This window comes from Taudactylus pleione, unplaced genomic scaffold (assembly GCF_031769625.1).
Source record: "Taudactylus pleione unplaced genomic scaffold, aTauple2 ptg001085l, whole genome shotgun sequence".
NCBI lineage: Eukaryota > Metazoa > Chordata > Amphibia > Anura > Myobatrachidae > Taudactylus > Taudactylus pleione.
Genome location: NW_028285486.1, coordinates 288,303 through 348,973, shown reverse-complemented (window position 1 = coordinate 348,973; position 60,671 = coordinate 288,303). Strand labels below are relative to the sequence as shown.

Here is a 60,671-nt window from a genome sequence, read left to right as displayed (position 1 = left end):
TCGTTCTGATTACCCACAGTGGCATCGCTCTGATTACCCACTGCGGCATTGCCCTCATTACCCACAGCGGCGTCGCTCTGATTACCCACAGCAACATCGCCCTGATTACCCACAGCGGCATCGCACTGATTACCCACAGCGGCATCGCCCTGATTACCCACAGCGGCATCGTTCTGATTACCCACAGCGGCATCGCTCTGATTACCCACAGCGGCATCGCCCGGATTACCCACAGCGGCATCGTTGTGATTACCCACAGCGTCATCGTTCTGATTACCCATAGCGGCATCGCCCGGATTTCCCACAGCGGCATCGTTCTGATTACCCACAGCGGCATTGTTCTGATTACCCACAGCGGCATCGCCCAGATTACCCACAGCGGCATCGTTCTGATTACCCACAGCGGCATCGTTCTGATTACCCACAGCGGCATCGTTCTGATTACCCACTGCGGCATTGCCCTGATTACCCTGATTACCCACAGCGGCGTCGCCCTGATTACCCACAGCGACATCGCCCTGATTACCCACAGTGGCATCGCCCTGATTAATGAGAGCGCCGCTCTGATTGTCGCACACAACCCACTTGAGGGGTCTCAAGGCCTGATTCACTACGGAGCGCAATTCTGCTTATATGCAGTTGCTAATATCAGCGGGGATATGTAAATGTTTCCATTCGCAATGTGATCGCAGCTTGACATAAGGATGCTCACTTCCCCATACTCACATCCGTATACATGGGCAACATAGAGTAATAATCACTAACATCAGACCCATACCAGGGGCAATGCAGGATTCTTACATGGTGGTTTCCACACACACACAAATATATACTGTGTATATATATATATATATATATATATATAAAACATACACACACATATATATATATACACACACACACATATATATATATATATATATACACACACACACACACACACACACGTCACACATACCTTACACACACACACACACACACACATATATAAATATATACTGTATAATACATACACATACAAGTCACACATACCTTACACACACACACACACACCTACTGTATGTCACATATACCTTACACACACACACCTACTGTATGTCACACATACATTACACACACACATACATGTCACACATACCTTACACACACACACACCTACTATATGTCACACATACATTACACACACACATACATTACACACACACACCTACTGTATGTCACACACATACATTACACACACACCTACTGTATGTCACACATACATTACACACACTTACCTTGCAGCAGCTGTGGGTTGTAGACCTGATAAGGATGGGACCTAGAAGGCTGGCACATGTCATTAGACCTCTCCCCCTAGCGACAAAATGCTGCGATTCGCGAGTCAATCGGGAGGGTGCGGAGCCAAATGGTGCAATTCTAATGGAATCACGTCATATTGCCTCCGCCTCCTCCCAATTGACTCGCAAATCGCGGCATTTTTCCGCAAGGAGCAGGGCTTAAGAAGATGGTGCCTGCTCTCCAGTCTGTCAGGGAGGGTTTCTGGGTACTCAGAAACCCCCCCTGCGTGCGCTAGAGTATACGCACACTTGCACAAGCCCTGACCTTACTCAAGACTTGCTGACAGCCACGCACGCTATGAAGCCTCGGGCAGTGGAAGGCATCGCAAGTGGATAATTTATGCACGCCCATGCAATGGCATGCGAACACACTGGCATGCCTGCGTTCAGCTGACCACCCGTTACCACCCCCAATCGGCACTTCCTGTCAATCACGTTGCCATGGGTCTGTGTACACACTGCAATCTCATTCCTGATCGCAGTGGCTAGTCCGCGCACTGCGATTGCAAAAATCGTCCGACTGCGTGCGTCTTAGCACTTGCGATCCTAGCTGAATCAGGCCCTCCGTGTATTGCGTCCATGTAGGTAACATTGTTGGTGCCAGGATCGCTGTTCAGTGGGAATGTGTGGATTTGATTTATTTTCCATATTATCTCACTATCTGCAATAATCCCGTCATCATCATCATCACGTTGTTTCTGTGATGCGGCCAAATTGTAATAATCTTAGAGGTCAATCCAATCAGCCGCGAGTTCACTCATGGTGCGAGTGAGGCTGTACACTTGCGGTACCGGTATATTTTTGTCTGACGCCCCACAGGGCTGCGTACAAACTTTTTCGAGTCCGGGCTGAGATCAGGCCGCCAGTTGTGGTGCCGTTGCTGGCGTTACTACGCCATCGCAGTGGCAACTCGTCCCCTTCCCTGCTAATTGGATTGGCCGCAAGGGCATCCCTTGATATGCCTGAAGCGTGTCTTCCTGCAAATGTGCTATAACGTGCGCTGCGTTTACCTTAGGTGCACCTCCAAATAACCACGCAATTGCATCGCTCCAGCGGCAGGTCTCTAGACGGGATCATTTATCTCCTTTGTAAGATGTAGCAGTAATTTAGTTGGATGAAGATCACAGAACTGCTACATTATGCGTAGTCTGTAATAGTGGTGATTTATTGCGCAATTGTGTAAACCACACCCACTGGCACAGCGCACTCACAGAAAGAGGTCGGGGGCTGAGGGACAGGTTTGTGATGCACTGTTCTGCAGTACGGATTAGAAAGGACCCCTCCCTTTCCCCCGCACTGTATTACAGTGCTTCTCAAATACGGTCCTCATGGAACCCTGACAGTGCATGTTTTCAAGGTATCCTCAGTAATATTTAGTACCACCTGTGTAGTCCAATTAATACACCTGTGCTCCTGTTTGATGATCTGGAAAACATGTTAGGGTTCCAATGTGGAGTGGGCTTGAGAAACACTGCTCAGCTCTCAGGGGCTGCGCTGGACCCTGGCTGAGTGAGAGTAGCTCATAGTCACTAATAGGCGGGCTGAGTCACTGAGGCTGGAGGAACAGTAGTGTGCCAGCAGAATAATGGCCTGCACTGAGCTAGAGCCAGGAAGGGCGTCACCAGCAGTCAGTACAATGTCCTGGCACGCTGCCGAAGAGACTCTCACATGTCTGACTTGCCAAGTCCATTACCTACTTGGAACGACAGCAAAGAATGTGTGAGCAATCTGCCCGGCCAAGCTTGTGTGAAAGGTTTCACTTTGCCTCTCTCATGGAAGCTGAACTGTAGGAGCAGGGACAGGCAGCTCCCATCTATACAGTCCCTGTGATCAGACCCGCACATGGGCGCCTGGATCCCTGCAGGGAGTAAGGATAGATGAGGGGCTGCACAGCACCCGCAGGGGGAGAACGGTGCCCCTAGAAACCAATCAGATTATAGCTGTCATTTATCTGGTACATTCTATAATGGGCTCAGGAACCCTTGGTACCACAAGGTGGCGCTCTGGGATGTCTGAGCAGCACTCGTGGGGGCAGTCCCTCTCCTGCCATGTTACCTTAACGTGGTATGCGCCACCCGTGAGGTGTGCTGCTCCCCTTACCGCGTCATGTACTCTGGTGGTAAACTATTGTTTCATAAGTGCTTATGCGTCTACTCTCCCCTAAAGCTGGCTACACACTAGACCACAGGTTCTCAAACTCAGTCCTCAGGACCCCAAACAGTGCATGTTTTCCAGGTCTCCTCACAGAATCTCAAGTGAAATAATTTGCTCCACCTGTGGATCTTTTCAAAACGTGTCAATCAGTAATGAATACACCTGTGCACCTGCCAGGAGACCTGGAAAATGTGACCTGTGTGGGGTCCTGAGGACCGAGTTTGAGAACCACTGCACAAGACGATATATCGTGCTTTATTTCTCTCCCTAGACCGCGTCACACCGCCTTTACCCTATTCAGGATTCTCCAGGGACCAATCCGCCCCTACTACTAGGACTATATCCTAGAGGGGGGGGTATGTACACGGCGTGCACTTTGTTTTTTTATGATTTATGTGTAATTCAAATCTCTTATTATATATCCAATAAAGGTTACATGTTACATAATGTGTCCCATTTATAGAGAGTCCTCTGATTGTGGAACATCTGAAGGCTACCAATGGTCTATACAATAATAGCTAGTCTGATTGGTTGCTATAGGTAACACGTGATAAATCTCCCCGGCTGTGATGTAGGAGGGTCTATAATGCACAGAGTTACACTGCAGTGTATGTAAGGACATCACAACTGCTCATTGTCTGCAATGTTATTTCTGGCCCAGAAGCTATTCTTAGAGCAGGGCTACATCTATCTCCTGTGTGTAATGCTGGAGCCGAGGAACCAGCTGCCGCCACATTACACAGCCGCCTTACCTCCCGCTGATGCCATGAGAAATGCCTTTACAATTAAATCACTGACGATGTTTGTGGAACTAATGGTTGCAAGGGCATTTTCATGGTTGGAGCAACCACATTTTTATATGTTGCCCTTATAGCGTAGCAATTGTATCTGGTCAGTAGCCCCTCCTCCAGCGCTGCTTGTCAGAAAGCAGCAGCTGCTGCACTTCCACCCAGTTCAGGATAAAAGTGATGAATTCCAACCCTACAGCACAGTGAAGCGCAGAGCTCGTCTTCCTGTAACGCGGGATGTCCTGGGGCGGAGGATAGAGCTGTAAGGTAACAAGGTGTTGTAGTGGTGGTAGGTACAACTGGCTACAGATACTGTCATGTATGATTGGCCTAGAGTGGAGGACACTGCTGTAAGGAAACATGGGGGTCCTGGTGGGATGTAGTTGAAATACCAACGGCCGGGAAGCCGTCTATCGAAATCCCAACTTGGGACTAAAGATAGGCGTCGAAATCCCGAGAACTGTCTAGATCCTGATGCCGGAACCTTGACAGCTTCCCGATTGAGGGTTAGGCATCCCCGGGGGTACTTAGGGTTAGGCTGCAAGGAGGGGGGGTTAGGCACCACCGGGGGGAGAGTTAGTGTTAAGCACCCCCCAGGGAGGTTAGGGTTAGGCATCACCAAGGGAGGGTTGGGGGGGAGAGGGGTAGGGTTATTATACTGTTATGCCCCTGTCGAGATCTCTCATGATTGGGCATCCGGCGTCGGTATTTCACCCGACGGCTATTTAGCTGCTGGGATATCATACCCAACCCGTCCTGGCATAGGTGCTTCAGATACTGTAATACGGGATATCCTGAGGTAGAGGCTACTGCCTTCAGGTAACATGGGATATCTTGGGATAAAGGCGCAGATACTGTAATGTGGGATGTCCTGGGGTGGAGGATACTGGCTTCAGTTAATGTGGGATGTCCTGGGGTGGAGGATACTGGCTTCAGTTAATGTGGGATGTCCTGGGGTGGAGGATACTGGCTTCAGTTAATGTGGGATGTCCTGGGGTAGAGGCTACTGGCTTCCGGTAAAAAGGAATATCGTGGGGTAGAGGTTATTCACTTTAGGTAATGTGGCATAGGCTACTGGCTTCAAGTAACATGGGATGTCGTGGGGCAGAGGCTACAGCTTTTAAGTAATGAGCGTTGTTTCGAGGTAGAGTTTCCTGGCTTCAGGTAACATGTACTGTCCTGGGGTGAAGCCTACTGGTTCCAAGTAATATGTAATAGTCAAGGAAAGGAATACTACAATAGCTCTGTTGGATAAATTGTGCACTGGACTTACATTGCTCAAGTTCATGAGATTGCCGTCTCTCTATTGAGCCCTCGGAACTCTGCACCAGCCGTGCACCCACCCAGCACCGAGCCCCCCGGGAACAGGTGGTTGCTATACAGCCGGATTATCACAGACCCTCAGGCAGCCACTGAACCGTGACATTGAGACGGAATTCCTGCTAGCCGCCTTGATTAGGCTGACGTTCCCGCTGACAGGCGGTAGAGCGCCCATCACACACACACACAGAGAGTTTGCACCCTTGTTGCTGGATGGTGAAGTGCTGCACCCCGCCCAGGACCATCTGGGGTGAGTGTGTGTGTATTACAGATATTGTGCCATAACGGGTACGGCTGGTTACATAGTTAATCATTTTTATCTTGGACGAACTGTCTTACCTACACATTCTGGAGGACATACCAGTTCTCAGCTCACTTGAGACGTCCAGTGTTTTTGGACTACATCCATACTACCACGGGTATCAGGACAGTTAGCATTGCTATACCTGTGTATGGTACACATTTACCACTGCTCTAAAATCCCGGCATAAGGATTAAATCATCTCTAATCATCCGTGCACTGTCCCACTTTATAGAGAGCTATATATCCTGCACTGACATTGTGAGTCAATACGTTTTATTCAAGAACACTGCATACCACGTTTGTGTTATTAATTGTATTATGTCTATTGTTTTTATTAAATTGTTTTCATAGTATCTATTGTTCTTTTTCAAACAAGCGCTTCAACATTATTTGTATTTATATGTAATTCCCTGGGATAGAGGCTACTGGCTCCAGGTAATGGGTGGGGGGTTATTTGGTACATGGTAGGACACAGAGACAACCCCTTGTACAGTTAGGTCAGAACTTGTGTCCATTGCTGGGAAGTGAGTGGCAGAGTACATCGCTATATTACTATATAATTACTAGGGGTGAGCGGGTTCGGATTTCTGAAATCCGAACCCCCCCGAGCCCCCCCGATCCGAGTCCGATCCGAGTCAGGCTCGACTTTTCCCGCCTGACTCGGATCTGAAATCGAGGCAAAACGTCATCATCCCGCCTTCCGAGTCTCGCGGGTTTTGGATCCTATATAAGGTACCCGCGTCGGCGCCATTTTCTCACTCGGCTGTGGACAGTGAAGAGGGAGGGTGGGAGTTAGGGCTGTGTAGTGTAGTGTAGTGTAGTGCTGCTGTTGTCCACTACTTCAAAGTCCATAGGGGCTGGCTGTGTTGTGCTGCTGTTGTTAATAGGGGCTGTGTCCACTACTTCAAAGTCCATAGGGGCTGGCTGGACTGTGTTGTGCAGTCAGTTCTCCATAGGGGCTGTGTCCACTCCAAAGTCCTGTGCAGTGTCCCAGTCCTAAAGGAGAGCTGTAGTGTTGTCCAGGGGGTGCTCTGTCCATCAGGGGCGCTCCCCCCAAGTGCTAAAAAAATAATATATTTTCTGTGTTTGTGAATTGTGTGCGCAGTAGCCGCACGTGCATCAACAAAGTAGTGCCAAGCGTGCGCCTGTGTCATAAGTAAAGGGCCGGCTGGCTTGACCGTTAAGGGTGCTGTAACCCCCGAAAGTACACTCCAGTCCAAACCAAAAAAAAAATTATTTTCTGTGTTTGTGAATTGTGTGCGCAGTAGCCGCACGTGCATCAACAAAGTAGTGCCAAGCGTGCGCCTGTGTCATAAGTAAAGGGCCGGCTGGCTTGACCGTTAAGGGTGCTGTAACCCCCGAAAGTACACTCCAGTCCAAACCAAAAAAAAAATTATTTTCTGTGTTTGTGAATTGTGTGCGCAGTAGCCGCACGTGCATCAACAAAGTAGTGCCAAGCGTGCGCCTGTGTCATAAGTAAAGGGCCGGCTGGCTTGACCGTTAAGGGTGCTGTAACCCCCGAAAGTACACTCCAGTCCAAACCAAAAAAAAAATTATTTTCTGTGTTTGTGAATTGTGTGCGCAGTAGCCGCACGTGCATCAACAAAGTAGTGCCAAGCGTGCACCTGTGTCATAAGTAAAGGGCCGGCTGGCTTGACCGTTAAGGGTGCTGTAACCCCCGAAAGTACACTCCAGTCCAAACCAAAAAAAAAATTATTTTCTGTGTTTGTGAATTGTGTGCGCAGTAGCCGCACGTGCATCAGCAAAGTAGAGCCAAGCGTGCGCCTGTGTCATAAGTAAAGGGCCGGATGGCTTGACCGTTAAAGGGTGCTGTAACCCCCGAAAGTACACTCCAGTCCAAACCAAAAAAAAATTATTTTCTGTGTTTGTGAATTGTGTGCGCAGTAGCCGCACGTGCATCAACAAAGTAGTGCCAAGCGTGCGCCTGTGTCATAAGTAAAGGGCCGGCTGGCTTGACCGTTAAGGGTGCTGTAACCCCCGAAAGTACACTCCAGTCCAAACCAAAAAAAAATTATTTTCTGTGTTTGTGAATTGTGTGCGCAGTAGCCGCACGTGCATCAACAAAGTAGTGCCAAGAGTGCGCCTGTGTCATAAGTAAAGGGCCGGCTGGCTTGACCGTTAAAGGGTGCTGTAACCCACAAAGTACACTCCAGTCCAAACCAAAAAAAAAATTATTTTCTGTGTTTGTGAATTGTGTGCGCAGTAGCCGCACGTGCATCAACAAAGTAGTGCCAAGCGTGTGCCTGTGTCATAAGTAAAGGGCCGGCTGGCTTGACCGTTAAAGGGTGCTGTAACCCCCAAAGTACACTCCAGTCCAAACCAAAAAAAATATTATTTTCTGTGTTTGTGAATTGTGTGCGCAGTAGCCGCACGTGCATCAACAAAGTAGTGCCAAGCGTGCGCCTGTGTCATAAGTAAAGGGCCGGCTGGCTTGACCGTTAAAGGGTGCTGTAACCCCCAAAGTACACTCCAGTCCAAACCAAAAAAAATATTATTTTCTGTGTTTGTGAATTGTGTGCGCAGTAGCCGCACGTGCATCAACAAAGTAGTGCCAAGCGTGCGCCTGTGTCATAAGTAAAGGGCCGGCTGGCTTGACCGTTAAAGGGTGCTGTAACCCCCAAAGTACACTCCAGTCCAAACCAAAAAAAAAATTATTTTCTGTGTTTGTGAATTGTGTGCGCAGTAGCCGCACGTGCATCAACAAAGTAGTGCCAAGCGTGCGCCTGTGTCATAAGTAAAGGGCCGGCTGGCTTGACCGTTAAAGGGTGCTGTAACCCCCAAAGTACACTCCAGTCCAAACCAAAAAAAAATTATTTTCTGTGTTTGTGAATTGTGTGCGCAGTAGCCGCACGTGCATCAACAAAGTAGTGCCAAGCGTGCGCCTGTGTCATAAGTAAAGGGCCGGCTGGCTTGACCGTTAAAGGGTGCTGTAACCCCCGAAAGTACACTCCAGTCCAAACCAAAAAAAAATTATTTTCTGTGTTTGTTGATTGTGTGCGCAGTAGCCGCACGTGCATCAACAAAGTAGTGCCAAGCGTGCGCCTGTGTCATAAGTAAAGGGCCGGCTGGCTTGACCGTTAAAGGGTGCTGTAACCCCCAAAGTACACTCCAGTCCAAACCAAAAAAAATATTATTTTCTGTGTTTGTGAATTGTGTGCGCAGTAGCCGCACGTGCATCAACAAAGTAGTGCCAAGCGTGCGCCTGTGTCATAAGTAAAGGGCCGGCTGGCTTGACCGTTAAAGGGTGCTGTAACCCCCGAAAGTACACTCCAGTCCAAACCAAAAAAAAATTATTTTCTGTGTTTGTGAATTGTGTGCGCAGTAGCCGCACGTGCATCAACAAAGTAGTGCCAAGCGTGCGCCTGTGTCATAAGTAAAGGGCCGGATGGCTTGACCGTTAAAGGGTGCTGTAACCCCCGAAAGTACACTCCAGTCCAAACCAAAAAAAAATTATTTTCTGTGTTTGTGAATTGTGTGCGCAGTAGCCGCACGTGCATCAACAAAGTAGTGCCAAGCGTGCGCCTGTGTCATAAGTAAAGGGCCGGCTGGCTTGACCGTTAAAGGGTGCTGTAACCCCCGAAAGTACACTCCAGTCCAAACCAAAAAAAAATTATTTTCTGTGTTTGTGAATTGTGTGCGCAGTAGCCGCACGTGCATCAACAAAGTAGTGCCAAGCGTGCGCCTGTGTCATAAGTAAAGGGCCGGATGGCTTGACCGTTAAAGGGTGCTGTAACCCCCGAAAGTACACTCCAGTCCAAACCAAAAAAAAATTATTTTCTGTGTTTGTGAATTGTGTGCGCAGTAGCCGCACGTGCATCAACAAAGTAGTGCCAAGCGTGCGCCTGTGTCATAAGTAAAGGGCCGGCTGGCTTGACCGTTAAGGGTGCTGTAACCCCCGAAAGTACACTCCAGTCCAAACCAAAAAAAAATTATTTTCTGTGTTTGTGAATTGTGTGCGCAGTAGCCGCACGTGCATCAACAAAGTAGTGCCAAGAGTGCGCCTGTGTCATAAGTAAAGGGCCGGCTGGCTTGACCGTTAAAGGGTGCTGTAACCCACAAAGTACACTCCAGTCCAAACCAAAAAAAAAATTATTTTCTGTGTTTAGCCGCACGTATATATCAAATCGATATAACATAAATGGAGGACCAAACTTTCTCCGATAAAAATAAAATAGAGAAAGATCAAGAACCACTTCCTCCTAGTGCTGAAGCTGCTGCCACTAGTCATGACATAGACGATAACATGCCATCAACGTCGTCTGCCAAGGCCGATGCCCAATGTCATAGTAGAGGGCACATACAATCCCAAATGGCAAAGTTCAGGAAAATGACCTTGAAAAAGACATTTAAATCAGCTGAAGAGAAACGTAAACTTGCCAATATGCCATTTACGACACGGAGTGGCAAGGAACGGCTAAGGTCGATCCCTAGTATGTTCATGACTAGTGGTTCAGCTTCACATGACGATGGAAGCCCTCCTCCCACTAAAAAAATCAAAAGAGTTAAGCTGGCAAAAGCACAGCGAAGAACTGTGCTTTCTAAGAAGATATCACAAATCCCCAAGGAGAGTCCAAGTGTGGTGGTGGTTGCGATGCCTGACCTTCCCAGCACTGGACGTGAAGAGGTGGCTCTTTCCACCATTTGCACGCCCCCTGCAAGTGCTGAAAGGAGCACCCACAGTCCACTTGCTGATATGCAAATTGAAGATGTCACTGTTGAAGTACAACAGGATGAGGATACTGGTGTAGCTGGCGCTGAGGAGGAAGTTGGCGAGGAGGATTCTGATGGTGATGTGGTTTGTTTAAATCAGGCTCCGGGGGAGACAGTTGTTGTCCGTGGGATGAAAAAGCCCATCACGGTCATGCCTGGGCAGAAGACCAAACATTCCACCTCTTTGGTCTGGCAATATTTCTATCCAAATCCGGACAACAACTGTCTTGCCATATGTACCATATGTAAAGGTGAAATAAGTAGGGGTAGGGACGTCAACCACCTAGGAACATCCTCCCTTATACGGCACCTGCAGCGCGTTCATAAAAAGTTACTGTCAAGTTCAGAAACTTTGGCTAAGACCGTAAGCAGTCCAGGGACACCTAAATCCCGTTGTCCTGTTGTATCCAAGCGCCTGCAAACCACACCGTCAACTCCCTCCTCGTCAATTTCCTCCTTAGTCAGGATCGGAAGTAGTCCTGCAGGCCATGTCACTGGCATGACTGACTCTCCTATCCGGGATTCCTCTGGAGGATCCTGCATTGCTACGCCTACTGCTGCCGCTGCTGCTGGGAGTCGTTCATCATCCCAGAGAGGAAGTAGGAACACCACTACTTTTACTAAACAATTGACCCTCCAACAGTCCTTAGCGAGGAGGATGAAGTACGACAGCAGTCATCCTGAAGCAAAACGTATAACTGAGGCCTTGACTGCTATGTTGGTGTTAGACGTGCGTCCGGTATCCGCCATTAGTGCAGTGGGATTTAGACAATTGATGGAGGTAGTGTGTCCCAGGTTCCAAATCCCGTCTAGATTCCACTTCACTAGGCAGGCGATACCGAGACTGTACAGAAACGTCAGAAAAAGTGTCCTCAGTGTCCTGAAAAATGCCGTTGTACACAATGTCCACTTAACCACGGACATGTGGACAAGTGGAACAGGGCAGACTAAGGACTATATGACTGTGACAGCCCACTGGGTAGATGTATCACCTTACGCAGCAACAGCAGCAGCGTCACCAGTAGCAGCATCTCAGAAACGCCAGCTCGTTACAAGGCAGGCTACGCTGTGTATCACCGGTTTCAGTAAGAGGCACACCGCCGACAACCTCTTAGAGAAACTGAGGGAAATCATCGCCCAGTGGCTTACCCCACTTAGACTCTCCTGGGGATTTGTGATATCTGACAACGCCACCAATATTGTGCGGGCATTACATCTGGGCAAATTCCAGCACGTCCCATGTTTTGCTCACACAATAAACTTGGTGGTGCAGAATTTTCTGAAAAGCGACAGGGGCGTGCAGGAGACGCTTAGGGTGGCCCGAAAAATTTCTGGCCACTTTCGCCATTCAGCGACTGCGTGCCGAAGACTGGAGCGCCAGCAAACACTCTTGAACCTGCCCCGCCATCACCTGAAGCAAGAGGTTGTGACGCGGTGGAACTCAACCCTCTATATGCTTCAGAGGATGGAGGAGCAGCAAAAGGCCATACAAGCCTATACATCCACCTATGACATAGGCAAAGGAGGGGGTATGCACCTGACTCAAGCGCAGTGGAGAATGATTTCCGTGTTGTGCAAGGTTCTCCAGCCCTTCGAACTTGCCACACGTGAAGTCAGTTCAGACACAGCCAGCTTGAGTCAGGTCATTCCCCTCATCAGGCTTTTGCAGAAGCAGCTGGAGAAAGTGAAGGAGGAGCTAAGACGGAGCGATTCCGCTCGGCATGTGGGACTTGTGGATGAAGCCCTTCATTCGCTTTGCCAGGATTCCAGGGTGGTCAATCTGTTGAAATCAGACCACTACATTTTGGCCACCGTGCTTGATCCTAGGTTTAAAGCCTATGTGGTGTCTCTCTTTCCGGCCGACACAAGCCTGCAGAGGTGCAAAGACCTGCTGGTGAACACACTGTCAGCTGAAGCGGAACGTGACACGTCAACGGCTCCTTCTTCATTTTCTCCCGCAACTGGGGCTGCCAGGAAAAAACTTAGGTATCCTAAGCAACCCGCTGGCGGTGATGCAGGGCAGGCAGGACCAAGTTTGGACATCTGGTCCGGACTGAAGGACCTGGCAACAATTTCTGACATGTCTACTGTCACTGCATATGATACTGTCACCATTGACAGAATGGTGGAGGATTACATCGGTGACAGCATCCAAGTAGGCATGTCAGACAGTCCATACCTGTACTGGCAGGAAAAAGAGGCAATTTGGAGGCCCCTGTACAAGCTGGCTCTATTTTACCTGAGTTGCCCCCCCTCCAGTGTGTACTCCGAAAGAGTGTTTAGTGCAGCCGGGAACCTTGTCAGCGAAAGGCGTAGGAGGTTGCTTCCACAGAATGTGGAGATGATGTTCATCAAAATGAATTATCAGCTCTTCCAGGCAGACCAGCCTCCAGAAGGTACAGAGGGACCTGTGGTGGTGGATTCAAGTGGGGACGAGTTAATACTTTGTGAGGATGAGGATGTACACACTGAAGAGGGTGAGGAATCGGTGGATGAGGAGGATGAGATCTTGCCTCCGTAGAGCCAGTTTGTGCAGGGACACATTAATTGCCAGCTTGTTTTGTGGGGGCCCAAACGAACCAATCATTTCAGCCACAGTTGTGTGGCAGACCCTGGCGCTGAAATGATTGATTTGTTAAAGTGTGCATGTCCTGTTTATACAACATAAGGGTGGGTGGGAGGGCCCAAGGACAATTCCATCTTGCACTTCTTTTTTTTCTTTGCATTATGTACAGTTTGGGGCCTAGTTTTTCTAACTGCCATCCTGTCTGCCACTGCAGTGTCACTCCTAGATGGGTCACGTGTTTGTGCCGCCCACTCGTGTCGCTTAGCATAGTCATCCAGCTACCTCGGTGCAACCTTTTGGACATGAAAACACTATTGTGAGGTGTGAGGTGTTCAGAATAGACTGGAAATGAGTGGAAATTAAGGTTATTGAGGTTAATAATAGCATAGGAGCAGAGAAACCAACAAATTCTGTGATTTTAGCTGTTTTTATGCTTTTTAAAAAAAAAATACAGATCCAAAACACAAAACCCAGAACCCAAAACACGGAAGGGTGGTTTTGGCAAAACCAATCCAGATCCAAAACACGAAGAAAGATCCAGATCCAAAACCAAAACACGAAAAGTGGCCGGTGCACACCCCTAATAATTACAGTGTTTTTCTCCCACAATGTAAGATGCAGCAAAAGACCTCTGGTGTCCCCGAGTGGCAATGTCCTAAAGATGATAAATGGCTCATGGTCATCTCCACCTCTCCCACAGCTGGGATTTTCCCATTCTATATCACGTAGATACGTCTATTGCATCATCATGCCTTAGTAATCTAATAATTGTGATTAATTGCTGTATTTGTATTCTTCACCTGGATTGGGACATTGGTCAGGACTCCTGAGATACGTGGAAGACATATGGACACAGATACATATTCTGGACGTGGATCGTTGTGGTATTCCTGCATGAGCTTGGAGGACACACGCATGTTATGTTCCTGGTCTCTTAGTAGTGAGATGAAGCTTACCTGGCTGGGAATGATCTTCTGAGGGCCTGGACACAAAGCTGTGACTACAGAGCAGATGACAGGTTTACCTGTTAGCCATGGTAGAGTGGACCCCGGTCTACCAGCAATTCTGCTAGATACCATTCATACCTGCTCATTATTTGATGAAACCTCTACAATGTACGTACAGTATGTACTATAGCCAACCCTTCCAGACCCTATGGTTGAATATGTTTCCATTATTACAACACAGAATATATATTCTCTAGAAGATACCTTGTCCTGGCAGGGCAATAGATACCTTATCCTCGGGCTCTGTATACAGTATATTTACTCTCAGGGAGATTGTACTACAGCTCACCTGGCAAATGTTCTTTTCTGACCTCAAGGAGATGTCCCAGTGACTAACACATGCCACCAAGACCACTCGTCACCCCCAGGGAACCTGAAGAATGATGACAAATCTACAGGTGGCAAAGAAAGAAGAAGGAAAGCAGAGTGGCTTTGTCACAATGAAAGTCATTTATTCAGTTATGTGGCAGATGACATGGCTTAAAAGGTTCAAGGTTTGCTTCCAAGTTCCAACATATGAAGGACTTTTAGTTTACAAGAGATGAACAAATGAACTGCGCAGTGTCTCACACATCCCCCATCTACAATATTACTCACAGAGAGGCTGGCCCGGGCTGCAGGCGCACCTTCTGTATGTGCACCAGGATTATTTCACGCAATATGACCGAAATCTCTGAAATGCACACCTTACATGTCACTATCACAAGCTGCCAGATAACTGAGGGGTGGAAGATCACCCCCAGTGTAATAATAATTATATATGTCTGGCTTTGCTGGAAGGGATAATAATATAATTCCTTTTATTTATTTACAAGCATTCCTGCTTGGGTAGGGGCGAATAGAAGTGCCTGATAGCTGCGGGCATGTCTGGCCACAGTCCCCTCCCCTGCTGCCCTGAGCAGCTCCATGCCACAGTCCCCTCCCCTGCTGCCCTGAGCAGCTCCATGCCACAGACCCTTCCCCTGCTGCTCTCAGCAGCTCCATGCCACAGTCCCCTCCCCTGCTGCCCTGAGCAGCTCCATGCCACAGACCCTTCCCCTGCTGCTCTCACAGGCTCCATGCCACAGTCCCCTCCCCTGCTGCCCTGAGCAGCTCCATGCCACAGTACCCTTCTCTGCTGCCCTGAGCAGCTCCATGCCACAGTCCCCTCCCCTGCTGCCCTGAGCAGCTCCATGCCACAATCCCCTCCCCTGCTGCCCTGAGCAGCTCCATGCCACAGTCCCCTCCCCTGCTGCCCATAGCAGCTCCATGCCACAATCCCCTCCACTGCTGCCCTGAGCAGCTCCATGCCACAATCCCCTCCCCTGCTGCCCTGAGCAGCTCCATGCCACAGTCTCCTCCCCTGCTGCCCTGAGCAGCTCCATGCCCCTCCACTGTGGATCACAGGTGACATTTCATTCATACTAGTAACCACTTAGTAAATGCAATCCCATTATCATCCCATACAAACCAATGACCAGCACCCATATCACCAGCTAGTTCTCCCAACCCCACCACAGGCCCATACACGTCAGTATCCAGTATACCATATCAAAAGCCAGTTCTCCCAATCTCAACCTCATCCCATACAAGTCAGTGACCAGCATACCATATCACCAGCTAGTTTTCCCAATGCCATTATCATCCCATACAAGTCAGAGTCCAGCATACCATGTCACCAGCTAGTTTTCCCAATGCCATTACCATCCCATACAGGAAAGTGACCAGCATACCATATCACCGGTTAGTTCTCCCAATGCCATTATCATCCCATACAAGCCAGTGACCAGCATACCATATCACCAGCTAGTTTTCCCAATGCCATTATCATCCCATACAGGAAAGTGACCAGCATACCATATCACTGGTTAGTTCTTCCAATGCCATTATCATCCCATACAAGTCAGTGACCAGCATACCATATCACCAGCTAGTTTTCCCAATGCCATTATCATCCCATACAAGTCAGTGACCAGCATACCAAATCACCAGCTAGTTTTCCCAATGCCATTATCATCCCATACAAGTCTGTGACCAGCATACCATATCACCAGCTAGTTTTTTCCCAATGCCATTATCCCATACAGGAAAGTGACCAGCATACCATATCACCGGTTAGTTCTCCCAATGCCATTATCATCCCATACAAGACAGTGACGAGCTTGCCATACCACCAGCTAGTTTTCCTAATGTCACTATCAACCCATACAGGAAAGTGACCAGCATACCATATCACCGGTTAGCTCTTCTAATGCCATTATCACCCCATACAAGTCAGTGACCAGCATACCATACCACCAGCTAGTTTTCACAATCTCAACCTCATCCCATACAAGCCAATCACCAGCTAGTTTTCCCATTGCCATTATCATCCCATACAAGTCTGTGACCAACACACCATATCACTGGCTAGTTCTGCCAATCCCACCATACACATCAATGACCAGCACACCAGGTAGATCTCTCAATCAAAGTATCCCATACATGACAGTGACCAGCACACCATATCACTGGCTAGTTCTCCCATTCACATTATCATTCCATACCAACCAGTCACCAGCATACCATATCACCGGTTACTTCTCCCAATGCCATTATCACCCCATACAAGACAGTAACCAGCATACCATATCACCGGTTAGTTCTCCCAATGCCATTATCCCCCCATACAGGAAAAAGACCAGCATACCATATCACCAGCTAGTTTTCCCAATGCCATTATCATCCCATACAAGTCAGTGACCAGCATACCATATCACCAGCTAGTGTTCCCAATGCTATTATCATCCCATACAAGTCTGTGACCAGCATACCATATCACCGGCTAGTTTTCCCAATGCCATTACCATCCCATACAAGTCTGTGACCAGCATACAATATCACCAGCTAGTTTTCCCAATGCCATTATCATCCCATACAAGTCTGACCAGCATACCATATCACTGGTTAGTTTTCCCAAAGCCATTATTCCCCCATACAAGCCAGTGACCAGCATACCATATCACCAGCTAGTTCTCCCATTCCCACCATAAGAGCCAGTGACCAGCACACCATAACACCAGCTAGTTCTGCCAATCGCACCATCAAGCCAGTGACCTGCACACCATATCAATGCTAGTTCTCACAATCCCATTATCATCCCATACAAACCAGTTACCACCACACCGACTTGTTTTCCCAATCCATTGGCAGTAAAAATGGAGCATATGACAATCAAAGTGCAGGACATCCATTGATTTTTAGTATTGGTGGCACTGCCTGATGGTTTGATGCAGATAGAACTGAAGTAACTGACAATAGGGTGTATGTTTCTTTTATGTAATAAAGTTTCCATTGCAGGTCTTAAGTGGATGCGTCATGATATGTGGAAAACCAGTGCTGTTTGCATACTAAGATATCGGCAATGTGTGCCGCCTCATAGATACATTTCAGCTGCCTCTTTCACGTTGGATGAATCGGCCGGATTTTTTTTTTCCCGGAGATCTCTGTATTCCCAAACCAACGCGTTTCGCAATCAGAAATGGCTTCATGATTAAGTCATTGCCGAGAACGAAAGGTGTTGCATGTGATGGAGTTATTGAAGACGGTAGAATCTTTCTGAATGAAATCCGATCTTGGATTGGAACTACCTAGTGAAACGCCATCAGGAGGCAGGAGCCGCAGACCACTTGTTAAAGGCTTGTCATATGTGTATTATACTTTAAATATATTTACACATTTTTAAACTTTCAGTATAGAGAATTTCTTTCCAAACATGCTTCATCATTTGTTCCCCCTTGTTTTCTTCTTTACAGATATAGCATTGAGGAAAGGTCCTAAATGGGAGTTACAATTACAGTGTGAATAGAACACTATGATATGGACCTACTGCTGCAAATACTACAGGTGATCACCTTGTGCAATTAGCTATATTATATGAATATATATGGTATATTATTGCATATGTTTGCCCATAACCTAAGATATCCTATGGGTAGTATACGAAATGCGTCACAGTGTCTTTAGGTAACGCTTTAGTTACATAGCCTGTTGGGAGGAGGTCAGATATTTTGGCATGGGCACTGCAGGCAGGGGCGTAACTCCCATATGCACAGATAGAGCCTGGCCCTATGTGTGTATGGGAATTTCTGGCCAGTAATTTAGTACATTGGGCTGTGGGGCCCACAAATGTAAACCTCTGTCCCTGCCCCCGGGGAACCTGTAAGCCTCACAAGTGCTCTATAAAGCAGGGTAAAGGTCATTATATGGTGAGTGCTGGGCATCGGTCTTATCATGACAGCCAGACTATATCATTACTATACACATCACACAGTCACTTGGGACCATGTCAGATTCCTGGACTGTAACTCTGATGGGATGTAGACTCTTGTCTCAAACACTTCTGTTGTTTGTGATTTGTACAACTCATTATTCCAAGGGGGAATCCAATTAATTGCAGGGTTTACCCTGTGGCTAATTAGCCGCACCTTGCAGGGAAATGCTATTCAATTTTGCACACATCGAACCTGAGGATCGGAGAGGGGGAACTGTGTAGGAAGGGGGCGTTCTCCCGTAGCAAACGTTCAGTAAAAGCGCGCCGCCAAAATGCACCCATGCAAACCACAATGTAGGAGCCTGTACGCCATTAAAAGGCGTATCTACCGCACCTGCCGGGACACAAGGAGAGCAGGAGCATAAGCCGCTCTGCATGTGGGTGGTATACGCTGGTGTTTCCGGGCAGGAGCATAAGCCGCTCTGCATGTGGGTGGTATACGCTGGCGTTTCCGGGCAGGAGCATAAGCCGCTCTGCATGTGGGTGGTATACGCTGGTGTTTCCGGGCAGGAGCATAAGCCGCTCTGCATGTGGGTGGTATACGCTGGCGTTTCCGGGCAGGAGCATAAGCCGCTCTGCATGTGGGTGGTATACGCTGGTGTTTCCGGGCAGGAGCATAAGCCGCTCTGCATGTGGGTGGTATACGCTGGTGTTTCCGGGCAGGAGCATAAGCCGCTCTGCATGTGGGTGGTATACGCTGGTGTTTCCGGGCAGGAGCATAAGCCGCTCTGCATGTGGGTGGTATACGCTGGTGTTTCCCTGCACTTTTTTTATTTGGGGTAATTTATGCTCAGTTTCTTCCCAGCTCTGCATCAGCCTCGCAGAGCTCATAGACCAGACAATTCCGTCTTATAGAGACAGACGGGTATCTGCTACGTGTCACATGACTGACGCTGCCTGATGACATCATACATGTCACATGACTGCTACTCCCAGAAGACATCATTCTACATGACAGTTACTGTCTGAAGGCATCTTGAAACATGAATACTACTGCCTAATGACATCATACAGGGATACAGAAACCATGTAGACAGTGACAATGTCGACACCAGAAGATCGATAGTCATGATGTCAACGTCATTAAACATGACTGCTACTGCCTGATGTCATCATATAACGTCACATGACAGCTACTACCTGCAGACCTTGTGAAACATGGCTACTACCGCCTGATGACATCATGAACACATGTGACATAAGACTGCCATTGTCTGGTGAGAAGACGGAAACATGTTATATGCCTTCCAGGGTGCACACACACACACGTCCCGTCACGGTCATGGACCGGCGTAAGACGCAGCACACAGAGACTTGACAGACAGACACATTTATTAATTTGTAAACTTCGGACCATGAAATGTACCGCCTTCCTGCGTCGCTCAGTACATACAGCGCATGTCCGTGTCAGTGCGATCACAGTGTCCCAGGCCTCTGTACCCATGACAAGCACACTAACACTCACTCCTTCCAGCTTCTGCAAGACATGATGACACATGGCCCAGTAACACGCATGTTGTATGTTACATGGAGAACCGAGCATGCACTAACAAGGTCCCCCTCGCTGCTCGTCTCTCTGCTGGCTGTGGCTGGTCAGATGCTGCGTTTGGATGGATATAGGAGGAATCGCTGAGCCTGTGGGGAAGAGCAGGGTGTTACACTCACGTCTGGGGCAGCGTCACGGACAGGACATGTGGGCGGCCCACGGAACAGACACTTACTTGGATCACCTTGTTCTTCCGTGCAGGACATTTATCCTGGAAGGCAGAGGATGATATAAGGTCAAACACCCCTCACTAATGACACAGGAAGAATATTGCCGGCAACTAATGAGCGATCCTGGAAGCGAGGAGTACTGCGCCATTTGGCGTTTTCGCATGTATTGCAGTGGGCATGCCCAGGGAAGAGGCATATGCGTTTGCACCCATTTGGATGGGTGGAGTACACTGCGGGTGCGGTCACAGAACGGGGACCACGTGCGCAGTGGGAAACAATAGCATAGACACATTATGTGAGTGTGGTCAGGTACAAATGATGATGATGACGGGTGCCAGCACTAATGTACCACTTGTGATTGGCTATTTGCTGACACGGATTGGGGCTCGGGCACACACTGAGCTTTTTTGCTGCATTATAAGGGGTTTGGTGTTAGGAGTTCAATTCGCGGTGTTTGTTGTACATAAAACAAAACCGTTTACAACATGGGCACGGGTGTGCAGGAGACGTGTGCCTGGCGTACACGAGACCCAGATCCGCAGGAGCTCTGCACGTGGGACGCAATGCGCTGCCTTCCTCTGCCTTTATTCTTACAGTGGTTTGTGCCCAGTTTACGTGCGGGTTATAGCATGGCCTTTTATTATAGATTTGCTACAGCACAAAGATACTGGGAATTACATACAGAACTGGGAATCTGTCATATACTGAGAACTAAACTCTGTATAAAATAACTAAAAAGTGAGAAACCCCATTTATCTGTGCTGCTTTCCTACCGAGGGAATGGACAGACCATGAAGTATGTGAGTCTGACCACCCGGACGCAGGAACCAATGCCATCATTTTCCAAAGGTCCTTCAGGGCCGTAAGTATGTAACTCACCTCTGTCCTTCCCGTTCTGTATCTTCTCCTCTTCCTCATCTGCACCATCGTCTGCTGTGAAAGAGAGAGAGAGAGATCAACACCTCATTCATCCACCCCCCCACCCCATTCCAAGGGCACCATCATCTACTGTGAGACAGAGAGAGATCAGCACCTCATTCATCCACCCCCCCACCCCATTCCAAGGGCACCATCATCTACTGTGAGAGAGAGATCAGCACCTCATTCATCCTCCCCCCCACCCCATTCCAAGGGCACCATCATCTACTGTGAGAGAGAGAGATCAGCACCTCATTCATCCCCCCCACCCCATTCCAAGGGCACCATCATCTACTGTGAGAGAGAGAGAGAGAGATCAGCACCTCATTCATCCACCCCCCCCACCCCATTCCAAGGGCACCATCATCTTCTGTGAGAGAGAGAGAGATCATCCTCATTCATCCACCCCCACCCCATTCCAAGGGCTCCATCATCTACTGTGAGAGAGAGAGAGAGATCAGCACCTCATTCATCCACCCCCCCCACCCCATTCCAAGGGCACCATCATCTACTGTGAGAGAGAGAGAGATCAGCACCTCATTCATCCACCCCCCTACCCCATTCCAAGGGCAACATCATCTACTGTGAGAGAGAGAGATCAGCATCTCATTTATCCACCCCCCACCCCATTCCAAGGGCAACATCATCTACTGTGAGAGAGAGAGAGAGATCAGCACCTCATTCATCCACCCCCCCACCCCATTCCAAGGGCACCATCATCTTCTGTGAGAGAGAGAGAGATCATCCTCATTCATCCACCCCCACCCCATTCCAAGGGCACCATCATCTACTGTGAGAGAGAGAGAGAGATCAGCACCTCATTCATCCACCCCCCCCACCCCATTCCAAGGGCACCATCATCTACTGTGAGAGAGAGAGAGATCAGCACCTCATTCATCCACCCCCCTACCCCATTCCAAGGGCAACATCATCTACTGTGAGAGAGAGAGATCAGCATCTCATTTATCCACCCCCCACCCCATTCCAAGGGCAACATCATCTACTGTGAGAGAGAGAGAGAGATCAGCACCTCATTCATCCACCCCCCCACCCCATTCCAAGGGCACCATCATCTACTGTGAGAGAGAGAGAGATCAGCACCTCATTCATCCACCCCCCACTCCATTCCAAGGGCACCATCATCTACTGTGAGAGAGAGAGATTAGCGCCTCATTCATCCACCCCCCACCCCATTCCAAGGGCACCATCATCTACTGTGAGAGAGAGAGAGAGAGGGATCAGCACCTCATTCATCCACCCCCCCACCCCATTCCAAGGGCACCATCATCTACTGTGAGAGAGAGAGAGAGAGAGAGAGAGAGAGAGAGAGGGATCAGCACCTCATTCATCCACCCCCCCTCCCCATTCCAAGGGCACCATCATCTACTGGGAGAGAGAGAGATCAGCACCTCATTCATCCACCCCCCCCTCCCCATTCCAAGGGCACCATCATCTACTGGGAGAGAGAGAGAGCAGCACCTCATTCATCCACCCCCCCACCCCATTCCAAGGGCACCATCATCTACTGTGAGAGAGAGATCAGCACCTCATTTATCCACCCCCCCCACCCCATTCCAATGGCACCATCATCTACTGTGAGAGAGAGAGATCAGTACCTCATTCATCCACCCCCCACCACATTCCAAGGGCACCATCATCTACTGTGAGAGAGAGAGAGATCAGCACCTCATTCATCCACCCCCCCACCCCATTCCAAAGGCACCATCATCTACTGTGAGAGAGAGAGAGATCAGCACCTCATTCATCCACCCCCCCACCCCATTCCAAGGGGACCATCATCTACTGTGAGAGAGAGAGAGAGAGAGATCAGCACCTCATTCATCCACCCCCCACCCCATTCCAAGGGCACCATCATCTGCTGTGAGAGGGAGAAGATAGCATTCATCTACCGAGCAGCACCTTGTTGGATAACACCCCCCCCCCATATAATATTGGTCAGCTGTGAGACATATGATTGAATTCATTCCGTCACCCATTGATCAGCATCTCATTAACTAACAACCTCCACACACTTCATGGTCAACTGTGATGGAGCAGGATAGGGTTCTTTCCTTAACACACTAATCAGTACCTTGTTCATTTATTCAACCTCCTGTCTTCCAGTCTCAATCACGAGCTCTGAGAGAGGGGGAAAAGGGTCCCATCCGTCACATAAAAATTAACGGCATTCATACACACCCCCTCCCCATCCCCTTTACTCCATCATCATCTGCGAGAGAGCTAGTTCAGTTCATTCACCCATAATCTCCACTCTATTTCTCCTTTGTCAATTGGAGAGAGTGGGATAGAATTCATTCCTTCACACACAGTATATATTCTCTTGTTTATTCATCCACTGTGTAGCCGTGATAATGGGATATATGGTTAATTCCTTCACATCCTCAGCACTTCATTCAGTCCCCTTGACTTCATTATCAACTACGAGAGATAGTAGACCTCATTCCTTCACCCACGGATCAGCACATTATTCATTCACACACGCACGCGCACACACGCACGCCCGCGCACGGCTCCATTGTGAGTCATGACAGAGAGATAATAGAGTTAATTCATATGCACACTTCTCAGCACCTCACTCACCCCCCTCCCATGGCTCAATCATCAACTGGGTACTGCATCACAATGAAGATGAAAATCCTGGCAATTGTAAGTATTGTAAAGCAGACCCTAACCCCTCCCCCCGCCTAACCCTAATCATCCCATCCAGCACCCTAACCTTCCCTGCACGCAGCCTAGCCCTAATCCTAATACTTACTGTTTGAAGTTGTCGGCATTTTGACTCATCGGGATCCCGCAGCCGGTGAGTCATCCTGTGCGAGAGGATTCTATTACACACTAATCAGATCATCATTCATTCACCCCCTCCCCTATCTGTCAGACTGTACACAATACACACCCCCTCCCCTGTCTGCCATACTGTACACAATACACATCCCCTCCCCTATCTGCCATACTGTACACAATACACACCCCCTCCCCTGTCTGCCATACTGTACACAATACATAAAACCAGTGTTTTGATACTAATAACTGCCCTCTCCTGGCTGTCCTCCTACCTCTCTGACCGCTCCTTCTGTCTCCTCTCATGACTCCTCTCCCCCTCCACTTTCACTAACAGTAGGTGCTCCCCAAGGTTCTGTTCTTGGACCTCTACTATTCTCTCTCTATACGTCCTCTATAGGTGAACTCATCAGCACTTTTGGCCTCCAATATAATCTCTATGCTGATGACACTCAGATCTACCTCTCCTCCCCTGACCTCTCCCCCTCTCCTCACCCGTATCTCCAGCTGTCTCTCTGCTATCTCTTCCTGGATGTCCCAGCGCTTTCTTACACTGAACATGTCTAAGACAGAGCTGATTATCTTCCCACCCTCTCGTATAATCTCACTTCCCACTATTTCTTTATCAATTGATGGCACAACTATCTCCTCCAGCCCCAAAGTGCGCTGTCTTGGGAGTTATCCTGGACTCATCCCTCACCTTCATACCTAATATCCAGAACCTCTCACAGTCCTGCCGTTTCCATCTCAAAAATATTTCCAAGAACAGATCCTCTCTCACCCTCGAGGCAACTAAGACCCTCATACACTCACTGGTCATCTCCAGATTGGACTACTGTAACCTCCTCCTATCTGGCCTCCCCAACTCCCATCTCTCTCCTCTCCAGTCTGTCCTCAATGCTGCTGCTCGACTCATCTTCCTCCCCTCTTCTACAAGCCCTCCACTGGCTCCCAATTCAAGGTTCTTACACTCACTTACAAAGCCCTCACCCAATATTCTCCCGTCTACCCACATCGCTCCACAAATGCATGCCGCCTCTCCTGCCAAATGATTACTTCCTCGTACACTCCCGCCTCCCTACCTTTGGAACTATTCCCCTCTCCCTATCAGACTCTCCACTTATCTACAAATCTTTAAATGGGCTCTCAAGACCCACTACTTCATCAAAGCCTTCCAGCTCTCCTCCTAACCCAACACGCCTTCCTCGCTGTCTAACCCATCTGTGTCACCCCTGTCTGTCTGCCCCTCCTCTTTAGAATGTAAGTTCTCATGAGCAGGGCCCTCTTCCCTCATGTGCTTGGTTGCTAACGTCCTGCTGCTTATTTAAGTGTTATGATCATTAATGTAGCAATGTTTATAAACCATGTCCTTGTCCTGCATTGTTTTGTACTGTTAATAACCGTTTCTTGTGTACTCGTTTGTTTACGTACTTCGTAAAGTGCGGCGGAACCCTTGTGACCCATTCTATTATTATTATTATTATCCTATATTTAATAGGATAATAATAACGGAATGGGTCATATGCCAACAGAAGCCCGACAGTTCAGGACCCCGATGCAGACAGGTAAGTCCCCTATACCTACCCTCTCCCCCCCTAACCCTCCCTTTGTCATGCCTAACCCTAACCTACCCGGGGGGGGGTGCCTAACCCTAACTTCCTCCCAGGGGGGTGCCTAACCTTAACCCCTTCCTCCCCGAACCCTAACACTCCCGGGGGGTGCCTAACACTACTTTCCCCCCGGGGGTGCCTAAACTAAAGCCCTGGCTGTAGTCACACAGCATTAATCCTGGAGGGCCGGTTGTGTAAAGTGCTGCAGGTATAATGTGGAACGCGTGAGGTCCAGGAGGAGCTGCAAACATTTTCCTCCTTATATAAAGCACATATTTCTTACAGAACGCTGAGACAAGGCTTATGAGGACACAGAGTGACTTGTCTAATGCACAAGAAGCAAAAATAGTAACCTTGGAAAGTCTCAGGGGGTCATTCAGACCCGGTTGCAAGCACCGATGTGCTCGCAACCGGGTCGATGGGTGGCCCTGCGCACGCACAGCGGCCGCACTGCGCGTGCGCAAGCCTCGGAGCGACAGAGAAACTCTGTCGCTCCGGAGCTCGCTACAAAAGGGGCGGCTGTCGATGTTGATCGACAACTCGCCCCTTTTTGTAGGCGGGCCGAGGGGGGGGTGGTGGTTTCCAAAACGGAGGCGTTCCTTAAGGAACGCCTACTGTTTCGTGGGCGGCCGATCAGAGCAGAAAGCTCTCTGGGGCTTGCGAGTACCCAGACCCAACCTTAGGGTCTGGTCGCTAGCTAAGCTGTGGGTGGTAACCCACAGCTTAGCTTGCGACCAGGAGGCCACACCATAAAGCTAGAAGCGGCCGCCCTCATTCAGAGAGAGTGATCGCTTCTTGCGACCACCTCTGAATGAGGTCCTCAGGCTCAGTATCAGAGCTCTCAGTCACTGTGCAACAAGGAGCTCACGCACACCAACATTATGAATGCAGGACACCAGTCTGTATCAGAGGAGCCTGAGGCACAAGACAGCCAGACGTATTCTGCATGTCCCAGCACTGACGGCGTCTCACCCACTGCTGGTGTACAGGGATTAATACCTGAGGCCAGCAGGCCGGGCACCTACCTGAATGCAGCTCCTTCACCAGAGAAGACATGGTGTTAGTAATGGAATCTGCAGCCACCGGTAAATCACTACGGAGATTCCTCCTGGTACCTGAAAGCCAGTCAAAACATAAAACGTCATCCACCACCAGGAATCAGTGCCTCATGCCTCGGACACAGCACCGATCTCACGTGTAAGCACTACAACTGGTTATGAAATGTGTTATAGACACAAGAGAGCTGCCTGGAATCGTTTGTTGGTCCCGGCTGAAGCCGAGTGGTGTACGGTGTCCGTGCTGGACCCACATACAGCTAAGGAGGAGCGGGGACCACAATCATGTTCCGTTACATTGACTCTGATAGTAATGTCACCTCTATACTAGTCACGCAACCGGCAAACACTTACCGTGTGCAAATGCCTCCTGTACATCTCCTAGTCCGGCTATGGAGTCCTGAGGAACATGGGTAGGTGTGGAGCTGGCAGACGTGGAGCGGACTGGCATGGAGCGATTGGCACCATGGCTTGGTGAGGAATGAGGAGACCCCGCTACTTGTGCCTAGAGAAAGAGAACAGACATCCAGGGTGTGATTACGATGTATACAGCGCAAGGGTTTTCCACTGTGCTTTATAACTGGGAGCAAAAGTAGTGAAGAGCCAGAGTGGGGAATAGCAGGCAGAGAGGACAGGAGGCCTCGCACACAGGATTACCCTCTATACATGTGTGATAATATGTAGTACTGCCAGCAGGGCGTCTTTAGTATTTTACTGTCCGTTGAATGGCAGAGGTTAACATCAGTTATTCCTAAATTGCCTGCTGCACACTGACATATCTCTGTGAAAGTACAGCCCGCATCCTAAACCACGGCCGGCAGATTAGGATTTAAAAAAATAATTGAAAATAATAACCGGTGATAGGAGGCACAGTCAGCGTGGCCGGACATGTATTACACATCACACTGACACCTGTTGTTCCTCTGGTGCCTCCTGTCTGTGTTCAGTGTATACAGCATATAGATCCAGCAATGGTTTCATGTGCCGCTACATCAGAACCTCCCTGAGGCAGAGGCACCGGTAAACTATATCCCAAAGTGCTGTGAGGCACCAAACAAGGAGGATGGCCCCTTTATCTCTAACCCCACCCACAGCTCACAGAAATCGAGGCACACAACACCTCGGGCCTCAATACTAAGTGACGGTGCCTCACACTGCGTACAGACACATCTACATGTTAGCCGAGGAGGGCTATAGGCCCAGAAGCAAGTAGCGGGATTGGTAGTGAGCTCGGCTTATGGAGAGAGTCTATATTATACAGCATTCCTGTTCCATTAAAGTGCAGGGCCTCCTTTATTACATGTATATATAAATTAATGAAGCGCTGGAAGTCAGAGTAACAAATTTAATATGGTAATAAAAAAACAAGAGATATGGTAAGAACTTACCTTTGTTATCTCTGTTTCTACGAAGTCCATAGGGTCCACAGGGTTGACCTTGGGGTATAGCTGGATCTGGATCCATGGGCACCACGCAGTTAAAGCTTTAGCTGCTCCCAGGATGCACTTGGGTCCGTCCTCCTCTATACCCCGCCCCCGGCCACAGCACCTCAGTTGGTAAGCAGCCAAGGCCGAAGGAGGAGACTAAACAGAGAGAAGGAAGACTGGAACACACAAGAAACCATACTCACAGAAATGGGAGACGGAAAACCGGTGACCAGCCACACAGCCCATTTGAAGCCAGGTGCGTCAGGGCGGGCGCCCTGTGGACCCTATGGACTTCGTAGAAACAGAGATAACAAAGGTAAGTTCTTACCATATCTCTTGTTTTCTACTTCAGGGTCCATAGGGGGTCCACAGGGTTGACCTTGGGGATGTCCCAAAGCAGTACAACTAAGGGCGGGGACGCTCCTGTACTGAAAGGAGTACCCGGCGCCCAAAGGATGCATCCTGAGAGGCGAAGGTGTCAAACGCATAGAACCTCAAAAACGTTTGAATTGAAGACCAAGTGGCCGCCTTACACAGCTGAACAGCAGAAGCGCCACGTCTAGCAGCCCAAGAGGGACCCACAGAACGAGTGGAATGAGCCTTAACAGAGGCTGGCACAGGTAAGCCCTCCTGTGCATAAGCCTCACAAATAACGGAACGAAGCCAACGGGCTAACGTTTGTTTGTTGGCAGGCCAACCCATCTTGTGAAAACCAAAGAGGATAAACAAGGAATCAGACTTCCTAACCGAAGCTGTCTGGTCTACATAAATTCTAAGCGCACGGACCACATCTAAGGAAGTCTCACCAGCTGAAAGATCAGGGGACTGAAAAGCTGGCACAACAAGTTCCTGATTAATGTGGAACTTCGAGACCACTTTGGGCAAAAACTCTGGACGAGTGTGGAGCACCGCTCTGTCCTGGTGAAAAATCAGGAAAGGAGGGCGACAGGAAAGCGCCCCCAATTCAGACACCCTCCTGGCCGAAGCAATTGCCAGGAGAAAAACCGTCTTAAATGTCAGCCACTTGAGCTCCACCGCCTCAAGAGGCTCAAACGGAGGACCCTGCAGGACCCGTAGCACCACCGCCAAGTCCCAAGGAGCCACAAAGGGAGGCTGGATCCTGAGAACACCTTGGAAAAAGGTGTGAACGTCTGGTAGTATTGCAATCCGCCGTTGAAACCACACGGACAAGGCGGACACATGAACCTTCAGAGATGCAAGGCGTAAGCCGAGATCCAATCCTGACTGAAGAAATTCCAAGATCCTAGAAACTCGGAACACCTGAGGATCATAATGTCTGGACTCACACCACTGAAAGTAAGTGTGCCACACTCTGTGATAAATCCGTGCTGAAGCAGGCTTGCGTGCCCTGAGCATGGTACCAATAACCGAACTGGAGAAGCCCCGAGACCTCAAGACGGCTGTCTCAAGAGCCACGCCGTCAAAGACAGCCGACCCAGATCCGGGTAAAGGCAGGGCCCCTGAGACAACAGGTCCCGACGCTGAGGAAGAAGGTACGGAGCGTCGATGGAGCGGCTCCTGAGATCGGAGTACCAAGGACGTCTGGGCCACGCCGGAGCTACCAGCACGAGCATGCCGCCGTCCTGCTTGAATTTCCGCAGAACCCGAGGAAGCAGGGATATCAGAGGAAACAGATACGCCTGGTGAAACGTCCATTTCACCGACAGCGCGTCCACCAGACTTGCGCCTGCGTCTCTTGTCCTTGACCCGTAAACGGGCAACTTGTGATTGTGACGGGAGGCCATCAAGTCCAGCTCCGGCAGTCCCCACCTGTCCACGAGTAGCTGAAACACCTCTGGGTGAAGCGATCATTCCCCGGGATGCACGTCGTGACGGCTGAGGAAGTCCGCCTCCCAAATGAGGACTCCGGGGATGAAGACCGCCGAGATCGCTGGAATGTGACCCTCCGCCCAAGTCAGGATACGAGACACCTCCGACATCGCTGCCTGACTGCGAGTTCCGCCTTGGTGGTTGATATACGCCACCGTGGTGGCGTTGTCGGACTGCACCTGTACCGCCCTTCCGTGAAGAGCGGGGCCGGACGACTGCTGGGCCCTGTATACTGCCCGCAGTTCCAGGATGTTGATGGGGAGAAGTGCTTCTTCCGCTGACCAACGACCCTGAAGCGACCAAGAGCCGGTCACTGCCCCCCAACCCCGGAAACTGGCATCCGTCGTGAGCAGGACCCAGTCCGGGATCCAAAATGGGCGCCCCTCGACCAGATGAGCTGTCTGAAGCCACCAAGCCAAAGATTGCCGAACGTCCGGAGACAACACCAGCACCTGAGAGCGGATCCGGTGAGGTAACCCGTTCCATTCTGACAGAATCAGCCCCTGCAGGGGCCGGGAATGGAACTGGGCAAATTCCACCATGTCGAATGTCGACACCATGGACCCCAGAACTCTCATAGCCGAATGGACCGACAGGCGGCTGCGTATCCGCAGCTGTAGGGAGGCGACCTTCTCCGGAGTCAGGAAGATCCTTTGCTGACGCGAATCCAGCAGGGCTCCCAAATGAACCATCCGCTGTGATGGAATCAGGGAGGACTTTTTCCAATTTACCAACCACCCGTGTGCTTGCAGGCAAGCGATCGTCAGATGGAGATGTTGAAGCAGTACCTCCGGGGAGCTCGCCAGCAACAGGAGGTCGTCCAGATACGGCAGCAGCCGTACATTCTGGTTCCGAAGATGTGCGGCCATGACCGCCATAATCTTCATGAACACCCTCGGTGCCGTGGAGAGACCAAAGGGTAGCGCCCGGAACTGATAGTGGTGTTGAAGGATAGCGAACCTCAGATACCGCTGGTGTGAAGATGCTATCGGAACATGGAGGTAGGCGTCCTGGATGTCCAGGGACACCATGTAATCCCCCGGTTCCATCGCCAGAATGATGGAACGTAACGTTTCCATCCTGAACTTGGGAACTCTGAGGAATTTGTTCAGAGACTTCAAGTTGAGGATAGGGCGATGAGAACCATTGGGTTTCTGCACCAGAAACAGAGACGAATAATACCCCGTCCCTCGTTGTGATAGAGGAACGGGAACAATGACCCCTGCTTTCAGCAAGGACTCTATAGCCTCCTGAACCTGTAACGCCTTGGTCTTGTCCTGAGAAGGACTTGTGCAGAAAAACTGGTGGGGTGGTCTGTGCCGAAAAGACAGGGCGTACCCCTGGGAGACCACTTCTCGAACCCAGGCATCCGTGGTGGTATTGTGCCAGCACTGGGCAAATAGAAGAAGTCGGCCTCCCACTCTGAGGTTCCCCAGAGGGAGGCCCGTCCCATCAGGCCGCAGGTTTATCTTCCTGCTTGGAAGAAGGGCGCCGAGCACTCCAGGCTTGCTTCTTGGGTTTAGAGGCAGTCTTACTCGCAGACTGTCTCGGGAAGGACTGACCTTTCGCCTTACCCTGAACCCGAAAGGAACGAAAAGCCGAACTCCGAACCTTAGCAGGCAGTGCCGCCGAAGGGAGGAAGGCCGACTTGGCTTTAGCCAGGGTGTCCACTATTTTGTCCAAGTCCGGACCAAATAGTAATTCCCCATTGAAAGGTAAGGCCTCCAGACCTTTCTTTGAATCAGAGTCCGCTCTCCAGGACTGCAACCATAAGGATCGGCGGGCAGACACCGCTGCAGCCGATACCCGCGAGGTCAGCAGACTAGCATCTAAAGAAGCTTCTCCAATGTAAGAAGCAGCGTCCCTCATTTGTCCCAACAACGCCCGCTGGACATCCGGAGCGTCGTCCGGGAAGGTATCTTCCAATGCATTGGCCCACCCCTCAATGGCCTTGGCCACCCAGGAGATGGCCATGGACGGTCGGGCCACCGCCCCGGAGAGGGAGTAAATAGACTTTAAGCAAGTCTCAACTTTCCTGTCCGTGGGATCCTTCAGCGAGGATATCGACGTAATGGTAAGGTGGCGCCCCGAGTTAAACGGGTGACATGGGAATCCACCGCCGGTGGAGTTTCCCATTTTTTACAATGTGCCTCAGGGAAGGAGTAATTAGAAGCCAACCGCTTCTGAGGAAGGAATCTCTTACTGGGCGCCTGCCAAGCTACAGCCATATGATCCGTCAACTGATCCGACAGGGGAAACACCGCAGAAGCCACCTTAGTTTTTTTGAAACTAGGAAACTTCGACTTAGCAACCGGTGCCTCATCCTCTATAAGAAGAATAGCTCGCACCGCCCTAACTAGTGCTCGCACATTAATGGACGACTTGGTATCCATTTCCTGGACCGAGGCGTCAGAGTCAGTGTCATCAGGGACCTCCCCATCATCTGAGGAACCCTCTGAGTCCGATACCTGAGCAGCCCGTGTCATGAGTGGGCGTTTTGAAATCCTAGAAGGCATGTCAGTCTGCAACATTGACTGAAAAGCCGAGGAAGCGGCCGCCAAATTTTGCACGGAGTTGGAGAGCACATCCACCCATGGTGGAGGAGTCGCCATAGGGGCCTGAAAAGGTACCACAGGCTGCTGCGGCACAGGGGAAGCCTGTATATACATAGGCAACCCCGCATAGGGACCTACTGATTGAGACCCAGGAGGACTCCGCAATAACTGCGGGACACCCGGGGAATGGGGGATGGTCGGCTGGAGCAACGCCCTAGTAGGGAGAGCAGTCGGGACCGACAGACGGTCCGCAATAGACACCAGCACTTGAGAAAACATCGCCCACGGTGGTTCCTGCGCCAGAGAAGGTCTGGATGGGCCAGGAGCCACCTGGCATCGACTACACAGGCCATCCTGTGACAAATCCTCCCTATCTACTCCTGCAGAACAGCGTACGCAGGAGGCCAACACCGGAGCCACTGAGTGCTCAACCTCCTCGTCTGACATGACAGAATATATTATATAGTCAAAAAATATATCTGGCAACAGGGCAGAAGAAAACGCACTCACCGGTGTGCTAAACAACAGCCCACAATACGGCACTGTGTAGCACACAACTGTATGTGACGGACCTCACAAATACGTGATTTATATAGGTGAGGTCTGCAGAAACGCCCTTCCCCCGCACACCTGTAGGGCTTGTAGGAGAAGTAAAGGGATAGGTATAAGCTGACAGTAAGCGGAAAATAAGCACAGACAGGCAGCACTAGCAAAAGTCACATACCATGCAGGAAGATATACTCACTGCACCTTTCCACTACAATCAACCTGCCCAGGTTCAGTGTCTGGGAGGGCTATAGTGCTGTGTACGCTGTCCTTAATCAGGGGAGAGGTACACAGGGGGACCGGTCCGCGTGCTCCCTGAAGATCTGCGCTGCCACTTGTAGAAAATGGCCCCCAGAGACCTCAGAGGAGTGGCCGTGTAACTGCAGCTCAGCGACGCCAGACTCCGTGCTGAAAGGCGCGCTGAGCTGAGGGGAGGAGCCGCTGACAGGGAAGGCTTCCTCCCCTGGCTAGCATATTAACCCCAGGGCTTGCCGGCATCCCGCTTGCCATATATCCCTGGTGGTCTAGTGGTCCCACGGGTTATTCCTCCTCAGAGGGGGAGCCCGCCGCCACCGCTAGCGGCCCCCGGTCTGTCCCCTAGGACCGGGGGCAAAGGACTGCATGTGCAGGCAATCGGCGACTCGCGGTTTACCTTGTCCCCGGCAGCAGTCCAGGGAGGGACCCAGAGTCCGGCTAGTACGGACTCTGGCCTCCCGCCGCGATCCCCAGTGCAGTACTGGCGTCGCGGCGCCAGCGGGGAAGGAGAGCGGCAGCGTGGGCGTCTGCATAGACAGCCCGTCGCTGCCACACTAGAGCCTCTGTTTTAAAATAAAAATCTAACAGGCTTTTTTTTTTTTTTAAATAAAAATAGAAAGCTTTTGGGGGCTGCTCCTGCAGCCCCCCTGCGCAGGTGACCCGACTCCGGCCGGGCACCAACTCAAACTGAGGTGCTGTGGCCGGGGGCGGGGTATAGAGGAGGACGGACCCAAGCCCTGGAGTGATTTTGGCTCTATCAGACTAGTGATGTCAGTGGGGCCGGCTTCTGACGGTAGGCGTTCCCTTGGGAACGCCTCCGTCTGGCAGGCACGCCCCGGCACGCCCACCAAAGGGGGCGTGCTGTCAATCAACATCGACAGCACGCCCCCTTTGATCAGACACAACGAGCGAAGGAAAATCCTTTGCTCGTCGCGTCTGGCGCATGCGCACGACGGAGCTCCCTCCGTCGTGCGCATGCGCAGTGCACACCATCGACCCACTTGCGAGCGGACAGCCGCTTGCGAGTGGGTCTGAATGAGGCCCAATGTCCCAGTCTGGCTGTATACTGATAAAAATCGGATCTGTTTAACAGATGAGGCTGCGACCATCTCTGCCCGTCGCCTGATATGAGGCTGCGACCATCGCTGCCTGTCGCCTGATATGAGGCTGAGACCATCGCTGCCTGTCGCCTGATACGAGGCTGAGACCATCGCTGCCTGTCGCCTGATACGAGGCTGCGACCATCGCTGCCTGTCGCCTGATACGAGGCTGCGACCATCTCTGCCTGTCGCCTAATATGAGGCTGAGACCATCGCTGCCTGTCGCCTGATATGAGGCTGCGACCATCGCTGCCTGTCGCCTGATACGAGGCTGAGACCGTCACTACCTGTTGCCTGATACGAGGCTGAGACTATCACTACCTGTTGTCTGATACGAGGCTGAGACCATAGCTGCCTGTCGCCTGATACGAGGCGGAGACCATCGCTGCCTGTCGCCTGATATGAGGTTACTGACCCATGTGTGATGAGTGTGTGGGAATGTGTGAGAATACTCCTCTCCCTGATATAAGGACAGATAGAAGGACTGGTTGGAGACACTCCTCTCCATGATATAAGGACAGATAGAAGGACTGGTTGGAGAACACTCCTCTCTCTGATATAAGGACAGATAGAAGTACTGGTTGGAGAACACTCCTCTCCATGATATAAGGACAGATAGAAGGACTGGTTGGGGAACACTCCTCTCCATGATATAAGGACAGATAGAAGGACTGGTTGGGGAACACTCCTCTCCATGATATGACAGATAGAAGGACTGGTTGGGGAACACTCCTCTCCATGATATAAGGACAGATAGAAGGACTGGTTGGAGAATACTCCTCTGCCTGGTATAAGGACAGATAGAAGGACTGGTTGGAGAACACTCCTCTCAATGATATAAGGACAAATAGAAGGACTGGTTGGAGAACACTCTCTCCCTGATATAAGAACAGATAGAAGGACTGGTTGGAGAACACTCCTCTCCATGATATAAGGACAGATAGAAGGACTGGTTGGAGAATACTCCTCTCACTGATACAAGAACTGGTTGGAGGACACTCCTCTCCTTGATATAGGGACTGGTTGGAGGACACTCCTCTCCCTGACAGAAGGAATGGTTGGAGGACACTCCTCTCCCTGATAGAAGGACTGGTTGGAGGACACTCCTCTCCCTGATAAAATGACTGGTTGGAGGACACTCCTCTCCCTGATAGAAGGACTGGTTGGAGGACACTCCTCTCCCTGATAGAAGGGCTGTTTGGAGGACACTCCTCTCCCTGATAGAAGGGCTGGTTGGAGGACACTCCTCTCCCTGATAGAAGGGCTGGTTGGAGGACGCTCCTTTCCCTGATGTAAGACTGGTTGGAGGACGCTTCTCTCCCTAATATAAAGACTGGTTGGAGGACACTCCTCTCCCTGATATAAGGACTGGTTGGAGGACGCGCCTCTCCCTGATATAAGGACTGGTTGGAGGACGCGCCTCTCCCTGATATAAGGACTGGTTGGAGGACGCGCCTCTCCCTGATATAAGGACTGGTTGGAGGTCACTCCTCTCCCTGATATAAGGACTGGTTGGACACACCTCTCCCTGATATAAGGACTGGTTGGAGGACACTCCTCTCCCTGATATAAGGACTGGTTGGACACTCCTCTCCCTGATATAAGCACTGGTTGGAGGACACTCATCTCCCTGATATTAGGACTGGTTGGACACACCTCTCCCTGATATAAGGGCTGGTTGGAGGACGCTCCTCTCCCTGATATAAGGACGTAGGGAAAGGAATGACCTAAGAAAGACCCGCTATGTGCTGTAAGGAGAGACTGGCTGGACAACGGTCACGATTGTGGTGATGGCACGCATGAAGAAAACAAAACGTATTTTAAGTGCATTATTTAAAAGCTAAAAATGATTGGACATGAATCATTCAGAGGAATATATAAAGCAAAAATGAACAGCATTTGTCTTATTAAAATGATTTGTCATGTTCCTGCCAGATTGCATCTCACATTACACAGCTACAGATTGAGTTCATTTACATCAATGTCTAACTAACATTACAATGAAATAAGTGATAGCAGTGAAAGGGCGCCACCTGGTGAGCAGAATACAGCAATACACACCACACACAGGTCTGGCATGCAGCTTCCCACCTTATTACCTTTCACTTTTTATTTATGATCAGTTTCACCCCAGAAGCCAGAGCTGCTCTTCCAATGTAAGGTGACAATGAGAGTGACATGATAAAAGGCTATGTGACGTGGTTGTGCCAGTGTAACCCCATGCACACAATCTGATCATTAGCTGCACCCTCAGTGCCTCCTGCAGAGCCAGCACTTCCCAGGAGCGTCTGGCAGGACATGAAAGAAGTTGTTCCTTGAAGTTTGAGGTGTCTGGTTTCATGGAAAGAGACAGAGTTCATTCATTAAACAGCGTCCAGGTGTGGCATCTTCTCAGGCACAGGGTAACGAGCTATGCCAACACGGGTAACTCGCGTGAAACAAAAATACCTCAAGTCTTTATTAAACTTGGATACTAGGGGGTCTATTTACTAAACAGTGCTAGGAGACAGAGTGAAAAGTGATAAGAAAGTGATAAGGTGCCAGCCAATCAGCTCCCAACTGTCATCTCACAGGCTGTGTTTGAAAAATGACAGTTGGGAGCTGATTGGCTGGTACCTTATCACTTTCTGATCACTTTTCACTCTGTCTGCTTAGTAAATAGACCCCTAGGTCTGTCTTCTAGATCAGATACTGAATGAAACCTCTCCTATAGTTCCACCTATCCGATCGTGCAGAGCAGATTCCTGGGGCCTGGTTTAGTGCAGACTGTAGAGGTGCCTGGTCTGTGTACAAGCATGCATGGGTGTAGCCGGGCCAAAAGCAGCCATGTACGGTAATATGAAGGTCAGCAAACTCAGGCAGTAAAAAACAAGGGGCCTGATTCAGATCCACTCGTAAGCGGCAGCTTGTTCGCTCCGAGCGATGTTTGCCAAACTGCACATGCGTACAGATCGTTATACGCATGCGCGACCCAGTTAGTGCGGCCGAAATTCATGTGCTCGCAAAATAGCGAATGCCTGATAATTTGAGTGACAGGTTGAGGCGTATGTGGGTGGTAACAGGGGAAGGTGCTTGAAATGGGGAGTGGAGATCCGATAGCAGGCGTGCTTAATGGTCAAAACGGGCGTTTTATGGGTGTGCATATTTAAAACAGCAGCGTCATTGACCACTAAAGACTGTAGCTGTATACGGTCTATACTTCCCTTTAATAGTGTCTCTATCACACGCCCCTCCCTAATGACTGTACCTGTATACGGTCTATACTTCCCTTTATCAGTGTCTCTACCACACGCCCCTCCCTAATGACTGTAGCGTTATACGGTCTATACTTCCCTTTATCAGTGTCTCTATCACACGCCCCGCCCTAATGACTGTAGCTGTATACGGTCTCTATACTTCCCTTTATCAGTGTCTCTATCACACGCCCCTCCCTAATGACTGTAGCTGTATACGGTCTATACTTCCCTTTATCAGTGTCTCTATCACATGCCCCTCCCTAATGACTGTAGCTGTATACGGTCTATACTTCCCTTTATCAGTGTCTCTATCACACGCCCCTCCCTAATCCAATCATAACAACACGGCACAGATCCATCCAATCATAACACGGCACAGATCCATCCATTCATAACACGGCACAGATCCATCCAATCATAACAACACAGCACAGATCCATCCAATCATAACACGGCACAGATCCATCCAATCATAACAACACGGCACAGATCCATCCAATCATAACACGGCACAGATCCATCCAATCAAAACAACACGGCACAGATCCATCCAATCATAACAACACGGCACAGATCCATCCAATCATAACACGGCACAGATCCATCCAATCATAACAACATGGCATAGATCCATCCAATCATAACAACACGGCACAGATCCATCCATTCATAACACAGCACAGATCCATCCAATAACAACAACACGGCACAGATCCATCCAATCATAACACGGCACAGATCCATCCAATCATAACACGGCACAGATCCATCCAATCATAACAACACAGCACAGATCCATCCAATCATAACAACACGGCACAGATCCATCCAATCATAACAACACAACACAGATCCATCCAATCATAATACGGCACAGATCCATCCAATCATAACACGGCACAGATCCGTCCAATCATAACAACACGGCACAGATCCATCCAATCATAACAACACGGCACAGATCCATCCAAACATAACACGGCACAGATCCATCCAATCATAACAACACGGCACAGATCCATCCAATCATAACAACACGGCACAGATCCATCCAATCACAACAACACGGCACAGATCCATCCAATCATAACACGGCACAGATCCATCCATTCATAACACGGCACAGATCCATCCAATCATAACAACACAGCACAGATCCATCCAATCATAACACGGAACAGATCCATCCAATCATAACAACACGGCACAGATCCATCCAATCATAACATGGCACAGATCCATCCAATCAAAACAACACGGCACAGATCCATCCAATCATAACAACACGGCACAGATCCATCCAATCATAACATGGCACAGATCCATCCAATCAAAACAACATGGCACAGATCCATCCAATCATAACAACACGGCACAGATCCATCCATTCATAACAGAGCACAGATCCATCCAATAACAACAACACGGCACAGATCCATCCAATCATAACACGGCACAGATCCATCCAATCATAACATGGCACAGATCCATCCAATCATAACAACACGGCACAGATCCATCCAATCATAACAACACGGCACAGATCCATCCAATCATAACAACACGGCACAGATCCATCCAATCATAACACGGCACAGATCCATCCAATCATAACACGGCACAGAACCATCCAATCATAACAACACGACACAGATCCATCCAATCATAACAACACGGCACAGATCCATCCAATCATAACACGGCACAGATCCATCCATTCATAACACGGCACAGATCCATCCAATCATAACAACACGGCACAGATCCATCCAATCATAACAACACGGCCAGAACTGCTCGCAAAATTGTGGTAGCAAAAACCAACCACAAGAATAGCGAGCAGTTCATACCCTGGTCGATGTACTCGATTAATCTAATAAATAGCGGACATGACGTAGGATGCGAGCGGCCAGGGGGCGTTTTTATCAAATAAACGAGCACATGTTTTGTTCGCTCGTTCAGACATGGAGGTGGCAACAGACCGCAAGGAGCGTACGGTTCATTTGAATAGCCACCCCCTTTTTCTGAACGAGCGAGCGCTAATTGCGAGCGGCTCTGAATGAGGGCCTAGGTTCTATATATTAAAATAAATCCCCAGGAAAAAAAAACGCAGAATGCTACGCATTTGTTATGTCCCCTCCAGCCCCGGTGGTATAAACGCACAGTCACTCCGTCACCTGGGTTATCTTATTGTATATAGGAGGGACCGTGCAGGCAGCCACCCTCACATGACTCAGCATGGGAAGGAGATGACCATCAGCCCTCTCAGCCTCAGGTTAATTAATTAATACCAGGTATAATTTTATTTCATGCTGCACAGTACACCAAAGCGAGTCTGTCACCTAAACACAGAGGAGGCCGCCATGTTATAGTCTGAGCCAATATTGGTGAGAATTCTGTAGGAATTAATACCAGTGAGATATATGGGGCACCCAGTAACCTCCGTCACACCGTCCCCAGCATGGACAGGAAACGGACTGATGGTGGTGGGGGGCACAGAGGGGATGGGGGCATGTATGGAATAGGTGTAGTATGACTGACACTGAGGAAGAGGCACAATTTGTAGCCATCCAGAATAATTACAAATAAGTGATAAGTTGGAGAACAATAGAACAACAACACAAGATCCCCAATCCCATCACACGCCCCTCCCTAATGACTGTAGCTGTATACGGTCTATACTTCCCTTTATTAGTATCTCTATCACACGCCCCACCCTAATGACTATAGCTGTATACGGTCTATACTTCCCTTTATCAGTGTCTCTATCACACACCCCTCCCTAATGACTGTAGCTGTATACGGTCTATACTTCCCTTTATCAGTGTCTCTATCACACATACCTCCCTAATTACTGTAGCTGTATACGGTCTCTATACTTCCCTTTATCAGTGTCTCTATCACACACCCCTCCCTAATGACTGTAGCTGTATACGGTCTCTATACTTCCCTTTATCAATGTCTCTATCACACACCCCTCCCTTATGACTGTAGCTGTATACGGTCTATACTTCCTTTATCAGTGTCTCTATCACACGCCCCTCCCTAATGACTGTAGCTGTATACGGTCTACACTTCCCTTTATCAGTGTCTCTATCAGACGCCCCTCCCTAATGAGTGTAGCTGTATACGGTCTATACTTCCCTTTATCAGTGTCTCTATCACATGCCCCTCCCTAATGTCTGCACCTGTACACGGTCTCTATACTTCCCTTTATTAGTGTCTCTATCACACGCCCCTCCCTAAGGACTGTAGCTGTATACGGTCTCTATACTTCCCTTTATCAGTGTCTCTATCACACGCCCCTCCCTAATGACTGTAGCTGTATACGGTCTATACTTCCCTTTATCAGTTTCTCTATCACACGCTCCTCCCTAATGACTGTCCCTTTATCAGTGTCTCTATCACACGCCCCTCCCTAATGACTGTAGCTGTATACGGTCTATACTTCCCTTTATTAGTGTCTCTATAACTTGCCCCTCCCTAATGACTGTAGCTGTATACGGTCTATACTTCCCTTTAATAGTGTCTCTATCACACGCCCCTCCCTAATGACTGTACCTGTATACGGTCTATACTTCCCTTTATCAGTGTCTCTACCACACGCCCCTCCCTAATGACTGTAGCGTTATACGGTCTATACTTCCCTTTATCAGTGTCTCTATCACACGCCCCGCCCTAATGACTGTAGCTGTATACGGTCTCTATACTTCCCTTTATCAGTGTCTCTATCACACGCCCCTCCCTAATGACTGTAGCTGTATACGGTCTATACTTCCCTTTATCAGTGTCTCTATCACATGCCCCTCCCTAATGACTGTAGCTGTATACGGTCTATACTTCCCTTTATCAGTGTCTCTATCACACGCCCCTCCCTAATCCAATCATAACAACACGGCACAGATCCATCCAATCATAACACGGCACAGATCCATCCATTCATAACACGGCACAGATCCATCCAATCATAACAACACAGCACAGATCCATCCAATCATAACACGGCACAGATCCATCCAATCATAACAACACGGCACAGATCCATCCAATCATAACACGGCACAGATCCATCCAATCAAAACAACACGGCACAGATCCATCCAATCATAACAACACGGCACAGATCCATCCAATCATAACACGGCACAGATCCATCCAATCATAACAACATGGCATAGATCCATCCAATCATAACAACACGGCACAGATCCATCCATTCATAACACAGCACAGATCCATCCAATAACAACAACACGGCACAGATCCATCCAATCATAACACGGCACAGATCCATCCAATCATAACACGGCACAGATCCATCCAATCATAACAACACAGCACAGATCCATCCAATCATAACAACACGACACAGATCCATCCAATCATAACAACACGGCACAGATCCATCCAATCATAACAACACAACACAGATCCATCCAATCATAATACGGCACAGATCCATCCAATCATAACACGGCACAGATCCGTCCAATCATAACAACACGGCACAGATCCATCCAATCATAACAACACGGCACAGATCCATCCAAACATAACACGGCACAGATCCATCCAATCATAACAACACGGCACAGATCCATCCAATCATAACAACACGGCACAGATCCATCCAATCACAACAACACGGCACAGATCCATCCAATCATAACACGGCACAGATCCATCCATTCATAACACGGCACAGATCCATCCAATCATAACAACACAGCACAGATCCATCCAATCATAACACGGAACAGATCCATCCAATCATAACAACACGGCACAGATCCATCCAATCATAACATGGCACAGATCCATCCAATCAAAACAACACGGCACAGATCCATCCAATCATAACAACACGGCACAGATCCATCCAATCATAACATGGCACAGATCCATCCAATCAAAACAACATGGCACAGATCCATCCAATCATAACAACACGGCACAGATCCATCCATTCATAACAGAGCACAGATCCATCCAATAACAACAACACGGCACAGATCCATCCAATCATAACACGGCACAGATCCATCCAATCATAACATGGCACAGATCCATCCAATCATAACAACACGGCACAGATCCATCCAATCATAACAACACGGCACAGATCCATCCAATCATAACAACACGGCACAGATCCATCCAATCATAACACGGCACAGATCCATCCAATCATAACACGGCACAGAACCATCCAATCATAACAACACGACACAGATCCATCCAATCATAACAACACGGCACAGATCCATCCAATCATAACACGGCACAGATCCATCCATTCATAACACGGCACAGATCCATCCAATCATAACAACACGGCACAGATCCATCCAATCATAACAACACGGCACAGATCCATCCAATCATATCAACACGGCACAGATCCATCCAATCATATCAACACGGCACAGATCCATCCAATCATAACAACACGGCACAGATCCATCCAATCATAACAACACGGCACAGATCCATCCAATCATAACAACACGGCACAGATCCATCCAATCATAACATGGCACAGATCCATCCAATCAAAACAACACGGCACAGATCCATCCAATCATAACAACACGGCACAGATCCATCCATTCATAACAGAGCACAGATCCATCCAATAACAACAACACGGCACAGATCCATCCAATCATAACACGGCACAGATCCATCCAATCATAACATGGCACAGATCCATCCAATCATAACAACACGGCACAGATCCATCCAATCATAACAACACGGCACAGATCCATCCAATCATAACAACACGGCACAGATCCATCCAATCATAACACGGCACAGATCCATCCAATCATAACACGGCACAGAACCATCCAATCATAACAACACGACACAGATCCATCCAATCATAACAACACGGCACAGATCCATCCAATCATAACACGGCACAGATCCATCCATTCATAACACGGCACAGATCCATCCAATCATAAAAACACGGCACAGATCCATCCAATCATAACAACACGGCACAGATCCATCCAATCATATCAACACGGCACAGATCCATCCAATCATAACAACACGGCACAGATCCATCCAATCATAACAACACGGCACAGATCCATCCAATCATAACAACACGGCACAGATCCATCCAATCATAACAACACGGCACAGATCCATCCAATCATAACAACATGGCACAGATCCATCCAATCATAACACGGCACAGATCCATCCAATCATAACAACACGGCTCAGATCCATCCAATCATAACAACACGGCACAGATCCATCCAATCATAACAACACGGCACAGATCCATCCAATCATAACAACACGGCTCAGATCCATCTAATCATAACAACACGGCACAGATCCATCCAATCATAACAACACGGCACAGATCCATCCAATCATAACAACACGGCACAGATCCATCCAATCATAACAACACAGCACAGATCCATTCAATCATAACAACACGGCACAGATCCATCCAATCATAACACGGCACAGATCCATCCAATCATAACACGGCACAGATCCATCCAATCATAACACAGCACAGATCCATCCAATCATAACACGGCACAGATCCATCCAATCATAACACAGCACAGATCCATCCAATCATAACACAGCACAGATCCATCCAATCATAACAACACGGCACAGATCCATCCAATCATAACAACACAACACAGATCCATCCAATCATAATACGGCACAGATCCATCCAATCATAACACGGCACAGATCCGTCCAATCATAACAACACGGCACAGATCCATCCAATCATAACAACACGGCACAGATCCATCCAATCATAACAACACGGCACAGATCCATCCAATCATAACACGGCACAGATCCATCCAATCATAACAACACGGCACAGATCCATCCAATCAAAACACGGCACAGATCCATCCAATCACAACAACACGGCACAGATCCATCCAATCATAACACGGCACAGATCCATCCATTCATAACACGGCACAGATCCATCCAATCATAACAACACAGCACAGATCCATCCAATCATAACACGGAACAGATCCATCCAATCATAACAACACGGCACAGATCCATCCAATCATAACATGGCACAGATCCATCCAATCAAAACAACACGGCACAGATCCATCCAATCATAACAACACGGCACAGATCCATCCAATCATAACATGGCACAGATCCATCCAATCAAAACAACATGGCACAGATCCATCCAATCATAACAACACGGCACAGATCCATCCATTCATAACAGAGCACAGATCCATCCAATAACAACAACACGGCACAGATCCATCCAATCATAACACGGCACAGATCCATCCAATCATAACATGGCACAGATCCATCCAATCATAACAACACGGCACAGATCCATCCAATCATAACAACACGGCACAGATCCATCCAATCATAACAACACGGCACAGATCCATCCAATCATAACAACACGGCACAGATCCATCCAATCATAACACGGCACAGATCCATCCAGTCATAACACGGCACAGATCCATCCAATCATAACAACACGGCACAGATCCATCCAATCATAACAACACGGCACAGATCCATCCAATCATATCAACACGGCACAGATCCATCCAATCATATCAACACGGCACAGATCCATCCAATCATAACAACACGGCACAGATCCATCCAATCATAACACGGCACAGATCCATCCAATCATAACAACACGGCACAGATCCATCCAATCATAACAACATGGTACAGATCCATCCAATCATAACAACATGGCACAGATCCATCCAATCATAACACGGCACAGATCCATCCAATCATAACAACACGGCTCAGATCCATCCAATCATAACAACACGGCACAGATCCATCCAATCATAACAACACGGCACAGATCCATCCAATCATAACAACACGGCTCAGATCCATCCAATCATAACAACACGGCACAGATCCATCCAATCATAACAACACGGCACAGATCCATCCAATCATAACACGGCACAGATCCATCCAATCATAACAACACAGCACAGATCCATCCAATCATAACAACACGGCACAGATCCATTCAATCATAACAACACGGCACAGATCCATCCAATCATAACACGGCACAGATCCATCCAATCATAACACGGCACAGATCCATCCAATCATAACACGGCACAGATCCATCCAATCATAACACGGCACAGATCCATCCAATCATAACACAGCACAGATCCATCCAATCATAACATAGCACAGATCCAGCCAATCATAACAACACGGCACAGATCCATCCAATCATAACACGGCACAGATCCATCCAATCATGACACGGCACAGATCCATCCAATCATAACACGGCACAGATCCATCCAATCATAACACGGCATAGATCCATCCAATCATAACACAGCACAGATCCATCCAATCATAACACAGCACAGATCCAGCCAATCATAACAACACGGCACAGATCCATCCAATCATAACACGGCATAGATCCATCCAATCATAACAACACAGCAGTATATAGATAGCTACAGTATGTATATATGCAACTTATATCACCGAAAATAAATATATACAGATGTGTCCTTTTAAACCGTGGCTTCAGCTGCACTAAATAGCCCCTCTCTGTACGCCCGAACCGTGCGACTAGGACACGCCGAGCACTTTTCTTTTTTTGCGCAAAATTTGCAAGTTATTCACATAAACAACCGGTAGCGACATAACTGCATTGCTAGCGTACACTAATCAATGGGGTGTGCGACGTTTGTACATCTGTGTGACTGAGGGCACGATTCATAGGCGGACGCAACCTGAACACAATACCGATGTTGGCAGGGTTGAGCGATTATTTGCTACTGCGCAAAAAAAAATACTGAAAACCCCTATGGCGCCTGTATACCACTGAGTGTACGCTGTTACACACGGGATCACTGGCTTTAGGAACAGAAAGTTAAAACCATGCGTGTTCCTGGGCGATGACCCTGAAATATGCGCAAAAATAAAGTCTGTCTCATGGGCGTGTTGTGGGAGTGTCTGTGAGCGCGGCAGAGCCACGGACGCCATGTTTATACAGAGTTGAGAAGGAGACACCGCGCCTGTCATTGGCTGGTGCAAGGGCGGCTGGCTCTCTCCATGGTGCGCCGATTGTGGATTGTTCAGAACAGGCGGAGTTGCTCCGTCCACAGGCAGAGAAAGTTGGCGTCTCAGGGCCGCACTCTCCGGATAGCGCTAATGCACAAGGGGAAGGCTGAAACGAGCGTTTTCATATTACCACTTCCCGGAGCCTGAATCTGTATAAGAAGTGCTACGACGCAGCGGACGCGACGTTACCTCACGCCAAATTCCACAGCGCTCCCTCTGTGACTGTACCTGTGTAAATACAATTCCTGAGCGGTTAGTGTCGCCGCTTAGCGTCTCTGGTACGCGGTGAGCGGTATTTCGCTGCGTCTGCGACGCAACCAAGATTCAAAACGACATGTAATATACAATACGCTCCTCGCCTCAATCTGCCAGCATCCCACGGGGGCTGCGGTATCGGAGATATCCGCTGTGGTCCCACTTTCATACATGGGGGTGATACTAAATATTTGCGGTTAACCCCCCCCCCACTAATAAGCCACTAATAATTAATGGTAAGTAGGCCCCATAGTAACATTACCCAATGTGTATACAATGTAATATCATACTGAGGCCCTGATGCAGGGATGGACGCTAATGCGCAATGCCGCTGTGGTTTCGTACGCAGCGCAGCTGCAAAAACATGCTAATGGTTCCAAAGATCACCCGGGCGTAATGACGTCCTCCGCTGCCTTCTCACATGCGTACGACGTCGCTTACCTGCGTAAATATCGCAACACTGACGCACATCGAGCGCCCAACTTGCCCTTGCGGCCGGTCTGACCAGCTGACTCGCCTCCTGACACGCAGAGGGCTCTCATGCTACGCAGGAAATCGCAAGGGCTAATTTATGCGTGCCCATGTACCGGCGTCCTAACCGTCAGACGCGCCTGCGTCTTCCTGACCACCTCCCGTTACCACCCCGAAACTACCTGTCACTCACACTGTAAGTGGATCCTCTGTGCATCCGTAATCGCGGTGCGATCGCTGCGCAGGCGCCGTGTGATTTATACGGACGTGCAGTGGCAAATAATCGCTTGATCTGCGCCGTAATCACCATTATGTCCATCTCTGAATCAGGCCCTGAAACACCGTATGCAAATGATAGAAGTGTTATTAATGAATGCAAATATCAGCCAAGTACTGTGATTGGATGGGCGCTACGTTATATAATAGCAGCCACATTAATGATCTATATACAGCAGGAGGGACAGAAGTGGCTGCCGATCGCCAGAGTCGTCATCAGTATGTTACACCCACCAGAGAAACGCCTGCTGTCACCCACGTGGCTCCCCTGAGGTCTGTACGAGGGGGATGAGGCCCTTACTGTACGCCGCCAAGGCTCGCACGTTTCCCTCTTTCTCTAAGCGTTAGATGCATCTGAGTCCGTTTATGGGGCCTGAGATTTACGCTATGATGTTTTTGCAAATGGAGCGATTTTTTGCCATTGCGCATACATCTGAGTCACGGTACAAGACCGTAGTCACACGCGGCGAGTCTGCATTCGCAGTGTGGGTGACATACACACTGGACGATGTGTACCCAGCGCGATGTCGCTAGTGACGGTACCCGATGCCGGCAGTGATGAAACGACGGTGGGGGCCATGCTGCATAGTGACATACACACTGGACGATGTGTACCCAGTGCGATGTCGCTAGTGACGGTACCCGATGCCGGCAGCGATGGAACAATGGCGGGGGCCATGCTGCATAGTGACATTGGAGCTCATTCAGACCTGATCACAAATTGCGGCCGTTCGCTGGCAAAAGGGGCTGGATATTTAAATGAAGCGCTCGCATTGCGTCGTGTATGGGCACCCTTTATGTCTTTGCGAGCTATGGCAAAGTGCGCTCGCAAGTGTATAAAGACGCCCCCTTGCCACTCGCAGTACACGTCATCTCCAGGAACTGTAGGATTAATCGGGAACATGGAGAGCCATCGGAGCTGCTCGCAGCCCTTGAGGTTGTCTTTCCCCACCGCAAGCACAGCGATCAGTGCGGCCTGACATACAGGCAGGTGACGTGTACCATGACGCTACTTTGCTAATTATGCACGCCCTTTACACGGCGTTTTGACGGCCTGACACGCCTGCGTTTGCACATCCACTCCCCCGTTCACATGCACCTTCTCCTGTTACCACCCATCACTCAAAGCAGCGACCTGATAGTGGCTTACGAGCAACCAAAATTACATCGCAAAGACTGGCTTGCGCACGCGCACTGGGAATTATACGCATGCTCAGACGGCGGAAAATCGCTCAGATCGAGCGCAACTTAGCGACAGGGTATGAATCAGGTCCATAGTGCATACATACTGGACGATGGCAGCAGCGATGGAACGACGGCGGGGGCCATGCTGCATAGTGACGATATGAACGATTTGTCATTACAATGCATCAGTATCGGCCAAATCGTTCATAAAATCATCTAGTGTGTACCCAGCTGTACTCGGGGAGTTGGCGTTTGCCTGATCTGCGTCCGATGCTGCGTTTGCGCGTATAGTTGCGAACAGCTGCGAGGGCTCTTGTGGGCGTCTCAATACAAGTCCCGACCGCTGTTGCATTAGCATATATTAACAGCTGCGGCAGCATTAGTGCACATCTCTGAATTAGGCCCATGTTACAGAAATGCATATTAAATCCCCACGCACACCTCCATCTGCACACCGCCCTCTGTGCACCTCCATCTGCACACCGCCCTCTGAACACCGCACTCTGCACACCTCCCTCTGCACACCGCCCTCTGCACACCTCCCTCTGCACACCGCCCTCTGCACACCTCCCTCTGTACACCGCACACCTCCATCTGCACACCGCCCTCCGCACACCGCCCTCTGCACATCTCCCTCTGCACACCGCCCTCTGCACACCGCCCTCTGCACACCTCCATCTGCACACCTCCATCTGTACACCGCACACCTCCATCTGCACACCGCCCTCTGCACACCTCCCTCTGCACACCGCCCTCTGCACACCGCCCTCTGCACATCTCCCTCTGCACACCGCCCTCTGCACACCGCCCTCTGCACACCTCCATCTGCACACCTCCATCTGTACACCGCACACCTCCATCTGCACACCGCCCTCTGCACACCTCCCTCTGCACACCGCCCTCTGCACACCGCCCTCTGCACATCTCCATCTGCACACCGCCCTCTGCACACCTCCCTCTGCACACCGCCTCTGCACACCGCCCTCTGCACACCTCCCTCTGCACACCTCCCTCTGCACACCGCCTCTGCACACCGCCCTCTGCACACCGCCCTCTGCACACCTCCATCTGCACACCGCCCTCTGCACACTGCACGCCGCCCTCTGCACACCGCCCTCTGCACACCTCCCTCTGCACACCGCCCTCTGCACACCGCCCTCTGCACACCTCCATCTGCACACCTCCATCTGTACACCGTACACCTCCATCTGCACACCGCCCTCTGCACACCTCCCTCTGCACACCTCCCTCTGCACACTGCCCTATGCACACCTCCATCTGCACACCTACATCTGCACACCACCATCTGTACACCGCCCTCTGCACACCGCCCTCTGCACACTGCCCTCTTCACACCTCCATCTGCACACCGCCCTCTGCACACCGCCCTCTGCACACCTCCATCTGCACACCACCCTCTGCACACCGCCATCTCTACGCCCTCTGCACGCGTCCATCTGCACACCTCCCTCTGCACACCTCCATCTGTACACCGCACACCTCCATCTGCACACCGCCCTCTGCACACCGTCCTCTGCACACCGCCCTCTGCACACCGCCTTCTGCACACCGCCCTCTGCACACCGCCCTCTGCACACCGCCCTCTGCCCTCTGCACACCGCCCTCTGCACACTGCACGCCGCCCTCTGCACACCTCCATCTGCACACCGCCCTCTGCACACCGCCCTCTGCACACCGCCCACTGTACATCACCCTCTGCACACCTCCCTCTGCACACCGCCCTCTGCACACCTCCATCTGTACACCGCACACCGCCATCTGCACACCTCCCTCTGCACACCACCCTCTGCACGCCGCCCTCTGCACACCTCCATCTGTACACCGCACACCTCCATCTGCACACCGCCCTCTGCACACCGCCCTCTGCACACCTCCCTCTGCACACCGCCCTCTGCACACCGCCATCTGTACGCCCTCTGCACGCGTCCATCTGCACACAGCCCTCTGCACACCGCCCTCTGCACACCACCCTCTGCACACCACCCTCTGCACATCGCCCTCTGCACATCGCCCTCTGCACACCGCCCTCTGCACACCGCCATCTGTACGCCCTCTGCACGCGTCCATCTGCACACAGCCCTCTGCACACCGCCCTCTGCACACCACCCTCTGCACACCACCCTCTGCACACCACCCTCTGCACATCTCCCTCTGCACACCTCCCTCTGCACACCGCCCTCTGCACACCACCCTCTGCACATCTCCCTCTGCACACCGCCCTCTGCACACCTCCCTCTGCACACCGCCCTCTGCACACCTCACTCTGCACACCCCCCTCTGCACACCTCCCTCTGCACACCGCCCTCTGCACACCTCCCTCTGCACACCGCACTCTGCACACCTCCATCTTCATACCTCCATCTGCACACCGCCTCTGCACACCGCCCTCTGCACACCGCCCTCTGCACACCGCCCTCTGCACACCTCCCTCTGCACACCACCCTCTGCACATCTCCCTCTGCACATCTCCCTCTGCACATCTCCCTCTGCACACCTCCCTCTGCACACCACCCTCTGCACACCACCCTCTGCACATCTCCCTCTGCACACCGCCCTCTGCACACCTCCCTCTGCACACCGCCCTCTGCACACCTCCCTCTGCACACCGCACTCTGCACACCTCCATCTTCATACCTCCATCTGCACACCACCTCTGCACACCGCCCTCTGCACACCTCCCTCTGCACACCACCCTCTGCACACAGCCCTCTGCACACCTCCCTCTGCACACCGCCCTCTGCACACCGCCCTCTGCACACCGCCCTCTGCACACCGCCCTCCGCACACCGCCCTCTGCACACCGCCCTCTGCACACCGCCCACTGCACACCTCCATCTGCACACCGCCCTCTGCACACCGCCCTCTACACACCGCCCTCTGCACACCTCCATCTGTACACCGCACACCTCCATCTGCACACCGCCCTCTGCACACCTCCCTCTGCACACCGCCCTCTGCCCTCCGCCCTCTGCACACCTCCATCTGTACACCGCACACCTCCATCTGCACACCGCCCTCTGCACACCGCCATCTGCACACCTCCCTCTGCACACCGCCCTCTGCACACCGCCATCTGTACGCCCTCTGCACGCGTCCATCTGCACACCTCCCTCTGCACACAGCCCTCTGCACACCGCCCGCTGCACACCGCCCTCTGCACATCTCCCTCTGCACACCGTCCTCTGCACACCGCCCTCTGCACACCGCCCTCTGCACACCGCCCTCTGCACACCTCACTCTGCACACCGCCCTCTGCACACCTCCCTCTGCACACCGCCCTCTGCACACCTCCCTCTGCACACCGCACTCTGCACACCGCACTCTGCACACCTCCATCTTCATACCTCCATCTGCACACCGCCTCTGCACACCGCCCTCTGCACACCTCCCTCTGCACACCGCCCTCTGCACACCGCCCTCTGCACACCTCCCTCTGCACACTGCCCTCTGCACACCTACATCTGCACACCTCCCTCTGCACACCGCCCTCTGCACACCGCACACCTCCATCTTCATACCTCCATCTGCACACCGCCTCTGCACACCGCCCTCTGCACATCTCCCTCTGCACACCGCCCTCGGCACACCTCCCTCTGCACACCGCCCTCTGCACACCTCCCTCTGCACACTGCCCTCTGCACACCTCCCTCTGCACACCTCCCTCTGCACACCGCACTCTGCACACCTCCATCTTCATACCTCCATCTGCACACCGCCTCTGCACACCGCCCTCTGCACACCTCCCTCTGCAAGTGCTGTTATGTTACTTGCTGTGCTGACATTTTTATTTGCATGTTTTTAATTTAACATATCTAAGCACAAGATGTTTTGTGTGTGTATATATATATAGATATATATATATATATATATATATATACACATATACATACACATATACATACACATATACATAACATACATACAACAAACAAAAGCCTCTGGTGCTTAGCTATATTAAATTAAGAGCATGCAAATGTAAGTGTCAGCACAGCAAGTAATATAACAGCACTTACCCACATGTAGGTGTATGATTATATTATATATATATACACACACACACTGTATATAATACATAAATTAGGCACTCCCTCCCTACAACAGAGCCCAAACTTACCTGGACACTCGGCCATCTCCGTGACTCTGGGAGCCCCCTCAGCGCAGAGTGATGTGCGGTACCGCCTGTCACTGGTGGATGCACCGGCAGCTGCCAGAGAGGAGGAGGAGAGTCTCGGTGGCAGTTAATACATGGAGCCGTCCGCAAGCCAATCACAGCAACTCGCGGAACGGCAGCCAGCCAATCAGCAGCAGCCGCTGCTGATTGGCTGGCTGCTGTTCCACGAGCTGTGATTGGCTCGCGGAACTGCAGCCAATCAGCAGCGGCTGCTGCTGATTGGCTAACTGCCGTTCCGCGAGTTGCTGTGATTGGCTTGCGGACGGCTCCATGTATTAAATACCAGCCAGTGACTTTTCTCCTTTGGCTGCCCCCGATGCCTTCCAGCAGTGATGTGCGGTACCGCCCATCACTGCATTCCACAACGTCACCCTTCCGCTCCCCGGGCCCCCTCTCTCTGCGGGCCCGGGACTGGAGTCCCCGCAGCCCCCCCCCCCCCCTGATGGCGGCCCTGCCCACAGCTGTGCCACACACACCAATCCCATAATGACAGACGTGGGTCTGGACAGTGTATGTGATGAGTGAGCCCCCATCACTCACAGACCCCCCTCTACCAGCCTGGTCCATAAATCCTCATCACTGGCATCATGGTACAATACTATCACTACATGATTCCATCATCAGTCCCCACAATGAGGAACAGGGGGTTACAGCTACAATTCCGCTGGCTCAGAGCTGTAATCTCAGTAATAATGGAAATGTGAGGAGAATGTAGATGACTGATAGAGGGAAAGTAATGAGAAAGGCAGAGGAGGCGCAGAAACAGGACTGGCTGAGGGGAAATGGAAGCGTGCGTTCCCAGGCATCTACGCCAGCTTTATACATGAGAGAGGGTCGGGCCCTGTACCTGGCTTTATTGATACACTGACCATAGAACCGGAAGAATATTCATCCCAAGTAACAATAAACCCCTGGAAAGTACATTCCTCACATTCTCTCTTTTGCTGTCTGTATAAAGTACAAAGTCCCGCCCGGATGGCGGCGCTGACCCCGTTTCATGCTACAATACTTTCCTGTGTTCTTCATAACAGACAAGTTTAGATCTAACAAGTAAACTGAGAAGAACATCAGTAAGACACAGACCCAGGTTATCACTGAGCTTTATATACCCCAAGGAATGAGCATTACTGCCGCTTGTATATTTTATGTGGGCCCCAGAGCGCCATTTTTTCACTATTATCATTTTTATTCACACATGGGTCATTGTCAGTCACCTGCTGGTGAAATGGGAGCACTGGGAGGAGCACTAGGAAGAGCACTGGGAGGAGCACTAGGAAGAGCACTGGGAGGAGCACTAGGAAGCACTGGGATGAGCTCTGGGAGGAGCACTAGGAAGAGCACTGGGAGGAGCAGTGGAAGGAGCACTAGGAAGAGCACTAGGAAGAGCACCGGGAGGAGCAGTGGAAGGAGCACTAGGAAGAGCACTGGGAGGAGCACTAGGAAGAGCACTGGGAGGAGCACAGGGAGGAGCAGTGGAAGGAGCACTAGGAAGAGCACTGGGAGGAGCACTAGGAAGAGCACTGGGAGGAGCAGTGGAAGGAGCACTAGGAAGAGCACTGGGAGGAGCACTAGGAAGAGCACTGGGAGGAGCACTGGGAGGAGCAGTGGAAGGAGAACTAGGAAGAGCACTGGGAGGAGCACTAGGAAGAGCACTGGGAGGAGCACTAGTAAGAGCACTGGGAGGAGCAGTGGAAGGAGCACTAGGAAGAGCACTGGGAGGAGCACTAGGAAGAGCACTGGGAGGAGCACTAGGAAGAGCACTGGGAGGAGCACTAGGAAGCAGTGGGAGGAGCACTAGGAAGAGCAGTGGGAGGAGCACTAGGAAGCAGTGGGAGGAGCACTAGGAGGAGCGCTGAGCAAAAAAGTTCCCGTTTTTTATTGTTATACCAGTGCCAATATACCTATGACTACCAGAGCACACTGGTGCTTGTAGAACTATAAGCATCAGCATGCCCACGCGTCCAGGGCCTGCAGAATCCTGTTGCACCACATAGGAAAATATAAATTAACAGTACAATAAAAAGTCCTTTTAGTCGCCATTCTCCAATGTATTAGTTTCCTAAGTCCCAATTTATGTACAGTACTTCTTTCCTCATCTTCTCCAGGTAAAGCCATGGTCACACATGAGAAGCCATGTCAGATAACCAACCCACAGCGGCATCGCTCTGATTACCCACAGCGGCATCGCCCTGATTACCCACAGCGGCATCGCCCTGATTACCCACAGCGGCATCGTTCTGATTACCCACAGCGGCATCGCCCGGATTACCCACAGCGGCATCGTTCTGATTACCCACAGCGGCATCGTTCTGATTACCCACAGCGGCATTGCCCTGATTACCCACAGCGGCATCATTCTGATTACCCACAGCGGCATCGTTCTTATTACCAACAGCGGCATCGTTCTGATTACCCACAGTGGCATCGCTCTGATTACCCACTGCGGCATTGCCCTCATTACCCACAGCGGCGTCGCTCTGATTACCCACAGCAACATCGCCCTGATTACCCACAGCGGCATCGCACTGATTACCCACAGCGGCATCGCCCTGATTACCCACAGCGGCATCGTTCTGATTACCCACAGCGGCATCGCTCTGATTACCCACAGCGGCATCGCCCGGATTACCCACAGCGGCATCGTTGTGATTACCCACAGCGTCATCGTTCTGATTACCCATAGCGGCATCGCCCGGATTTCCCACAGCGGCATCGTTCTGATTACCCACAGCGGCATTGTTCTGATTACCCACAGCGGCATCGCCCAGATTACCCACAGCGGCATCGTTCTGATTACCCACAGCGGCATCGTTCTGATTACCCACAGCGGCATCGTTCTGATTACCCACTGCGGCATTGCCCTGATTACCCTGATTACCCACAGCGGCGTCGCCCTGATTACCCACAGCGACATCGCCCTGATTACCCACAGTGGCATCGCCCTGATTAATGAGAGCGCCGCTCTGATTGTCGCACACAACCCACTTGAGGGGTCTCAAGGCCTGATTCACTACGGAGCGCAATTCTGCTTATATGCAGTTGCTAATATCAGCGGGGATATGTAAATGTTTCCATTCGCAATGTGATCGCAGCTTGACATAAGGATGCTCACTTCCCCATACTCACATCCGTATACATGGGCAACATAGAGTAATAATCACTAACATCAGACCCATACCAGGGGCAATGCAGGATTCTTACATGGTGGTTTCCACACACACACAAATATATACTGTGTATATATATATATATATATATATATATATATATATAAAACATACACACACATATATATATATACACACACACACATATATATATATATATATATACACACACACACACACACACACACGTCACACATACCTTACACACACACACACACATATATAAATATATACTGTATAATACATACACATACAAGTCACACATACCTTACACACACACACACACACCTACTGTATGTCACATATACCTTACACACACACACCTACTGTATGTCACACATACATTACACACACACATACATGTCACACATACCTTACACACACACACACCTACTATATGTCACACATACATTACACACACACATACATTACACACACACACCTACTGTATGTCACACACATACATTACACACACACCTACTGTATGTCACACATACATTACACACACTTACCTTGCAGCAGCTGTGGGTTGTAGACCTGATAAGGATGGGACCTAGAAGGCTGGCACATGTCATTAGACCTCTCCCCCTAGCGACAAAATGCTGCGATTCGCGAGTCAATCGGGAGGGTGCGGAGCCAAATGGTGCAATTCTAATGGAATCACGTCATATTGCCTCCGCCTCCTCCCAATTGACTCGCAAATCGCGGCATTTTTCCGCAAGGAGCAGGGCTTAAGAAGATGGTGCCTGCTCTCCAGTCTGTCAGGGAGGGTTTCTGGGTACTCAGAAACCCCCCCTGCGTGCGCTAGAGTATACGCACACTTGCACAAGCCCTGACCTTACTCAAGACTTGCTGACAGCCACGCACGCTATGAAGCCTCGGGCAGTGGAAGGCATCGCAAGTGGATAATTTATGCACGCCCATGCAATGGCATGCGAACACACTGGCATGCCTGCGTTCAGCTGACCACCCGTTACCACCCCCAATCGGCACTTCCTGTCAATCACGTTGCCATGGGTCTGTGTACACACTGCAATCTCATTCCTGATCGCAGTGGCTAGTCCGCGCACTGCGATTGCAAAAATCGTCCGACTGCGTGCGTCTTAGCACTTGCGATCCTAGCTGAATCAGGCCCTCCGTGTATTGCGTCCATGTAGGTAACATTGTTGGTGCCAGGATCGCTGTTCAGTGGGAATGTGTGGATTTGATTTATTTTCCATATTATCTCACTATCTGCAATAATCCCGTCATCATCATCATCACGTTGTTTCTGTGATGCGGCCAAATTGTAATAATCTTAGAGGTCAATCCAATCAGCCGCGAGTTCACTCATGGTGCGAGTGAGGCTGTACACTTGCGGTACCGGTATATTTTTGTCTGACGCCCCACAGGGCTGCGTACAAACTTTTTCGAGTCCGGGCTGAGATCAGGCCGCCAGTTGTGGTGCCGTTGCTGGCGTTACTACGCCATCGCAGTGGCAACTCGTCCCCTTCCCTGCTAATTGGATTGGCCGCAAGGGCATCCCTTGATATGCCTGAAGCGTGTCTTCCTGCAAATGTGCTATAACGTGCGCTGCGTTTACCTTAGGTGCACCTCCAAATAACCACGCAATTGCATCGCTCCAGCGGCAGGTCTCTAGACGGGATCATTTATCTCCTTTGTAAGATGTAGCAGTAATTTAGTTGGATGAAGATCACAGAACTGCTACATTATGCGTAGTCTGTAATAGTGGTGATTTATTGCGCAATTGTGTAAACCACACCCACTGGCACAGCGCACTCACAGAAAGAGGTCGGGGGCTGAGGGACAGGTTTGTGATGCACTGTTCTGCAGTACGGATTAGAAAGGACCCCTCCCTTTCCCCCGCACTGTATTACAGTGCTTCTCAAATACGGTCCTCATGGAACCCTGACAGTGCATGTTTTCAAGGTATCCTCAGTAATATTTAGTACCACCTGTGTAGTCCAATTAATACACCTGTGCTCCTGTTTGATGATCTGGAAAACATGTTAGGGTTCCAATGTGGAGTGGGCTTGAGAAACACTGCTCAGCTCTCAGGGGCTGCGCTGGACCCTGGCTGAGTGAGAGTAGCTCATAGTCACTAATAGGCGGGCTGAGTCACTGAGGCTGGAGGAACAGTAGTGTGCCAGCAGAATAATGGCCTGCACTGAGCTAGAGCCAGGAAGGGCGTCACCAGCAGTCAGTACAATGTCCTGGCACGCTGCCGAAGAGACTCTCACATGTCTGACTTGCCAAGTCCATTACCTACTTGGAACGACAGCAAAGAATGTGTGAGCAATCTGCCCGGCCAAGCTTGTGTGAAAGGTTTCACTTTGCCTCTCTCATGGAAGCTGAACTGTAGGAGCAGGGACAGGCAGCTCCCATCTATACAGTCCCTGTGATCAGACCCGCACATGGGCGCCTGGATCCCTGCAGGGAGTAAGGATAGATGAGGGGCTGCACAGCACCCGCAGGGGGAGAACGGTGCCCCTAGAAACCAATCAGATTATAGCTGTCATTTATCTGGTACATTCTATAATGGGCTCAGGAACCCTTGGTACCACAAGGTGGCGCTCTGGGATGTCTGAGCAGCACTCGTGGGGGCAGTCCCTCTCCTGCCATGTTACCTTAACGTGGTATGCGCCACCCGTGAGGTGTGCTGCTCCCCTTACCGCGTCATGTACTCTGGTGGTAAACTATTGTTTCATAAGTGCTTATGCGTCTACTCTCCCCTAAAGCTGGCTACACACTAGACCACAGGTTCTCAAACTCAGTCCTCAGGACCCCAAACAGTGCATGTTTTCCAGGTCTCCTCACAGAATCTCAAGTGAAATAATTTGCTCCACCTGTGGATCTTTTCAAAACGTGTCAATCAGTAATGAATACACCTGTGCACCTGCCAGGAGACCTGGAAAATGTGACCTGTGTGGGGTCCTGAGGACCGAGTTTGAGAACCACTGCACAAGACGATATATCGTGCTTTATTTCTCTCCCTAGACCGCGTCACACCGCCTTTACCCTATTCAGGATTCTCCAGGGACCAATCCGCCCCTACTACTAGGACTATATCCTAGAGGGGGGGGTATGTACACGGCGTGCACTTTGTTTTTTTATGATTTATGTGTAATTCAAATCTCTTATTATATATCCAATAAAGGTTACATGTTACATAATGTGTCCCATTTATAGAGAGTCCTCTGATTGTGGAACATCTGAAGGCTACCAATGGTCTATACAATAATAGCTAGTCTGATTGGTTGCTATAGGTAACACGTGATAAATCTCCCCGGCTGTGATGTAGGAGGGTCTATAATGCACAGAGTTACACTGCAGTGTATGTAAGGACATCACAACTGCTCATTGTCTGCAATGTTATTTCTGGCCCAGAAGCTATTCTTAGAGCAGGGCTACATCTATCTCCTGTGTGTAATGCTGGAGCCGAGGAACCAGCTGCCGCCACATTACACAGCCGCCTTACCTCCCGCTGATGCCATGAGAAATGCCTTTACAATTAAATCACTGACGATGTTTGTGGAACTAATGGTTGCAAGGGCATTTTCATGGTTGGAGCAACCACATTTTTATATGTTGCCCTTATAGCGTAGCAATTGTATCTGGTCAGTAGCCCCTCCTCCAGCGCTGCTTGTCAGAAAGCAGCAGCTGCTGCACTTCCACCCAGTTCAGGATAAAAGTGATGAATTCCAACCCTACAGCACAGTGAAGCGCAGAGCTCGTCTTCCTGTAACGCGGGATGTCCTGGGGCGGAGGATAGAGCTGTAAGGTAACAAGGTGTTGTAGTGGTGGTAGGTACAACTGGCTACAGATACTGTCATGTATGATTGGCCTAGAGTGGAGGACACTGCTGTAAGGAAACATGGGGGTCCTGGTGGGATGTAGTTGAAATACCAACGGCCGGGAAGCCGTCTATCGAAATCCCAACTTGGGACTAAAGATAGGCGTCGAAATCCCGAGAACTGTCTAGATCCTGATGCCGGAACCTTGACAGCTTCCCGATTGAGGGTTAGGCATCCCCGGGGGTACTTAGGGTTAGGCTGCAAGGAGGGGGGGTTAGGCACCACCGGGGGGAGAGTTAGTGTTAAGCACCCCCCAGGGAGGTTAGGGTTAGGCATCACCAAGGGAGGGTTGGGGGGGAGAGGGGTAGGGTTATTATACTGTTATGCCCCTGTCGAGATCTCTCATGATTGGGCATCCGGCGTCGGTATTTCACCCGACGGCTATTTAGCTGCTGGGATATCATACCCAACCCGTCCTGGCATAGGTGCTTCAGATACTGTAATACGGGATATCCTGAGGTAGAGGCTACTGCCTTCAGGTAACATGGGATATCTTGGGATAAAGGCGCAGATACTGTAATGTGGGATGTCCTGGGGTGGAGGATACTGGCTTCAGTTAATGTGGGA

At 50.2% G+C, this 60,671-nt stretch overlaps 1 protein-coding gene across 1 annotated transcript; it reads right to left on the bottom strand.

Annotated features, from left to right (window-relative positions):
• Positions 1-19,824: 19,824 nt before the first annotated feature.
• On the bottom strand, positions 19,825-53,144 carry LOC148453820 (dystrobrevin beta-like). Its single transcript, XM_088461647.1, has 6 exons — positions 53,027-53,144; positions 26,954-27,104; positions 26,570-26,659; positions 21,094-21,147; positions 20,220-20,255; positions 19,825-20,133 (listed from the first exon to the last, which is right to left on the bottom strand). Exons 2-5 carry the CDS (start codon positions 27,048-27,050, stop codon positions 20,251-20,253), a joined length of 246 nt encoding a protein of 81 aa, XP_088317773.1. The 5' UTR covers positions 27,051-27,104; positions 53,027-53,144; the 3' UTR covers positions 19,825-20,133; positions 20,220-20,250.
• Between the last annotated feature and the right edge of the window lie 7,527 nt (positions 53,145-60,671).

Bases quoted from the DNA above. Each gene is read 5' to 3' on its own strand.
- LOC148453820 (XM_088461647.1), bottom strand. From the start codon at position 27,050: ATGCCAGTCCGCTCCACGTCTGCCAGCTCCACACCTACCCATGTTCCT. The intron at 26,660-26,953 runs GTAAGTGTTTGC...ACTGGCTTTCAG, and splicing joins ACAGGAGGCATTTGCACACG to GTACCAGGAGGAATCTCCGT. The intron at 21,148-26,569 runs GTAGGTGCCCGG...TCTCTTTCACAG, and splicing joins GGTGAAGGAGCTGCATTCAG to CAGACGATGGTGCAGATGAG.